Source organism: Cupressus sempervirens, chromosome 10 (genome assembly GCF_028749045.1).
Source record: "Cupressus sempervirens isolate cs-2001-9-10 chromosome 10, ASM2874904v1, whole genome shotgun sequence".
NCBI lineage: Eukaryota > Viridiplantae > Streptophyta > Pinopsida > Cupressales > Cupressaceae > Cupressus > Cupressus sempervirens.
This window is the reverse complement of record NC_143127.1, coordinates 864,277,727-864,349,815: the sequence shown is the minus strand read 5'-3', so window position 1 is coordinate 864,349,815 and position 72,089 is coordinate 864,277,727.

The following is a 72,089-nucleotide window of genomic DNA, read 5'->3' as shown; positions in this document are numbered from 1 at the left end:
CTAGGGTGGATGTGAAATGGTCTTTTTGTTTCACTCACCAACTTTGCACCATCAACTCACCCTATCTTCCAAATAGTCTATAATACTCCCCAAGTAGGAACCACACATACACCTCACTTTACCTAAATCCTCTAGGATCTTAAGCTTCCATACAACCTAACATATATGTAAGAATTTGGTATAGCTCTAATGCCATGTAAGAATTTTTCTTAGGGAAAAATCACCCAAGACCAAGGAACTCAAGCACAAGCACAATAGTAGACCAAAAGAGTATGATTAGAATAATGATATGCTATGATATTCAATGTGAAAGTACACTAGGAGTGCTTGTATATAAAGGCCTCTAGAATGCTTCTAGAATGCCTAGGAATCAGCAACATGATAAGTCATACAACCAAACACATGTCCACTAGATGTGGGTTATCCTCTAATCAGCATAGGAGTAAGTGTGATAATGAGAGGATAAGCCTACAAAGGTGTAGCACACAAAATTATGTTGTAGACACCATGTGATAAAATAGGAGTGTGAATAACTTTGTTTTCTACATGACATCTCAGTTAATTATGCAAACTCCAATGTTGTAGACACCATGTGTTGAACTAGAGTTGCTTACTCTAGTGTTGTCAAAATGACAACTCATAAGAGTATGCAAACTCCTAAGTGTCTCACCTAAGAAATAATTAAATAATGCATAATAATAAAATAATGCATTGACCTAAGTAAACTTAAGTAAGTGTAAATAGTAAATACTTATTTACACCAACACACCCCCTTAGGTGCAACTTAGGGGAATGCACTTAAGCTTATGAAAGCTAGGATGAAATGCAAGATGGGTCCCGGCTACTAGGCCATGTTAGGTACCCATGTACATAATGCAATGCAATCTCTCATAAAGCAGAGAAAGAGGGAAAGCCTCATGGGAAAAACTCTCCCCCAAAAAGAGAGATGAAAAACAAGATGCATGGATGGATGGAGTAATCAAGACCCCCCCATTATGACATACATCAAGTATATACAAAAGAGAAGAAGGAAAAAACTCCATAAGATGAAAAAGTCCTCCCCATAAAAGAGAAGAAGAAGGAGACAAGGTAGTTCCCCCCCCCCCCCCCCCCCCCCGAAATGAAGAGTGTCGATCAATGATAGTTTCTCCAATGTAGAAGTTGATCCATAACTGCTGAATAATGTTCCTTCCCTTTGGAAGAAACAATGCTAGAGGTATTTGTGAGATGCTTTCCCTATGTGTAGAAAGAATTCTGATGATGTATGGTGTCTCTGAAACCTGTTCAACTGTCCTTGTGGCAATGCTGATGGTTGCTCCTTCCAATACTACTAAAAAGAATGAGTGCAAATCTAGCAAAGATGGATGTAAAGCCTATCCCAAAGAACAAACTGTCTCCTTGAATGACAAAGAGACCTCCTACAATTGTTGTACATAAGAATCCACAATCATATCAACTTGTGAAGATCGATCATGTAGAGAATGGATAGGAGGGTCAAAGTAAGCCCTCATGACAACTAAAAAAGGATTTGCTTCATCAAAGAGAAGTTGTATATCATCAAGAATGTCTCCCAAATCTGCTATGTGTGACTCCACAAAAAAACCTGAAATATTTGTCAAGAAGTCATCACCTAATGTTGGAGATAGAAGACAAAGTGTAAACTACTGTACTAGACCTATCACTATGGCAATGGATGAAGTATTCACCTCAACAAAAAGAAGATAAATATCATCAATAATGTCTCCCACATCTTCAATGTTAGACTCCATGAACAACCTTGTAATGTCTGGAAGGAAGTCGTCCCATGAAGCTGAAGTAGGAAGACATGGTATTTCCTACTGCACAAAATCAGAAGCCTCTATGGCAATAGTAGAAAAAGGAGCATAAGGAAGTGTGATCTCATCTAGAGGTGAAGGAACCATAGCTAAAGTGACTAATGATAGAATGGCTTCTGGAAAAGGAGGAATTGTTGGATCTCCATATTCTTTCTAAAGAACCATCCAAACATCATGAGGAAAACTTGCCATACAAAGAGGAGCAAAAGATTCTTTACTCATGTTGTTATAGATAAAGAAAATAAGAGGATGAAGATGATCTACCCAATTAGGATTAGGTGGCTATATCTTTGAGCAAACATAAGGAAACACTTCATGATGTTCTCTTAGATGATAAATGATTAAGGCACTCCGTATTTTCTGATAGTTCCTTGGTGTCAACTTTGGTCTTAAACCAAACTCACATATGTGACAAGACTCCATGAGATCAATGTATGTACACGCCCCCCAAAATGCAAAAATAATCAATAAACCCCCCCTAATATATGATTTGGCACTTTATATTCAGTGTCATTACGTTAGCCAATTTAGGGCCTATTTTTTAAAGTAGTATTTTTGTCCACAAAACCTATAATCTAATTAAAGATCTAAAAAGTAGACAAAAAAATATTCACTTTCAAAAAAAATAGAACCTAATTATGTGTCCAGATGAGCTCATATGGAGCATTTGAAGTGGCAAAAATTGGGATTTGCGAGTTGTAGAAAAATTTAGGAACAAAGATCTCAAACCACCTACACCAATGTGATCATGAAATTCTACCCCAAAACAAAAAAAAATTGCTCACAAAAAGGAGTCCATATGAGGGAGATATTGTTGTTTGAAAATCACCTCTTTTATTATTTTCCTGAATTGCTGCTATCACACCTCCAAAAATCAAATGGCTCTAGATGTGGCCTCAGATGTCCAATTTGGATGAAAAAAAAATTGATTTGGAGATTTTTTGACCTTCTGAATGTGATGCAAATATCTGATTTACACCAGCAAGCTTCAATATTCACCTGCAAAAATCTCTCCTACTAGCCTGATGGCCAAAAATTTCCTGGAAAATAATGTAGATCCAAAAAATATTATAAAGATGCAGATGAAAAAAATGTAGATCTAAAAATTAAATGTGCAGATCTAAAATGATCATACAAATTTTGTAAATTAGGCCTTTGGGTTGCCAATTTGTGAAAGAAAATGTTGCCTGAATTTTGACTATGGCCCAGTATAGGCGAATTTATAGTCAATTTTTATAGAATTGATGCTCCAGATGCAATGGTGAAGTCCTCTTTGGCTCTAGATGCTCCCAATATCTGTGGATTCTTCAAATCTAGGTCTAGGTGTTGAAGCAAGAATGGTCTCGAATAGCTATGTGAAGAAAAATTCCTCAAGCTCTGATACCATGTAAGAATTTGCCTCAAATTTGACTATTGTACAACAATTTTGAAGCAATACAATGCAAAGAAAGGACCTATTTCTGAAAGTGATATTTCTATCCACACAAGCCTATAATCTAATTGTAGATCTAGAAACTAGACAAAAAAATATTCACTTACAAAAAAATAGAACTTGATTTGGAGTCTAGATGAACCCATACTAAGCATTTGAGGTTGAAAAAATTAGGATTTGTGATTTGTAAAAAAATTCAATAGAGGTCTCAAACATCTTGCACCAATGTGTAGATCATGAAATACTACCCCAAAACAAAACAAAATTGCTCGCAAAAAGGAGTTTGTATGAGGGAGATATCGTTGTTTGAAAATCACTTCTGCAATTATTTTTCCTGAATCACCGTCGTCGTGCCTCCAAAAATTAAATGACTCTAAATTTCACCTTAGATATCTAATTTTGGTGAAACAAAAGTCAATTTGGGGGTTTTTGACCTTCTGAATATAATGCCAATATCTGATTTGCACTAGCAAGCACCAATCTTCACCTACAAAAAATCTCTCCTACTAGCCTGATGGCCAAAAATGTTCCAGATAGAATACACAGATCCGAAAAATAATGTAGAGAAGTTATAGAGACTAAAATAATAAAATATGCAAATCTGAAATGATCATACCAAATTTTCAAATTAGGCCTTCGGGTGCAAGTTTGCAAAAAAAATTGCTTCAATTTTGACTATTACCCAACATGGGTGAATTTATAGTCAACTTTCACCGAATCAACATTTTGGACCTAATGGTGAGGTCCACTTTGCCTCTAGACACTCCTAATGATTGTGATACTCTAAATCTAGGTTGAGATCCTTCGAAAGGTGAGGCAAGAAGATGGTCTGGAATAGCTATGTGAAGAGAAATTCCCTCACCTCTGATACCATGTAAGAATTTTCCTTAGGGAAAAATCATCCAAGATCAAGGAACTCAAGCACAAGCACAACAGTAGACCAACAAGGTATGATCAAAATAACAATATCCAAAATTGATTTATTGTCATTTAATGTTTAGTACTCAATTTGATGTCCAAGTACACCAGGAGTCCCTCTATATAAAGGCCTTTGGAATGCTTCTAGAATGCCTAGAATTCATCATACTGATAACTCTTACAACCAAACACATCCACCAGGAGTGCATTATCCTCCATTAAGCACAGGAGTTAATGTGATGATGAGAGGATAAGCCTACAAAGGTGTAGCACATAAAATAATGTTATAGACACCATGTGCTTAATTAAGAGTGCAAACAATTATGTTGTCTACATAACAACTCAATTAATTATGCAAACTCTAGTGTTGTAGACACCATGCGCTGAATTAGAGTTGCTTACTTATGTGTTGTCAACAAGACAACTCATAAGAGTACTCAAACTCCTAAGTGTCAACCTAAGAAATAATAAAATAATGCATTGACCTAAGTAAACTTAAGTAAGTGTAAATAGTGAATATGTATTTACACCAACAATATCATTCTCCAACCTTCCATAAGGTTAATTGGCCAACTGATAGGTCTAGGGCTTTCTACTACACCAAAATCAAAAGTTACACTAGTAGGCCTAAAAGGGGCTCAATCCTAGTAGCCTTGTTTTACCCAAATTAAAACCGAACTCCAAAAACCTCTACACAACCACCCAAAAAAATTACAAAATCTCTTAACATATGTAAAACATATCTAAATGTCAAATATAGGGTTAAGATCTCAAGTTTAAGGCCTTTTTCCTACCGATCTAGGCTTTTCTTGCATAACAACACTATTTGTATGTTCAGCTACTTAAATCACAATACCAATTGGATTTTATTTTTCATTATCCATTGGCAACATTATATCTAACTTTCCACTGAATCCACACCTTCTAGCACTCATAGAATGGTCTATATGCTTGTTTCTCAGTCTATCAGCACATAACAACATGAAATATAGAAGCCAAAAGTTGTTGGTTCATACACAATCAAAAACCACAAAAAATAATACCATTAGAAATTTTCCATGCATCAATACCCTTCTTTTCACTGAGCACCAAGAGTTCCCACAGTGAGATTGAGAGAAACACAATATTAACATTCAAACCCTATCACAGTCTAGGGTAAACAACAAGTAATGAAAAAATCACAACTAACAATTTATTTACCAAGTTCATATCAATCCATCACTCCTTTCATTTAATAATAAATATAAAAACTTTCCAAAATAAACTTGAACACTTACTATCACCCAAGTGATCAAATAAAGAAAGCTACTACTGACTGTGCACAAATCTACTGCCAAAGATATTTTTTTTTACTCCAAGTCAGTACATGATATTCTCAACAATTAAAAAGAGGAAGGTAAAACAATATATATTTCCCCTAACTTGACCTTACAACTTCATCAACCCATTATCAATCCAAATAAAGCTTTGACTGTTGAACTTCCATATTTTGCAAGAAAAGTTGCATGATAACTTTTTTTTGCAATTTTTATATATTTTAAAAATCATAACACAAGTGTACCAAAACATGAACAAAGTTCATGAAACTCAATATTGTTGATTTTTGGTCAACTCCCCATGTTTGATCACTTATTGGCCACCTTTTGACTTTTCTTGTAACCTTAGCAATCATGAAATCTAGTTGTCAAAAATACACTAAAAGAAAATCTAAACTAACTTGTGTCAACTTGGACACTTATTGATCTTCACATTCTCCTCCTTGGTGTTTGGCCACCTTATTTAGGACCTAGGGCCCCTGCACCAGCCATCTAGAGCATTGCTTTGGCCAAGACTCAAGGTGCTAGTGCTTTGCATTTTTTCAAACACAACATCAAGACCCCTAAAGACCTCTTTTCTAGGGTCTCTATGAGCCTCAAATCATGGGAGAATATGCAAGTCTAGTTTTGTCTTGCTCATCCAGATTTAAAAACTTTTGATCTTCTACTCTCTACAATTCCAAATCACTTAATTCACAAGTTGGGAATTCAGTCTGTTTGACCTTGGTGGAAGGATTGAAAGTGGTACCCTGCAACACCCTTCACCAGTTACAAGCCAAGCTTAGGATATCAATAGCTCTCTCCCCATCTTCCCATGGTGGATACTCTCAACAAGAAATGACATCTGTAGTCTTCTCTTTATCACTAGAGGATGTGTTTTGTTACTATTTAAACGGTTATCTCTAGGGCCAAGATTGCCCATTTTGCCTGGTGTCTACTTTTTCAAGGGCTTCCCCTTGGGTTGTGACTCAAACATATTGGGGTTCATGATCCTTGGTGTCCTTTTTGTGGGCAACTAGAATTGTTTCTGCATATTTTTTGGTTTTGCAGGTGCGTTGAAAATTACTGGCATTTGATACATGATTTCTTTAAGCCTTCTAGGCTAGAACCCTTTTCTTGGCATATGGTTGTGTTGGGTGATTTCCTCAAGATTCCTAGAATATTTACCCAGATCTGGCATACCTTCATGATGAAGACTTTTTTTAATTTATGGAATGATAGGAATGTTGTTCTTTGCACTCAAAACTTTATTGATATCAATGTTACTATGTACACTAAAACATGCATTTGTAATAATGTCATGATGTAGATTTGGGTCTAGGCTAACAAAAAGGCTCTTGAGGTGTCCTACCTTTAGGAGTTACTCAATAATTGGTGTAACACACCCTATACAATTTCCAGAGTGCCTCCTGATGCCTCAGATGACCATACTCCACCCAGGGGCCACCATTGGGGATGCAACTCCTCTGCTTGTTGCTTGCACATGCCATACTCATAGGCTCCCCACCACTACTCTCCTAGTTGTGGCGATGGTGGTTGGCAATGTCACCGCTCAACATCTCTACCACAACGTGGTTCTAGTCTAGTGGCTCCCCCTCCTAGTGCTTTTATTGCTTCTGGCAAGTGGCCTTTCTACCTAAATTTGGCTATCTCTCTGCCATGGGAAAAGGAAAAAGATAAAGACAAGATTCCTGATGATGTTGCTAATGGATGGGCTATTCCTAGTTCACCTACTAATCCCAAGGATGATTGGGCTTTTAATGATTTAGATGAACCACCTCCCTCAGCTGGCACTGCTTTGGCGGCCTGAGGGGTTTTTAATTTTTTTTATGAATAGTTGTTAATTTTGGCTATGGCCATGTGAACTCTCATGGGGCGATCTTGTATCCCCCAGTCCCCTTTTTGTGAATTTGTAACAAGTATATTAATTTATTAATAGAAAAGGACTATTCATAAAAAAATAATAGAATGTGATATATTTAATTACTTATTAAATAAATTATCGATTGACAAGTAAGATTACATGAATTTGATAAAATATTATTATGTTGGTTAGTCCCCTAAATCTATCACCTCTTGATAGAAAAGAAATATATTATTATAGATATAATATTATAAATATAATTTTCATGCATGTTTTAACAAGATAGATGGTTACTAACTAACCAAATATTGTACATAATGAGTAGAGGATGGAAATGGGAATCACTCATTCGATTAGATGTCTAACACATTCCAAGAAAAGGAATTTTTTTTTTCAATAAATAATCTTGAATGAACACCTATCAAAAATAAAAAATATCCATGAGCTTGACTTATGTGTTGCTATCCCTCTTGGGAGACTCACTCATTTTATCAAAGAAGGTCTATCGTAGGATGACATAGAGATAACATTTCTACATAAAGGTCATAGAGAACCCAAATTGGAAAACCCTATCGACTATAGTACCATAATGTATTCAAGGTATTCTTAACATGTTCATATAATTAAGCATGTCATCTTTTATATTTTATATTTATCATGTTGATTAACATGTCTTTTTCTATATGTACTTGAAGAGATATCATTAAGATTTTGGGCATGAGGATAATAGAAAAAAACCTAAAGACATTAAAAAGGTGAAAAGGGCATGAAAGTTTATATAGAAAATAGGGTTCCACATCCACTTTCATGTAATATATGGCAGACCACATGTTGCTATTATCACATATAATGAATTTACCCATCAAGATGTTAATGGTGAATTTTGTCATAAAAAGAATGATCCTTCTAGAGATCTAAGGAATAGCTTTGTGCCATGACTATTAAATGAATGTAAATCATTTATTGATTCCTTATTAATGACGGTGTCAAAATTGACACCATTTATGAGCAACATTACTTAGTCCATAGTCTAACAATGCTTATGAGCAAGAAAGATGCATGTTTACTAAGGAAAGATGAATTAAATGCATGGAAAAGAGTACCCTCATTTTGATCACAAAAAAAATGAGGATGACACAAAAAGTGTTAGTTTGTGGCATGTAGAGGAGAAAGATAACTTCTTCTACAGAACACCAAACACTATGGGAGATGTTCCATTCATTGTAGGTATCCAAACACCTTGGATAAGAAGAATGATGGTTAAACATTCACATAACTCTATTATTGAAATGGATTCAACATTTTCAACAAATAAATATGGTGTAAGTATAGAAATGTTAACTATAATTACATATTTTAATTTACTCATTGGTTTATTTTATTTCAACAAATTAATTTATCAATGTTGAATTTATGTGTAGTATGAGTTATATACATTGCTTATTTTTTATGAACAAGAGACTAGTGTACCTATTACATGGGCAATATCTTTGAGAAATAGAGATGAGGATATAAATGAATGGATAACAAAAAAATATAGACAGGGGAAATAATTGACAGATGATTGGCATGTCAATGTATTCATGGAAAATAATGTCAATGTAGAAATTAAAGCTATCATGATTTTATTGGCTTTACTTTCTACATTTAAATTAAAATTAACTCAATTCAATGTCATTATTTATGACATAAACTAGAATTTAGCATTCATTTTCTTAAAATGTAATTGATCAATTCGTACAATGTATAACTTGGAGATCATCTTTTAATTGCCAAGTTCTTTTATGTATTTGGCATGCGCATAGGGCATGGCTAAAAATTTGTATAGGTAAGATAACATTTAATCAAAATATGTCAATTGTCACTTATTTTAGCATACAATTTGATATTATCTTTTCTAATATAGGTTTGCAAGTAGTAGGGATGTTGGAACAAACATGTTCAATAGATTAGGTGACATAATGCATGCAATGGGTGATAATCAAAATACCACTATTCACTTAATCAAACAATTCATGGAGGAGTTCAAAGAAGATAAAACATTAATTGATTATATTCTAAAAACTTGGTGCCATGATGAAACCAATATTGGTAATTTTGTCAACACTTTCATTTTTTTTTAAATATTTGTATTTACATTATTTAAATTATTATTTTTAGTTAATTTATGATTGCTTGTACAACAATGTGGGGAAAAAATCTTCAAAATTTCCTGCATGGCAATGAAGAAACTAATGCATCTTTAGAGTCTTATCATTTCCATATCAAGAGCCATTCTTTAAGTGATTGTGCCAAAAAATGTAGAAGGGTAATGGATTGGCTTATCCATATGCTTCTTCATAGGATAGAGCCATTTATAAAAATAAAAGATATATGTAGTTATTTGGGTTTCTCACTAACTTAAAAAAAGAAAGATATTACAAAACTGCACTAGAGAGGTAAAAAAAATAATACCAGATTCATATTGTTATCCTTATGATCTCCCCAATATATACAAAATAAGAAGGGAATCTAATTCTATAAAGTGGTATATTGTTAGAAAATTTGGACCAGATTTGCACGTGTGATTGTCAATGGGCGCAAAGAGGAAATACATGCAAGCACGTGTTGAAGACTTTAGATCTTTTAAAGAGAGACCAAGCAAATGGGAAAGATCAAGTTGTTGGTAAGTTTCTTCTAACATTTGAGTATTATATAGATTTATTTTCAAAGCTTATTTTTTTCTCTGAACTAACAAAAAATGAATTGAATTCCACAAGGCATTACTCCATTGGTTGATAATGGTAATAATGACAAAGAGAGTTTTTGTCATAAGAATAATATCATTGGTGATGTTTATTTATCTTTCACAGTAAAAAAAAATATTCTTTTCTTATGGCTCTTAAAATTAATAAACTATTATTGAAATTGTAGATGCGTATAATCCATTAGAAGATCAAGAAGTGATTGGAGTTGGAAGTGTTCAAGACCAAAGAATTGGTAGTTCTCAATGCCATGAATTTTTAACTAAAATATTGGTTTTTTTTTTCATTTTTTAATCTTAATTGTTATTTTTTTATTATAGATGGTTGGAATTCATCAAGTCCTTCCAATGATGTGTATCAAAGTGCTTTGGATTATATGAATTCATTACTCCAAAATCTATCACCTAGAGAAGATGTAAAACTTATTTTTACTAAATATTTTGAGAGATTTAAAAAAGATTTCCATGCATCTATGTCTTTCCTTTTAGAGTTTACATCAATTTGTGGTCCTGAGAACATGCCCATGACACAAATATCACAATGGTTTTGTCTAACCAAAATGCATAAAAAACATAGTGTTCTTCAAAGACGTAATGGAAATCATCAAGAATCAAATGAAAGAGTAGTAGAGAAGGAAGAGTTTTAGTTCCCTTCCATATCTCATAAAAATAAAAATAAAAATGTCTTACATTGTTCAAGCATAGCCATATACAAAGAATCAACTACAAAATAGAACAGAGCTAGTACATTTATTCTAATTTGTGTTAGTTTTTTTTATATGTTAAAATATTTGATTGTAGCTTTGAAGAATGAAGAGAATACATGATGGCATCAATTGCCCTTCTCTATTGATTTGAGCCAATCAACAATAGATGAAATGCAAACTATCGATGGTAATTTTCAATGATTAAATATGTTAATTGATTAATTATAATATTTGCAATTTTTTTGCTTCTAACCTCTTTACTATACTTAATCAAATAATTAGCATATACAATTTCAGCAAAGGATTTTAGGTAATTAAGAATTTCAATATTACTCTATTAACTACATATTATACTTATAAATTAATAATTTAGTGGTGTTGACTAATCAAGTATACATGTCATTGTAAGTTTAGATGATGACAAGAATAGTGTATAACATAGGTTGCCATTTTGTATTGATCTTAACCAATCACTAGGAACAATAGATGCAATGCATGTAATGTAGACTAGTGAAGGTAAAAAAATTATTAAATTATTTTTCTTATGATTTTGAAACTTAAACTAATAGATTTTTTTTTATAAACAAAGTATGTTGTGTGCGGGTTTTAATGAAATTAGCATGGACAATTATGATCAACACTATTACAAATAATCTAAAGGGTTTTGGGTCCCTTCAAAACTTGTTTTTATCACAATCTAAAACACTAATACAAATAATCAGTACAGTTTGCTATATTTTCAATGTTTTGATGGTTTATAATATACCTAATGCTACACTGATGACTGGGGAAGAAAGAGACTTTTTCAATGTGTAAGTTTAATTACCTTTCATTTTGACAATAATATTTTAGATGGAGTAGCTTGATAATTCACAATAGATTCATCATTTATATAGACACTTAATGTATAACATGTAACCATGAATTTTATTATAATTATGGATGTTCTTGACTTTAACTTATTTGAAGAGAGAATATAGGTTAGTGCAAATTTAAAAATTAAGTGTGTAATATTATTGTCCACTTTATATTTTAATATATTTTCTCTTTCGTAGTTTGAATGACTATTTTACTTATAAATTCTCTATTAGAGTTTAATAAACTTGGATTTTTTTTACCAACCCATGATTATATGGAGACAAGAAACAAGTGATGTAACTTATAATGTTTAGTGATGTTGAATTGATTTGAGTACTAAGTTTTCAAATGCATCTAGTTGATATCTTCATTTATAAAATTTAAATGTCTTGTAAATGCTTTTTGAGTTAACTAGGACTATCTATAAATACATAATTGTTGATCTTAGATTAGTTTTGACAGTTGAGTGTCAACACACTTAAGATATTTACTTAGTCCATGCCGAGTTGTAATGATTTTTAAGTCACTCAAGTGTTGAGCAGATAGACCATGCCGAGTGATTCAAGTGCCAAGTGAATAGTAGATGCCAAGCAGTTCAGGTGCCAAGTCAGAAATAGAATTATAGTGTATGTCGAGCATCAGTAACTACATATGCTGAGTAACATAGATTGAACATATTTGTTTGTTATGGAACAAACAACTATGTAAACCATTTTATAGCTGACCTAAGGATAGTTTTCGATCCTTTAGAGATAAGGACGAATCTTCATGCAGATTCCCTATGCAATTACATGCAGCCAATCAAGAAATGGGAAGGTTTAAGCGTCAAAATGGATAAATCTCAGATGTCGATTCATACCTAACCTTAAGCCACCTCAGTCTTCTTAAGGAGGATGAAGCCCTAAATTTTAAGAGAGTTGAGAGCATTATGAAGGGGTGAATGATTGAATTGGAGAAGTGAACAAGACAGTTTGCAGAGCATTCAAGGTGACTTAGCAATAAGAGTGATTTGCAAAATTACTTAAGTGAAGAACAGAGGATAGAGGATACAACATTGATACATCAGATCGTGAAGGATTTAATCAAAGATTGGATAGAGGTGATTTGTTATTAGGCAAGCAAGTGTCAACTACAAGATCTATGCTGAGATATTTTGACAGGTGATTTTAGTTAAATCTCCTAAGTGGAGTAGTCCTAACAAGCTTTACCAAATCCTTTAACAAGGTGGCATTTCAATTGAATGACCTAAAGTTCTTTAGACAAGCACACTTCTAATAGGGTGTTGAAATCCTCTAACAAGTTTGGACTTAATAGTCTTTGTAAGCCTTTAACAGGGTAGGCCTTTCATAGGGCAGATCATGATTCATGGTCAAACCATTGTAATCTTAATTAGCTACACTTTATTGCTACAGTAGTGAAGATTTGTGGGTGTCATCCCCACCCCAGTTTAACCTTCTCATTTGGAGGGTTTTTGGGTAATCATATGCATGTGATGTATGAGTGGTAAAAGTTTTATGGGTCCAAGTTTAAACTCCTAATTCACACCCCCTCTCTTAGAAGTTTACCTTTCCCATTTGTAATTCCAACAATTGGTATCAGAGCCAAGTTCTTAGAAGGAGAAGCTTTGCAGCTTAGAGGAATTATCTTGAAATGACAGTCTACAAATTGGGAAAGACCATTGAGAACCAAGAGATTAAAATACATCTCATGCTACATCAACTAAATGAAGCCAGAGATGCTTTGAAGAGTTCCTTGAAGAGAAGGAAAGAAATTGCCATTGCAGAAAATGACACACTATAAAGAGATAAACACCATAAAGCTATTTGCAGAAGGTAACTCCAGTAAACTTGATGTAGTAGTTGCAAATCTAATGGAGAAGAATAGAATCCAAGCTGAAGAAATCAAAAATCTGAAGTTGAAGCAAGAATCACAAGCTATACTACTGTGTGAGGTGACTGAACAAAAGAAGAAAGCCATGGAAGACAAAGTTATGATTGAAGAAGACAAAAGAATTATGGAAAATAGATTAGAGGAGAAGTCAATAGAGCTATCTAGAATCTCAAACATGCAATTGGATACCTTGGGCCAAATTATGAATGCTCACCATGAGTTAAATGTTAAGGACATTGAGATAACTACATTGAAGTTGAAGAATGAACAACTACAGAATGAGCTGAAAAGAGAAAAGGAATTTGCTAAAAGTTTCAACAACCCAAATGAAGCCATCAAACACTTTGAGAAATTAGTAAGATCCCCTAGATCCAATAGAGATTCATCAAGATTGGGCTACACAAGCATTGAAGAAGGAGAATCATCCAAAGTTGCTATTGGTGTAAATAAGTATTTACTTATTACACTTACTTAAGTTTACTTAGGTTAATGCATTATTTAATTATTTTATATTATTTTATTATTTATTTAGGTGAGACACTTAAGATTTTGTGTACTCTCACAGAAGTACGCAACTCTAATGCACATGGTGTCTACAACACTGCAATTTGCATCATTCACTAAGTTGTCATGTTGACAACACAATTATTCGCACTCCTAATTTAGCACATGTTGTCTACACCACTAATTCGCATGCTACACCATTGTAGGCTTATCCTCACATCATTGCACTTAATTTCATGCTTAATGGAGGATAACCTATATCTGGTGGACATGTGCCTGGTTGTATGACTTATCATGATGTTGACTTCTATGCATTCTAAGAGCTCTCTTGAGGCCTTTATATATAGACACTTCTAGTGTACTGTTGATATGGCATATCGAATGAATATATCATCATTCTGATCATACTCTCTCTATTGCTCTATTTTTGTGCCTATGTTTGAGGCCTTGGTCTTGGGTGAATTCTAGCCTAAGCCAAATTCTTACATGGTATCAAAGCTGGGGGAGATTCTCTACACATAGTCGTTGGAGACCATTCATTCTTCAACACCTCAACATGAATCTGGATGATTCATAAAAATTGGGAGCATCTAGAGCCAAATCTGACCTCACCATTGCATCTGGAGTGTCGATTTGGTGAAGATCGACTATAAATTTGCCTATGTTGGGTGAAAGTTGATCGTGAGGCAAAAAAAATTTGCAAATCAGAACTCAGAGGCCCTAATTTGCAATTCGAGCATGGTCATTTTTAGATTTGAGTATTTGTTTTTTCAGATCTGATATTTATTTTCATCTCTACAATTTCTCTATTTTTTCAAAATTATTTTTTGAATATTTTTGCCCAGTCAAGCATTCAGAGAGAGAGAAAATTTACCCAAATTGGGCAGTGACACCCTGGCTCGGCTCTATAATTTTGGTGTGGCATATGGCATATTGAATGAATATATCATCATTCTGATCATACTCTCTCTATTGGTCAACTGTTGTGCTTGTGTTTGAGTTCCTTGGTCTTGGGTGAATTCTGGCCTAAACCAAATTATTATAGTTGCTAAAGAAAGGAACATCAAAGGTAAGAATTCCAAACCTACTTGTCATAGTTGTGGAAAGAAAGGACATATTGCTAATCTATATAGGAGTAACAACAAATCAGAATGTCAAGCCTAAGAATATGACTTATTGTCATAAGTGTAATAAACAAGGTCATCAAGCACATGAATGCAGGATCAAAACCATACATGTAGCAAAATTTGAAAGATATTGCTACAACTATCAGAAGTATGGACATAGAGCTTTTTAATGAAGATCCAAGTCCATGTGGTCATCAAACAAGCTAGCAAAGGTAAGAAGCTATGAGAACTCTTATAATTGAGATTACAATACAAGATATAGCTGCCACTATTGTCAAGAATATGGACATGTTCCTGAGAATTGTATTAGGACTCACTTTAGTGGTAACTACAAAAGGTGGTTGAGTCAAACCACATGCTTTAGCTCTTTGAAGACTGGTCATATTAGCAAGCATTGCCCAACTAGGTCAAAGGCACCAAGTTGTGAATTTGATAAAGATAAAGGCAAAGAAGATGTTGAACACATCAGGAATGAGATGAATAAGACATGGAAGAAGAAAAATGGCTACAATACATCAAATGGATAAGGGATCACTTCACTTAATGGGTCAAGTGATCACACCTCATCAAACTAAGCAAGCAAAAGGTATGTGGGACTAATATTCAAAGCATTATATCATACATCAATTCCAAAAGAAGTTAGTATTAGAAGGAATAAATTAACATGAATGAAGATGCAAGATGTTGTTGAAAATTCAAGATTAAACTTTTAACTTTTCATGTTGTTACCAAGCATGAAAAGTTTTCAATGGATGTCAAGTGAAATGCTAGTTAGTGTCGAATTGCCAGGCTATCTAGTTGATGTTAAACTCATAGTAGTTGCCAAGTGATGGTAATATCCATAGATGCCGAGTGAATATGAAATCGTGTTGATGCCCAGTTTACAACTGTACAAGCACTAAGCATTAGATGCAAGGGTTTTTGAAGGGTATATGGTCCGTTTTCACTCATTTTTTGTCATTTCAAATTTGAGCAAGAGTAAATAGAGTAGAAGGAAATTTAGAAATTTGTTCGAAGAAACTGCAAAGATCTCAGCAATGATTTCACTCCAGTTCTTTGGATTTTAAAGGTATTTAACACCAGCCGAGCTATGCAGTTTGCATTTATAAAACCCTAGTTTTTCACAATGGTTTATAGGTCAAGAAATGTAGAAGGGAAAGAGGTCTTGAATGTCCAATTAGTTAATAATGAGGTGAGACAGCAAATTTCAAAGCAATTCCAGATGTTGCTTACAAACAAGATCCTTCAAGTGCATTGTCCATGGTTCCCCCAAAAGTCATTATGGTTGAAGATGTCAAAAAATGTTACAACTATAAGATAGGAGGAATAGGTGACATGGAAATAAGGGAAGCCTATGATAGATTATGTGAAAATGATGTCTTGAAAGAATAATTCAAAATTGTTGAAAAGAAGGGTTTGATGTGTGCCCTAGAATTTCCTACCATTTTCAAGACTGAATGGATCAAAATTGTATTGAGCCGAATACACGATGGATCCTTATGTTTGGAAAGTGGACCAATAAAGATATCAAAGAGAATAATTCACAGGGTGACTAGATACCCAATCCTAGATTAGCCAAAGACTCTGCGAATGTGATTCCAAAGAGGCAATAAAGAAGAATACAAGAGAAAAGTGGAACAAACAAGGAATGACAATAGACACTATCACAGATCCAATGATAAACTTTGTAGTAAGGGTTATTTCTCACAACTTTTATCAATTCAATATATTAAACAGTGTACCTTTTATTGCATTAGATGTTGGATACAAAATTGTGAAGAAAAATCATACTTATGATCTAGCTGAGCTTCAACTACAACAATTGATGGAAAACCTTAGAGCAGTAAGGAAGACTAAGAGTGTGGAGTGCAAATTTGGATCAGTTCTAGTTTGCATATTTCTCTATGTACATAATACATTCTCATCTTTTGGAAAAATAGGATGGGATCAAATAAATGAGTACATTGAACAAATGGGAGAAAATTTTGAAACTATCATGACAAGTTACTTTGAAGACTTTAAGAAGTCTATGAAGCAAAGGATGAGGATATGTATTTCTTTGGTTGAACAATATTACAATGACATATGTTTTCTTGTAGATATTTATTGCACATATGTACAGGCTGCCACACCTAGGGTAAGATGGCTAAGACCCTTAGGTTATGAAATCAATGTTGATGAAGCCTCAACAACCATCACTACACTTCTAGCTGAGGAAGTTGAAAAAACAACAAAAACCTTTGGGAATTATGATTTAATGAAGTCAAAGGTAGAAATGGAATTGAAGACATCCTCTACATTGAAGAAGAAGGACAAACTAGTGAAGAAACTTAAGGCCAAATTTGGTGAAGGTATTGAAGAGGAAGAAGAGGAAGGAGATGAAGAGGATGAAGAGGAAGAACAAGAAAAAACCCAAGAACTTCTTGCATTAACCCAAGGCATGGGTGAGGAAAAATAAGAAGAGGAAATAGAGGGTGCCAAGGAAGAAGAAGAAGTTGAGGAAGCACCAACATATGCAGAGCCAAAGAAGAGAAAGGCCAAGGCACAGCCTGTGGCTAAAGCAGTGAAAGTTGCAAAACCAAGCTCAGCAAAGCCAACAACACCTACCACTAGAGAAAGCACACGAGCTACCACACAAAAGGCCACGGAGAAAACCAAGCAGATAGAACAAGGAGGCCAAGAGCAGAAGAAGCAGAGAAGGAAATATATTGTTCAACCTGACTCGGATGAAGAAAGAGCTGAATCAGAAGATAGAAATCAATTCAAAGTGGTAAGTTATACACCACTTTCTGATCTTGAAAATTTGTGTGAAAATGTCAGGAATAATGCAAATCTATTTGGCCTTTAAAATGTAAATTTTGATGATTTGGGAAAAGAAGAGAAAAAGTTAGTAGAAGAAGCCCTAGATATGCAATGATGTCCAAATTTAAGACTATGCCATTAGAATTTGCTAACTCAGTACCCAAGTCATTATATGATTTAGTTGACAAAAAATGGCATTATTGTTTAAATTTGGAAAAGAAAATAAGGGAAACTACTCTGGCCCAAGTAATGCCAGAACTAACAAAAGGGAAATTGCTAAGGCAAACAAGAAATATGGAGGAAGGTTCACCAAAGTATAGAGCCTTCAACATTCTCCAAAATGACATTGAAGATGTTTTTAGGAAATCCACTCAAATGTGGAAATTAATCTATGGATTAACTACTATGAAGCAAGGAGAAAAGGACCCCTTTGAGGGTAAAAATGATGATAAAGAAGAGGATGACAAAGAAGACATCAAGGAAGAAATAAATTTAGTTGAGGAGATTGAGAAGATGGATACTGACATGGCAACAACTGAATAGCAGCATGAGGAACAAAGTGTGCAAGACACACAAATTTCAAGTGTCAGTCCTCCTCGTGACACAAGTGTACCTACAAAAACTATCATTGTCAAGGATGTCTCTGATGCATCAGTTCAGAACATCAATCCATTGACTACAGAAGATTTGAAAAATATTCTAGATCAATCTACACTACAAGCACAATTATATACAAATCCTATTTTGATCAATGTAGAAGAACTTCAAAAGGCAGTAACTAAAGTTACAAGGGATAAAGTGAATACACAAGAACCACCTTTTGTCATCCCTTCAGTTACTAGTGATTAACCTTTGATTCAAATAACTATAGATACATCTATTAAGGTTGACACAAATGTCAAAGTGGACACAGTTGAGCAAAGGCAGACTACTGCAGAAGAAAAAGAGATAACAATAGAGCAAACATGATAGATAGATTCATCTGCACCTAAAGCACAAACATTAGGTGCAAGTCATGTCATTGTCATAGATTAAGATAAGTTTGAAGAAGGTTAAGGAGCAAGAGGCCATCCAAGAATTCGTAACTTTACCAACATCTAGCTCTTCCCCTACAAAACTTCTTCAGAAGCCGAGCATGGAAGCTATACCCCTGCAAATCTCAATACCAGGCTCAAGCTCTTCTAAGGTTGAAAAGGTAATTCATTATGGTGATATCACTTTAGATGAAGAGATAATAATTCCTAAATTTGACTGTGATACAATGACAAGAGATCACATAAGCATTTTACAACAAGCTCTAGAGAAGAAGAAGCATCAAGAAATGCTTAGAATAGAATATAGGAAAAAGCAAGCATTGCAAGAAATTAAAGACATCTTTTTAGATGCATTCAACTTGCCTACTCCTAAAGAAACCAAGCCACTACTAGAACAACTGTCAGATATTGTGGAAAAGGTTAATAATGAAGACCTAGATACAAATGTTAAACTTTTAGAATGGTCTGAAAGAAAGTTTCAAAGGAAAGTAAATGAAAAGATATTTGGTGACATAGCACTGACTCAAGTTGCATTGGCAACCAAGGTTGATGGTGTAAAGAAGGTACTTGAGAATATCTTCTCCTTGTAAACCAAATTGTGTGATCCCACACTCTTCACCCAAGACATCAGACATAGAATTCTGAGCTTGGAGAGGAATTTAAGCATATCAGGCACACAACTACCTAAGAACCCAGCTCAGAGCGAGAAGCATTTCCATACATTACTTCAATTAGCTGTGTTAACAGCAGAAGAGGCTAATATGAGAGCCAAATTGACAAATATTTAGGCCTCTCTCAACCCACACATGAAAATCCTCCATAAAGAATTAGGCTATGCAGAAACTTTGTTAAAGAAAGATCCCAATCTTTCTACACTACATGGCCTAGTACACCTTACAGTTGAGCTCACTATCCAAGTTAAGTCATTGGATGTTGCATGTGATAATTGGGATGTAGCTCTTAGAATAATAATGGAAGTCCATAAATCCTTCTTAAACAAATACACTATAAGTGTATAGCCCATTTGACATAAGTGTCAAAAAGGCGGAGTAAGCAAGCAAAAGCAAGGGGGAGAATAATGAAAGGAGGATAGATACAAATAAAAATATGGGGAACAAAGAAAGAGAATAAAGAAAATACAATGCATAGATAGAAATAGAGTAGAGAAAATATTAGCTAAGGCAGAGCATAAAGAGTATAAGTGCATTGAAGTCAAAGAGTATCAATCAGCAGCGACAAATCTACTTAGAATGGAGAAAAGATTTTGGATACAGAACAAACATATTAACTCAAGGGGAGTTATACATTTTGAGGTACATAGGCTATTGCAAAATTTTGAAAATTTTGAAGTTCTGTATATAAGCTGAGTCATAGATATGTTATACTCGAGAAGATTAGATTGATTATGTATATTCAAGTGTTTTTGACACTCATGCCAAAGGGGGATATTGTTGATCTCAGATTGGTTTTGACAGTTGAGTGTCAACACACTTAAAACATTTACTTAGTCCATGCGAGTTGCAATGAGTGTCAAGTCATTTATGTGCTGAGTCACTCAAGTGGCCAGTAGATAGACCATGCTGAGTGATTCAAGTGCTAAGTGAATAGTAGATGTCGAGCAATTCAGGTGTTGAATTAGAAGCAAAATTATAGTGTATGCTAAGCACCAATAACTACATATGTCAAGTAACACAAATTGGACATATTTGTTTGTTATGGCACAAACAACTATGTAAACTATTTTATAGCCGACCTGAGGATATTTTTCAATCAATTAGAGATAAGGATGAATCTACATGCAAATTTCCTATACAATTACATGTAGCCAATTAGGAAATGGGAAGTTTTAAGCGAAAAAATGTATGAATCTCAGCCATAGATTCATACCTAACCTTAAGCCACCTTAGTCTTCTTAAGGAGGACGAAGCTCTAAATTTTAAGAGAGTTGAGAGCATTCTGAAGGGGTGAATGATCGAATTGGAGGAGCAAACAAGACAGTTTGCAGAGCATTCAAGGTGACTTAGCAATAAGAGTGATTTGTAGAATCAACTAAGTGAAGAACAAAGGATAGAGGATACAACATTGATACATAAGATCGTGAAGGACTGAATTAGAGATTGGATAGAGGTGATCTGCTATCAGGCAAGCAAGTGCCAACCGCAATATCTATGATGAGACATTTTGAAAGGTGATTTCAATTAAATCTCCTAGGTGGAGTAGTTCTAACATGCTTTACCAAATCCTTTAATAGGGTGGCATTTCAAGTGAATGACCTAAAGTCCTTTAGCCAAGCACACTTCTACTAGGGTGTTGAAATCGTCTAACAAGGTGGGACTTAACAGTCTTTGTAAGCCTTTAACAGGGTAGATCATGATTCATGGTCAAACCATTGTAACCTTAATTGGCTACACTTTATTGCTGCAATAGTGAAGATTTGTAGGTGTCATCCCAACCTCAGTTTTACCTTCTCATTTGGAGGGTTTCTGGATAATCATATCTGGTGTCAAATGTGTGTGTTTGATTACTTATATGTTTTAGATGCATTTACTTTACATGTTATTTCAGTATGTTAATGCATGTGATGTATGAATGGTAAAAGTTTTATAGGTCCAAATTTAAACTCCCATGCCTTGAAGTTTACCTTTCCCACTTGTAATTCCAACAATAATTGTAACTTCTTAAGTCAAGGTATTTATCACACAGGTTGGTGGGATAAAAATCAATTGATGGAAAGTATGCTTCACAAGTAATTATATTTAGTATTTTTTACTAGATGGACTATTCTAGGCTAGAAGAGTATTTCGAGGTTCAACGTTAGTAATTCAAAAATTTGCTCATTTTATTTCATAAATTTGTGTAGTTGGAATCATAGTATACTTAGGTAATAATGTTTTATGTGCAACACAAGTCTAAATAGAGAAGTGATAACTTTAGATCAACTATACATTCACTTATAGGGGTTGAAGGTTACATCGAAGAAGTGTGAAATGTTAGTAATTAAAAAAAATTGTCTTGTTATTTCATAAATTTGTGTAGTTGGAATCATGGTCTATTTAACAAGTATTTTTTTTTTGCAACAAAAGTCTAAAGAGGGAACTGGTAACTTAGAAAAAAACTAAACATTCATGTATAGCAGTTAAACAAAACCTTTGATTTATGAAGATAAGGAAACACGTGAAATATAAATTTGACTATTCTAATTCTCACTTAATTTAAACGTGGATAATATTCATCTCCTCAATCTTCTAGAACCAATATACAAATATATTGAACTCAATATGCCAAAACAAGAAAATCTTTCGTTAGTCGACCCTGCTCGGTAGACACTAACTGAGAAACGATTTTCTTATGTTAGCCAAGTAAACTTGGTTAACATTGCATCTTCACAAATTTTCTTTGGTGACCGAGTGAGCTTAGTTAACACTAGTTCCATCCAACTTTTCCTTCTTTGATCAATTGAGCTCGATTAACACTCAACTTCTGTGATCTGCCTGAGTGAACTTGGTAGACACTGTCTTCAGAACTAAGAAATCTTTGGAATGTTCGGCAAACATAGGAAACTATTTTCATCACCCAAGTGAACTCAACATATATTGACTGGCAATGATATGACATTTTGTGTAACATCAAAGACAATACACAATTAACCAATTGTTTTCAACACACCGAAATCCAATGAGTGCTAAGTGTTCTATTTATTCTCATGAGAGATGGATTCATGTTGAATCAGTACTCATAAAATATGAGTCAATGAGTTTGACTCAAAAACTACATAGATATATCCTGATAGCAATATCAAAAGATATTACAATTTAACACTGAATTAATAAGAACACATAATACTTATGTAACTAATAATTGGCTAGCCAAAAGGTACCAACTAATTACAAAATTGCATTCCCGTTATGCATAATCCTTACTAGCCAACATCCCTCATCTTCCCATGCACCTGCAATTTCACCTGGAGTATCAAGGCTATGACGATTTCTCGTCATTAACGGATCCTCTACGTTTAAGAATATAAGGTTTTATAATATACCATTTTATTGTGAATTCTACTCCCATTTTTTATGTGCAATTTCTGCTTACAATAACATTAGAAATATATCATTTAATTTCAATGCAGGCTATAAATGAAAATTCAAATTGCTCATATAAACAATTCTAGTCGACAATTGATCTGAGTGAGGTTGTAATGTCACCCACAAAACTAATGGGACATGCTAATCTCCATCGAAAATGCAGTAGAGACAAAACAAAGTCAAACTTTCTTTTTTTCCATATTCACAAAAATGTAGTGATTTTCTTCTTATTTTTTTTGTTATTTTCAACTACAAACTATGTAGATCATGAAAATTAGATGGAGAATAGCTGCGTCCAAAACTAATTCCATCTTTTGATAAGTAGGAGATAATTTCCACAGCAAGTCAAATTATGATATTGCTATCAGGGATTTAACTGTGTGATTTTTGAGTCAAACTCATTGACCCATATTTCATGAGTAGTGATTCAACATGAATCCATCTCTCATGAGAATAAATGGAACACTTAGCACTCATTGGATCTAGGTGATGCTCACAGAAGTGAAGCACCGAGACTTCCCAAGAGGTCACCCATCCCAGTACTACTCCAACCTAAGCGCGCTTAACTACAGAGTTTCCTCCATAGTTAAACCCAAAGCTTGCAACCCCATTTGCAAAACCTTCACCATAAGGCACAACACTTGTTGAAAGTTTTGCAAATGGGGTTGCAAGCTTCAGGTTTAACCATGGAGGAAACTCTGTAGTTGAGCTCGCTCAAGCTAGAGTAATACTAGGATGGGTGACCTCCCGAGAAGTTTCGATGCTTCACCTCTGTGAGCATCACCTAGATCTAATGAGTGTTCCATTTATTCTCATGAGAGATGGATTCATGTTGAATACCTACTCATGAAACATGGGTCAATGAGTTTGACTCAAAAATCACACAATTAAATCTTGATAGCAATATCACAATTTGACTTACTGTGAAAATTATATCGTACTTATCAATTGATGAGCTTAAGGGGCTTTCTAATGAATGGCTCATAAGACACAACACTTGGTGAAGGTTTTACAAATGGGTTTGCAAGCTTTGGGTTTAACCATGGAGAAAACTCTGTAGTTAAGCGCGCTTAGGCTAGAGTAGTACTAGGATGGGTGACCTTCCAAGAAGTTCCGGTGCTTCACCCTTATGAGCATCACCTAGATCCAATGAATGCTAAGTGTTCCATTTATTCTCATGAGAAATGGAGTAAATCCTGATATCAATATCATAATTCCATCTTTCTAAGATTGTGGAAATCCATGTACTTTGGACTCCACAAATCTAGCATTTTGCAGGGTATGGAATTTATATTTTTTTTATTGATAAAATACAAGTTACAAAGAGTTGCAGCACAAACATAACGGTTCAAAATTATAATAAATGATATATTCTATGGTAAAGTTGAAAGGGACGTGTACTTTAGGACAGATCAACTTCCTGGCAGAATCAATGAGGCATTAATGACGGAGGACAAACGATTGTTAATATGAGCTTCTCCATAAATCTAATTTGATTGTTTGTGGACACTCGTATAATCTCTTTTGACGATCGCATCTTCATATGATAAATGCTTTCTAAGCCATAACAAAAATTGGAAAGTTATTTGGTATTTAAGCATCAAAGATTAAATAAAATCAATGGAAAAGGTGACTCACATATTGTATTTATTCACTTAATACACAAAATTACATCAACATATACAAAGCAAGCCAGATTCGGTCGATTCAGAAACTTATTTTAAAGATCGAATGGATATGATTTGAGCTGTACATTAACATTTTTTTGTTGAAGGCTATTCAAGCGGAGAATCGCCCTTCCAAAAATGCCCTTCGGAAAGACTCTTCTTTCTCGGGGATCTCCTCAATCAAACGAATTCTAACACTGAAAGCTTCCAACCACTGTGAAAGTCCGTCATTAGACGGCCGTACGGGGTGAACAGAAACATCTTTTAGGGCCTTCAATTTCTCCAAGTCCCGATCCCTTGCGTACACCTCCGCGATCACCAGTGCAATTTCCGCCATTGCAATTTTCCTCTCTACAAGCAGATAACAAGATAGCCGAGTCGAATAGAAACAGAAATTTGTTGAAAAAGGATAGCTTTAGGCTTTTCCGTGAGTAAGAATTTAAAGGCACATATCTGCTAGTTAAGGGGAAGGTTCCGAGTTCGAACCTCGCAGCAGCCGAGAAGAAGCCGTAGCTAACAAACAGAAGCCCTGCATCTGCCACGTGTGTCAACGCGGGATCCAACGGCTCATAACAGTTGAGGTCAAAAAACTGGTTCTGGGATCCAATGAATCCAACCTGCTTTGGACACGTGGCCCTTGCAGAGAAAGTTGTCTGTTAACTTGAAAAACGTGCACTGGCAGTTTTGGGATACGGTAAAATGTGAAACCGTGGGTACTGTGGACACGTCAAACCATGGACAACGGTCGTTTGAATTTGTTCAATGCACCGACAATTTCTATATTATCTCCATTTAAAGCTTGTACATCCATTTTTATTAAATTCATATAGCCAACCTTGGTTCAAACTAGGCTTAGCTATGGAGGAAGGGGCTTGATTGTAGGATGAAGTTACCAAAAATAAAAATGGTTAATCAGTTGGGAGTTTCTTGTACATTAAATATTTTGGATGTCTAAGAGAGTTTAAATCAACGTGTAATTATGGTGAAAATGTATATTCAAGGGTAGATATGAAAGGAAAAGTATGGTTGTTAGTTGTTTATTTGAGGATGGTACCACATCATCTTATAGATTAGATGGGTGAGTGAAAAGGCTCGAGGAAATCTAGGAAGAAGGACTTGCATATTCTGCGACAAAGGTGTAATAGAGGTGAAATGACACTTTATCACGTGTCAATAAGTATGACTAAAAAACTACACAAGTGAATTCTTATAGCAATATCAAAGTTGATTTGTTGTGGAAACTATCCCTTACTTATCATGTAATGCATAAAGTTCATGATGATATTTGCAATCAGTGTGTAAATAATTTGAAAGTTGACAAAGTGCACTATCTATTTGATGAATATAAGATCAAACAATTTCCTAGCTTTCTACTCAAGATTCATAATAGAAGATCTGACATTGAAAGGAGTATGAATATAGTTTAAGGCTCCTATTTATTGGCACCTTAGACCATTTAGTCTTGCGGATGTCATTAAAATAATCTATTCATTCTTAAATCAATTGTAGGGAGCAACACTTCATAATAGTATGACAATTAGGCATTTAACACAAAAATAAACTAATTATGTGATTATGCATTAGCATACAAATAAACATGACTTGGTGCACCACCATGAGTCTTCTTTTGGGGACCATTTTGGACACCTTAACAAATAAAAATATGTTGAAATGCCATCATATATGACTATGTGGACTCAAGTAAGCTACTTTGCAAAATTGGAAGTGATTTGAAATATCCAAGATATATTTTAAGTGGAAGAAGTTAGGACGCTCCATTATAGTAGCCCCACAAGATCATGTTTCAAGAACTCAATTTTTCCATCTTGATACTCACTTACTTCATTTCACATTTACATAATAAATAAAATAATAATCTGAATATTATTGTTTAACAAGTAAAGTATGCAACACATCAATGTAAATTAGTAAGAGGCATAATGAAACACAATAAAAGCTATTATTGTAACTCAATCTTCACCTATAATTTATGCATGTATGTTTTCCTAGACATTCCTTCTTTGATCTTAATAATTTTTTAGGGTTAGATCATCAACAAAGAAGCTTTACTACAAACAAGCATCTGAAGACAATCATACAAGTGCTCATGCCAACTAAATGCCATTTTCCATTATTTGTGTAAGCATTAAGGGTCCGTTTGGTTGCAGAGATAGAAATTGAGAAATGAGAAATGTTATTCTCGAATTGTTTTTCTGGAATAGGAATTTGTTTTCTCTATTTGGATAGACAAAATAGAAATTAGAATTTGAAAATAACAGTAGCCACTAGTAGAAATCCCACTCCAACCCAATGGACATTTCGAATGGCATTCAACAATGATATTGATGTATTGTGTTTATCACTAGAGGAGTATGATATCTGCATAATATATAACAAACAAAAGCTAAAGTTTAAACTGGAATCACTTGGAACACCTTTAGAGAAAATTCCTTTCAATCGTGCTAATTGTTGTACAGTTATTCTTTGCATAATTGCATCCTACAATTTTCTTCCCCTTCTTAGCTCTTATAAAGTAAAGAGGAAACAATAGGCATAGAGGGAATGTCACACTTGGGTCGAAATTAGTCTAATATTTTTTGGCACTTCTTCTAAAAATGAAGCAATGTGAGATGGAGATGGTAGATCTACTCGTACAGAAGCCAACTTGGCTTTACTGGTTTGTTTCCCCTGCAAGCAAAACCTCATCATCAATTTGAAAATGGCCATGATTTTTCATTTTGGGGAGCTCCAACATAAAGTTATAATGAAGTGGATCTAAAAATATTTTCAAATAAGAAAAATTCAAAATGGGAATGGGAATAGCAATTCCAATTACAAGTATTTTGGAGAATGGACAAATGCTCATTTTGGGGCAAAATGGGAATTTGTATTCCTATTCCCAATTTTGATTTGGTGCACCAAATTGAGAATTAAAAACGAATTCTAATTTTCTACTCCTATTCTAATTGTATTCCAGCAACCAAACAAGCCCTAAGGTAGTAGAAAATGTTGCAATCACATAAGATAGGGCAACACAATATATAAGGACACGAGTATGCATTCAAATGCCTATAACCCCAAACAAATGAAACAAAAATGATGTCTTAAAAAAAGACACGAGATTAGTCTTAATTTCTCCTAATATATATCAAAGTGCAATTAGAATAACATTGTTAAAACTATTGACTAAAAAAATCCCATCATTCTATATCTTCTCGCATCTCTTAATTTTCTACAAGTAAGTATTTAATTAATTTAGATTCTAAATTGTGTTTTTTTTAATGTTTCATTATGTTACCCTTTAGAATCTAGATTAAAGACTTTAGTATAGACAAAAAGTAAACTAAAAATAATTACAATTTGTTTCATTTATTTTTAGTTTATATTTAATTAAACTTAATCTTTCCATATATTAAAAATGATAAATAATTATTTTTTATTATTTTTAAATGTGAGATGATATTTATAGTAGAAAGATTGAGTTCCTATCATGATATTCCATTTTGTAATTACAAATCTCACAAAGCATATACTTAGTTCTCTTTGTCTTCACATTTGATACAAATGTTTAATCTATGGTTGAATAGTAGCAACATATGTTCAAGATTATTTTGTCAATAATTCTTTAGTTGTATCGTACTCATTTTTTTGGGTGTAATCTCTATCGAGTTGTTCCTTTTGGTGTAGATTAAACTATTTGGGAGCTGTCAAGCATAATTTTGGTATCGATCTAAAGCCTAGGGTGATTGGAATTGGATGTTGAATGTGATTTTTTTTTTATGATTAACCTAACACTCTTGCAAATTTTACCCTAATACATCTTACTTTTAGAGTGGATAATCTATTTAGTGTTTGGAAATATGAATATACTTTTGAGAAATTTATAATGATATACATTTCTTAGTCTCCCAATTTTACATGATTTTTGTTAATATAGTCATGCAAATATAGTACGATTTAACAGAGTTGTACTTGGAGGACATCATTTAAAATTTCTTCTTAAACATTAGATTAACACATCTTTTATGGTTTATAGAGTTTACTAACATATGTTTCCAATATTATTTATTCTTCTTCTTAAACATGTTAATGTGGACATGGTCAGAATGCATATATTAACATTATTTTCATGCATCTTAGTCTCCTCAACATAGATTCCACCATTATTGTGTACATATTGGTTTTTCCTAGCATTCCAAGTCACCTTTAGTTTCTTCTTCACAAGTTTCCTTTTCTTGCTCTTGTAATTTTATACAACTAATAATGTTACTTCTTCTTTAGATGGCTTGAAAAAACATAAAGGAGAAACTCTTAAGTAATGAAATTATTATGATATCCAAGACCTTCTTGATGGTTAGGTTGATCTTGATGACCATGATCAACCTTCCCTTAAAAGCTATATCTGTAGCTCTTATTTCTTGACAATTCTAGATTGTGTTCTTTCTAATTAGATATATTGTTTAGGGCATTGCCTTGTATAGAATATAGTGAATATAGTGTAAAATAAAACTTTATACATGAAGAAATATATTAAATGTCAATTTATCAAAAAATAAAAATGTTTGCTAGGAGTACTATATCCCAAAATATATTACACATTATATCTTTCCCACTAGGCACAATAGAAAAAGTAGTCAAGGAGCAAGGTATTCAAGTATACAACTTTGTTATAACAATAATGATCAACTAATTGTATTTTTTTGTGACAAAGGCATGCACTAGCACATTGCAGGATCTCATTATATCATCATCAATGTAGGATTGCATTATATCATCAATGTAGGATTGCATTATATCAAATATGGTACCCAACATCCATGTCTAATTGTTTTGAGCTAGATTTTTGTGAAATAATTATGCTTCAAAGGGTCTTACCTATTGTACAATAAGGAAAATGATATAGATAGGTTGATAGGAATGTGTGTGGGACTCACCTTTTTCCAATTGCAAAATCAGAAGAAAAATGACCCAATACACTTAAGTAGGACTTAAGTGTCTAGTGAGTGCAATAATCCTTTGTAATTATGATTATGATGAGATGGATTTGAGAAAATAGGATTGAATAATGCAAAATACAAGACTAAGTAAGCTAGGTGACAAATTTTAGAATGTACAAACAAACAAAGATCACATAGACACTTGTAATGAACAAAAATATAAACTACATTGTAGTTATGAGCTATGGTTAAAATATGAGTCTATTTTCAAGGTAAAGGTCACCAAGTTTCCCAACAATACCAAGATGTAGATTGCCTAGTTTCCCTATACCCTATACATTTTCTTGAAACTTTTAGAGATCAATTGTTGGATCATCTACTTTTGAGATCTGAGAGAATCTGTCACTTGTTCCTGCACACAAAAAATGGTACATATTTGTGTCATAATGAGATTTTCTTGTTTAAAACCCTATTTAGGAATTAACCTTAAAATTGAAATAAATTTGCATGAAGGAAAAAATTGAACAACAAAAGTAAAAATTAGATCTATCTTATAAATGTGTATAGCAAGTCATGAATGGATATTGATTTTTCACATATTCATGAAGATGTTTACATGTTTCTTGGTAGTAGTTGTTGGAGCTTGGAAAGTAGGAAGGAATCAAGGATGCCTTTCACAAATATAGGGATTGATTGCCACTCCAAGATCTCTAATTTTGTTATGTTTGATAACCTTTGTGCATTGAAAAATGCATGAATAAACTTCATGTAGATGGACAAAATGATATTTGTTCTTTATTGAGAACTCCTCTACTTGGCTATAATGGGAGATTAGCTTTCTGCAATGGAGAATATTGTTAGCATGAATGCTAATGATATTCCTATGGGGGAGCATATTAGCATTGCTAAAGACATGATTCAGTGGTTATACATTGCATTCATGATTGTGTTTGTCATTGATGTCAACATATTCGTTATTCTGTAAAGACTGACAAAGTTATAGAGGTAGAAATGTTTGGCGCGGTTCAAAAATTGAAAATCAACTTATGCACACTTGAGGTTATGTTCTAAAGTATGTCTAGATGCTATAGCTAAGAGTGCATATTGAAATACGAAGACTAGATAGAGCTATGAGGATTTTAGTGAAGACAACATTTCTAGAAAGAGAGTATTGTAGTTTTGATTCTATCTCCTTATAGAGATGGAATTGGTTTAAAAGGACTAAGATAGAGGTTGAAGATATGTTAGAGATGCATTGGTTCATAGAGCATAATCAGAAGATCATCGAGTGGAAATAAATGAAGATTGTGAGCCAACAATTTTCTTGTAATCTTGGATAAAGACTAAAATTGTAATGTAATGTGTATTATAATATCTTAAGATGGTCCTATATTATTATTATAAACTGGGGAAGCCTTAAGGTCGACTCTAATAACTTATTTTAGGACTTGGTATAAAGGAAAGTTGTTTCCTTAGATGCAAAGTGTGATATGCAGTCATATCTTTGCACTATGCATTGTGTAAGCTTGATATGTGAACTTGTGAAGATCAGAGCGGAGTTTGGTGAGATTGATGCACAGTGAGCTTAAAAGGAATTGATTTGGCAAGGTAAGTTTCTAGTTGGACAATTATTATTTCATACTTGTATTATTCAAAAAGAATAGTACTGAGATTATTTGGATAGTGGGTTCAATTGTCCTCCTATCAACTCCTAAAAGGGTTGGCACAACTCCTAACCTGGTTGGAATCTCGTAATAGGGATTCAAAGTCTCCTAACATGGACTCATATGTACTAATTGTATTTCATTGAATCCTTGCAGGGTCTATCCTTTCACAAGGAACCTTTATATTAGTACATCATTTTGTGGGTACCAAACCCACCGGGGTTTTCCCTCTGATAAAGGGTTCCCTAGTTAACATATCTGGTGTTATTATGTATGGTTATCTTTCTATGGTTGTTGCATATATTATTTACATATTTCAAAATTAATAAATATATTGAGAGTTTTTTTAAATGCATAACTGAGTCACACCCGCCCCCCCCCCCCCCCCCCCCCCCCCCCCCCACCTCTCAGTTATCTTGGTGGACTTTACTTTCTAACAAAGATTTCCTTGAAAATGTGTTGGGATGCTTGAGGAATGCTTGAAGCTTGATCTTGCGTGCTCATATGTGAAATTTTAGGAGAGCATTTGAAACATTCATACTTAGCTTTTAAATTATCATTTGTGGTTACCAAAAAGAGGAGAGATCATCCACTTGTATGCCTCTCATAACATTTCGGGGGTTAAAACTTACATAGATTGATTATAGATTGAATAATCTAAAATATATTGGATAGTTCATTATGTTGTAGTTTGAATTCTAAATTAAAAGAGAACAATAAATATTGAAAGGAAATTTTAAAAAATAAAATACACCTCATTTACTTATTGTATGCATTTTGTTCAACTTAACATGTTCACACATTATAAATCATTTTACTTATTTTATTTATTTTTAAATTTGAAATGATTTCCATATTATAAATATTGGAGATTATATCATAATATTGCATTTCATAATCACAAACCTCGTAAAGGATATACTTAGCTCTCTTTGTGCTCACAAATGTTACAAAATATCAATCCTTGATTGAATTGTAACAACATAGATTCTAGATTATTTGGTTTATAATTCTTAGGTTGAATCTTAATTACTTCTATTGGTGCAATCTTTATCAAATTATTTTTTAAAATTTTAGATTGAATCATTTGAGAGTTATTAATCATCATTCTTGATATTATTGTAAAGCTTAGGTTTCTTGGAATTGGGTGCATCTTTTTTTCAATCCTCTTAGAAGAAGCATTTCTCCTAGTACATGTGCAAATTTTACCGTAATCCAACTTACTTTTGAGTGGATATAATACGTTTAGGTAGAAAGATGTTATTTTTTCTCATTTTTTATAATACCGTAATGATATTCATTTCTATTTTCTCTCAACTCTACATTTTATTTTCTTTAATATTTTCAAATAGATACAAGCACAAGTCGATAGATATATACTTTTAAAGGAGATAATCTAAAGTTCTTCTTAACCACTAGAGTATAATATATTTTATGGATTTTGGAGTTTACTAACCTCTCTTTCTAGTAGATCTTATTCCTCTCCTTAAGCATGTTAAGATGGACATGGTCATAATGCATATAAGCATTATTTTCGTGTTTCTTAGTCTCCTCAACATAGATTCCATCAACATCATGCACACATTGGTTGGTTCTAGCATTCCAATTTCTTCTTGACATGTTTTCTTGTCTTATTCTAGTTATTTCTCCTACTAATTATGTTTCTTCTTCTTTAAACTATGAGAAAATTCAATAAGAAGGTGCTCTTACATGTTAATCACTTATTAGATAGGTATCTAAGTCCTTCCTTATGGTCGGGTTGAGCACGATGACCAATATTTACTCCTACTGCTCAAACTAGATCCATAGCTTTATATAGTTAACAACTATAGATTTTGTTCCATTTAGTTAGACATATTGTTCAAGGCACTGTCTTACATACACTTTTGTGATTGTGTAAAATAACATTTTGTAAACTTGAAGTAATATATTAAACACTAATTAATAAGTCTTTCATAAAAGTCTCCTAAGCTAAGTTCAATCAAGAACCAGCAAGAAATCCAAAATATATAAGTGCATTCAAGGAGCAAGGCATTCAAGCATACAACTTTGTTATAGAAATCGTGGTTAACTACATTATGTTCTACATGATGAAGGTAGCACTAACATGTTGCGAGGATTCATTCTATTGACATCAAGCTTTATGTGAGATTCCATGCCAAGGGTTCTTACTTGAGGTAATATTCACCAATTTAACATTTGCATTATATTTTAGCCATTATCCTTCCTAGAACATGCATTATCTTTCATTGTCATAGTCATTGTCAAGGCGGGAACACAAACATGAGGTTTGATTTAGACAAGCCCTTCTATTTCATGACACCAGCTACAGTGCAACATATTTGCATCAGTCAGGCCCCTCCACTCCATATACCCGTGATGCCCCCTTACAGCATGCCATACCATATTTCCACGCTATTGTATTTTACATGTATTTTATTAGTGTTAATCGTTGTGTCTCCCAAAGTCAAATCAGAGTATGATATATGATATAAAAATGTTGCATTCAACATTAGAATTTTTTACTTTTCTAATTTAAAAATAATAATGAAAGATTATTAAGTAATTTGATTTTAAGACTATTGTTTTATAGTTTTATAGAAATGCCATTTATATTATATTATATAAAAAGTTTATAACTTATAGAAATACATTTATCTTTAAAATGTGTCAAAGGTTTTCATATCTATTTATATTTTATTGACTAATACATAAAGAATTTAATTTTAAGAATATTTTCTTTAACATAAATTTAAATAAAATGTATTAATATATTATACTATTAATTCTTCATTAATTTTGATTTAAATTCTTATTTATATGACATTTTAGTCGATAGGCTATTTGTGGGAACTTTGTTCCCGGAAATTAAATTCTTGACGGAAAATTTGCAAGCGTTTGGCCGAAAAATTGAAAATCCTTCTCGTTAATTATTTACTGGCGGTTTTTTACTTCCTCCACTTTTAACTCTTGTTTTGATATTTATTAGTTGTTATCTCCACTTTTAACTATTGTTTTTCTTTTTTCTATTTATTAGTCATGATCTCCACATTAGCTCATGTTGTGATCTATTTAATCAACTTTTGATTTTTTAAATTGATTTAGATTTTAGTTTTTAAATTATTTTTATTTTATTTTTTATATTAGTTTTATTTTTTCTTTAAAATACTATTTTTTTAGTTTCTATAATTTATATATTCAATAGAATATTTATTAGACATATTATTATTTTTTGTTTCTCTTATTAATTTTTCATAATAAAGTTTTTGATGGGTTTTTTTAAATGATTATTTTTTCATATTAATAAATTTAATTTGAATAAATAATATTTATTAATCTATTTAAAAGATTTTGTAAATATTAAGTTATTTAAATTAAAAATTATTAATAATCTAATTTGTTCACATAAGATTATAATTTAAATATCCACTTTTAACTATTATCTTTCTTTTCTTATTTATCTAAAAAATAATTACTTGTGATCTCCACATTAGATTATGTTGTGATTTCTATTTATTAAACTTTTGATTTTTTAAATTAATTTAGGTTTTTGTTTTTAAATTACTTTAAATTATTTTTTATAATTTTTTTGATCGGTAAGAGGCCAAAGCCAAGATTAATTATTATGTATTATAATTAATTATTATTTTATTAAGCACGGGTAGATTTGAACCCAAGACCTCTTTGATAAGAGGCTCACAAGTTACCATTGTGTTGTAGGCTCTTGCGTTAAATTATTTTTTATACTAGTTTAGTTTTTTCTTTAAATATTATTTTTTCAGTTTTTATAATTTATTTAGTCAATAGAATATTTGTTAGAGATGTTGCCAAATTCCATATTATTATTTTTGTATTTCTCTTATTAATTTTTTCGTAATAAATTTTTGGTGGATTATTTTTTCAAATGATTTTTTTTCATATTTGATATATTGAATTTAATTGTAAAATATTGAAATTATTGAACATGTTTCTTAAGCAATATTCTAATTTCCTAAATATTGTAAATTTAATATCTATGTTTAAATCTTTAATTTTATTTTATTTTTGTATTTTCATTTTTTTAAAACTTTTATTTACATTATTTAATGTTCATTCTACATTTTTCTCTTAAATCTTATCTCCTATTGGCGCACTCGTTGCATGTACAAAAGCATTTGATTGATAATATATATCAAAATTTTAATTATAGATATTCAAATCAAACTACTCTTATTGCTAAACTAAAATCTAATTTAATATTTTACCATTTAGTTGGATCCATAATTACTATTTTTTTTTAATTTGAATATTTAGAATGACATATTTAAATAAATTTTTCAAATTTACTTTAAATACTTACATTGATTTATAAGTAAAATTATAGATTAATTTTTTATTTGAGAATATATTTATTTATTATTTATATAACTTATTGAATAGTATGATTAGTTTTTAATTAGAATATTAATATCATATATAAAAATATTTATTTATTATAAAAATAAGTCAATTCACAACATTATAATCTTTCAATTAACTAACAACATATTTTTTTATAATCTTTCATAAATATTTGGTTAATTGAAAGATTATAGTGTTGTGAATTGACTTATTTTTCAATAAAGTTAAATAAAATAATTATAAAATATTAGAAAGTTATTAAATTAAAAAATTTAATTTAATTGTAAAGTTTTATGTACTATGGTAAAAAAAAAAGTATATTAATACTTACATTTTATAATAATTTGGGTGGTATAGTAAAATTTTATGTACTATGGTAAAAAATAGTATACTAATACTTAAATTTTATAATGATTTGGGCAATAAATTAATACTTATATAATATGTGAGGCGTCACCCCGACCCTTCGTAGCCTTAGTTGTTACCTTATCATTTTCATACTCATGACTTGAGATGTCGAGACATTATCTGATGCTTAGAACATATTATATTATTTCATGCTGTGTGATGTTATTTTTAGATATTTGATGTTTGACATTTAATGTTTTATGTATATGTATGCCGATGAAATCAGTAAATGTAGGATTGATACTTTGGTATAAGAGATTTTAAATGGTTAAGAATTAAGTAGGATGAAAGAAACCCTGGTTGATGTATGTTTCAATTTATGTGAGTTTCTGATACATACATACATATATATATATATATATATATATATATATATATATATATATATATATATATATATATATATATATATATATATATATATATATATATATATATATATATATATATATATATATATATATATATATATATGTACATGTGATTTTACAAGACTACTGATGTGTGCAATGAGTGTACAGATATTTTAGCCGAGAAACCCGACGGAGGAACAGAACTGATCTCTATGTGCTAATCGTGAAAACCTTGTTGTTCGTAATTAAATTTATTGGGAGATGTATGTATGTATCTTTCTGTGATTAGTAAATGTTAATGTTTGTATCTATGTTCTTTTAGTGTTGCTTGACACTTGTGAATTGTTTGTGCTCTTTAGCGTGCTAGTTAGGGTTAGTTGTGTAACCATGGACCTAAGTGGGTTTAAGTTAGTATCTTTTGCTAGTTTGGTTCTTAATCGAGTTTAGTCATCCTTAATCTGGATTAGTGCTTAATATGCATTTTAGAGTTGTTAGTTGGTCCTAATTTTTTCCTAGCTTTTGTTTGGCTCTAAACCTATTCCTAAGACTTTAAATCATGAAATATTTATACCCAAGGGGTATGGATATGGGTTGGGGGTCTTTTCCAACCCCTAAGCCCCTTTTATTGACTTTTGAGATCACTCAAAAAGTCTCTTTTTGCCTTTGTGCGAAAATTGACTATGGTTACCATGAGTTTCATCACCTCACCTCCACTTAGTGATTAACCATAGTGTGGGTTGAGTTAGGAGTTTCTAGAATTGTAAGTGGGTGGGAGAAGTTATTAATCCTTTTGAGTGGTTGAGTTTGAGGCTTATTTAGAGGCCCTTCTTGGAGTAGTCTAGTTTGTTACCCAATCTCTACATTTAGAGAGGAGTCTTGGAAGATTGAAGCAAGGAAGGGAAAAGCTCTACTCAAACTTGTTCATTTGCCATTACCTCTTTGTGCAGGTAGGAATTCTTATCTCCCTTGTTCAGATTTTCATGTTTGTCTCATGCTTATGCTACCTTGTTGTTGTTTGAATGTTCGTATGTTTGTGGGTATGTTGGGAAGATTTGAAAACCATGGTCTTGACTGCTTTTCTTCCATGTTTCTATTTGAATTTTGAAGTTTTCTTGTATGGGTGTTTTGGCATTACTCACCCTTGAAGAGGGCAGAAGTGGCCAATTTCAGGAAAGGTCCTTTTTAGTTGGACTCCAATAGTGTAGAGTCTCTTCTCAGGATGAGAAGAGGGAGAGACGATAGGGTGTTATGGGCCCCTACCTGTCAGCACAAACCACGTATGAGTTTTGGCATGTAAGAATGGAAGAATGAAAGTTCTTGATTAATAGCCCCGATTGGGCACCTGGTTTGGTGTTGTGTCTGTCATCTCCTGTTGGAAAAATCCAACTTTCCCTAGTGTTGATTCATTGTGAATCCTATTGTGAAAACCTTGTATAAATATGCATGTTTTATTTGTTTCTTGGTCATGCTTGTTGTCACTTGATCAGATTCTATTTCCTCCACGGTTTGTAGAAATGTGTTGCAGAATTTGGTATGGAACCCTTGATGAGGGTCATGAAGGAAATTCAATTAAATTGTTGTAATTCAGGATTGAAATCCTATGTAATTTGTATTTCAAACTTTTTTGTAATGGCAACGAAGCTGGGTTTTCTTCCTAGTTCTTTCCCAACTGAGCCTTTGAATCAGGTTTGCCAATAAAATAAGTGATTAAGTAATTTTGCTTCTCTTGAGATTTTCATATTTATTTTTCCTGTTATATGAATGTATATCAAGATAAGATGAAACGATGATGTTCAATTATGAAAGATTCAAATTGTAAAGTGTGGTGTTGTCTCCATTCATATGGGCCATAGAGAGGGATGTTGCAAATCCATGTAAATGTATGGTATCTCCATTGAGTTTGAAATGATTTAGTTCATGGTTGGTTGTGTTGAAAGTAAATTTGCAAGAACATGTAGGAAAGAATTATGTCAAGATATCCAAACTTAAATTTGAAACATGATAGAGGAAAGAACTTTGTGTGTTTTGATACTCCCTTCAAAATGAATAAAACGTTATCATTCCGACCTTCTCATTTTCTCAATTGCCCTAAGATTAGTTTAGTTAAAATGTTATTCAATTATGTGCTTCATCAGTTAAAATAGATAGTTAAATGACTACGTAGATGATTATACTAGGTAATTTGGGTATCATTGAAATGCATAGCATTTGAAGATCATGGAAATTATTAACTAGGAATTCATAAGAGAATGCATACACTTATTGTTGAAATATAGTTGCAAAGAATATACAATGACTTTCCAAAAAAAAAAAAAGAGAGAGAAAAGAGAAAACAAAATTTTCAAACATCCATCTACAGGATACTGGAGTTTGTATGAAAGAATGTAATAATTCTTGATTTGAGACAGAGAATATTCCCCTATTTATACTCTTATGTTTCAAAACAAAAAAAAAAAGATATTAATAAAAGAAAAGTAAGATATATATATATATATATATATATAATTAAATTCTTATCCCAAGCACTAATACCCTCATTAGCTTATCCCATAGTCACCCACAAATCTTTTTGCAATAACTCTTTCACTTATCACTCCAATCCATGGGCGCCTTTGGCGTCAGTTTTGACATAGGGGTAGACCTGTACTTGGGAGGTTAAGCCAATGAGTTTTTTTGTTGGATGTGACTCTTGTACCATCCCTACCCCTGCCCCCCCCCCCCCCCCCCCCCCCCCAAAGATTTTTGCAGGTTCATTTTGACCATGCGTTGGCAAGGTAAGTGGGCTGTTGGTGGAGAGGAGCACACTTAAACCAAGTTTTTTTTTCATGAGTGTTTAACACTCTTCCTTGCATCTCCCTTAGCATCAGTTTAGCCTCTGTCCACGTGCGCGAGGGGGGACAGGGCCTGCCAAGGTAGGGGTTGGGTGGCGTGAGCCTTGGGGACCGCCCAAGGGGTTTGGGTTTCCGTGAGGCCAAGTGGCCAAGTGGGAGTTGTAGGGATGGTAGGTAGTTAGGGTTAAGTTAGTAGGGTTTTTTTGTTAGTTAAATTTATTAATTATAGATTAGGCTAGTAAGTATAGTTAGTAATTAGGATAGTTTGTTTTATAGTTTAATTAGTGTGTTAGTTATTTAAGTTAGTATGTAATTGTTGTTAGTTTGTATATTATGTGTAGTTAGAGCATGTTAGGGTGTATTGTTGGTTTTAGATTATAGATTAGTTAGAAAGTTAGTTTAAAGCTTTAGTTAAATAGCTAGATGGTATATGTTAAATTTAGTTAGTATATATTAAGATTAGTCGGTTTAAAATTTTATGATTAATTTTTAGATTTAGGATAGGTGTTGGAATATTAGTTTAGGTTTGAAATTTTGTAAGTATAAGTTTGGTGAGTAGGAACGTTTTTTATATTAGTGTCGTAGTATGTTTTAGTTTAAAATTCATTCATTCAATCTTAGTTTCTTGTGGTTAGGATTTTAACATGTATATTTTAATCGTGAATTTTTATTATTAGCTAGTTTTGGTTATTGATTTAGTTGAAGTTTTAAATTCAATTAAGTGTTTTTTTTATAGTAATTTTAGTGCTATTGTTTTTAAAATTATATTCTAAATTTAAATTTTTTTTTAAACATTGATGGAATGTTTGTTACAAATTATTTTTATAAGTAGAAATGTAATAGTGAAACTAAGGTCTATGTCAAACTTAAGAGTATCTTTAATTAATAACTTTAAAATAAAAAAAATTGTTGTGTGTTTATGCCCTCGAATTTTGGGCATGACATAATAATAGTTTTATGTACTATGGTAAAAAAAATAGTATACTAATACTTACATTTTATAAATAGTATACTAATATTTTATTAAAAAAATAGATTAATTTTTCTTTGAATATTTATATTAAATATGAAAATATATTTATTTAATATTTAAATGATATTTTATTTAACTTTAAATAATTTATTGAATAGTAAGATTAATTTTTAATTTGAATATTTATATTATATATAAAATTATATTTATTTATTATAAAAATAAGCCAATTCACAACATTATAATCTTTCAATTAACTAACATTATATTTATTTATAATCTTTCATAAATATTTGATTAATTGAAAGATTATAATGTTGTGAATTGACTTATTTTTCAATAAAATTAAATAAAATAATTATAAAATATTGGAAAGGCAAATTAAATTTAAAAAATTAATTTAATTATAAATTTTTATGTACTATGGTAAAGAAAATAGTATATTAATACTTACATTTTATAATGATTTGGGTGGTACACTAATACTAGTAAAGTTTTATGTACTATGGTAAAAAAAATAGTATACTAATACTTACATTTTATTATGATTTGGGTGGTACGTTAATACTTACATAATAATAGTTTTGTGTATTATGGTTAAAAAAATTAGTATACTAAAACTTGCATTTTATCAATAGTATACTAATATTTTATAATAATAAAAATAGTTTAATTTTTTATTTGAATATTTATATTATATATTAAAAAATTATTTATTTATTTATCATTTAAATGATATTTAATTTAACTTTAAATAGTAAGATTTTTTTTATTAAAATATTTATATTATATATAAAATTATATTTATTTATTATAAAAATAAATCAATTCACAACATTATAATCTTTCAATTAACTAAAATTATATTTATTTATAATCTTTCATAAATATTTAGTTAATTGAAAGATTATGTTGAGAATTGACTTATTTTTCAATAAAATTAAATAAAACAATTATAAAATAATAGAGTCATTAAATTAAAAAATAAAATTTCATTGTAAAGTTTTATGTACTATGGTAAAAAAAAATAGAATACTAAATTTTATAATAAATCAATATATTTTTGTATATAATATAAATATTCAAATAAAAAATTAATTTATATTTTTTACTTTTAAATCAATATAAGTATTAAAAGTGAATTTGAAAAATTTATTTAAATATGTTATTCTAAATATTCAAATTTAAAAAATAACTATGGATCCAACTAATCGGTAAAATATTAAATTAGATTTTATTTTAACAATAAGAGTAGTTTGATTTGAATATGACTACTAATAAATATGATATAAATATTAAACTTTCATATAGTATTTAAATATGAATATCTATTATTAAAAATTTGATATATAATTTTATATAAATAAGAGTTTAAATCAAAATAAATGAAAAATTAATATTATAATATATACATACATTTTATTTAAATTTATGTTAAAGAAAATATTCTCAAAATTAAATTATTTATGTATTAAGTCAATAAAATAATAGATATGAAAACCTTTGACACATTTTTTCAGATATAAATTATAAGATTTATATATAATATAATATAAATGAAATTTCTATAAAAGAATAGTCTTAAAATCAAATTACTTAATAATCTTTCATTATTTATTTATTTATTTTAATTAGAAAAAATAAAATTCTAATGTTTAATGCAACATTTTTATATCATATATCATACTTTGATTTAATTTGGGAGACATGACAATTAACTTTGACAATGACAAATACAGTACATGGTAATATGGCATGACATGTCGTATGGGAGCATCGCGGACATCAAGGGATGGAGTAGGCATGGGGTAGGCATGGAGTGGAAGTGGTAATATGGCATGACATGTCGTATGGGAGCATCGCGGACATCAAGGGATGGAGTAGGCATGGGGTAGGCATGGAGTGGAAGGGTCCGACCGGTGGAAATATGTTACACCATAGCCGGTGCCCTATTTCACAACCCTTCTTCCCAATTTTCCATGCGCACAAGTTCAAATCTTATGGAAAAAGTGGTACACAACAACAATTTGAAATGGACAAAAGACCTAGACTATGGCACCCAACATCCATGTCCCATTGTTTTGAGCCACATTTGTGGGAGACAAATCTCAAAGCCTCTTGATTACATTTTCGCTTCTCTCTATCGTTTTGAAACGCCTTCATACTAGAATGCCCAACACCCATGTTTGGCACTTTCTACTCCAATTTTAAAATTCAAGTTCCTCTTTGTATACGTATTTCAGATCTAGCTTACTATGCGTGTTTCCATTTATGTAGTTAATTTTTTTAAATGGTGCTTGGTGAAGATAAGAACAATGTCAGCTCGTCTTATTGCTGTATACTGTGGATACTATAATTTGGCCCACTGATTTTCCAGCGGTCTAAACAAAAACCCGAAAACGGGGCGCTGAATGAGCAGAAATTCATCTGTGAAATAAGAGCCCATGGTTTTGATCTTTCCTTCTCACGCCTATAAACACACACATTCACACTATCAATACCATTATCCAATCATTTACGGCAAGGTTTGCTACATAAATTTCAAAGCAATTCGTGATTTTTTACGGCATTTGACGGGAAAAGCCATGGTAGAGAGCAGTGTTGAGCAGCAGCAGAAGAATGGTGTTCATGTTTATGCACAAATTATTCTTCGCAATCCAAAAGATGACTCAATTTCTTGGCAAAATTTAATCTTTGGAGGATCCAGGATCTCTAATATAGTCGTAAAAATGCTGTCTGAAAAGCACAGGGATCCGAAAAATGTCTTCCATGAGGCAATTGAGGAGGGATTCTTCTCTGCATGATTTACTGCAGTCTATGTTCTCTAGTTTTAGTTGTATTTCACTTCCTCATCTCTTGTATAAAAACCCCTCGTGTTCCTAGGAGAGGATATATTTTATGTGTAAGCTTTGTGCAATTTCAAATAATATTTCCTCTTTAGTAGGAAAGGATTGCTAGTTTAGTCTACAATTTTTTACATAAATCTCTATATCCCTATCAATCATAGTTAGATCACCTCTTTTACAATCTCCAATCCTCATATCTAGGCTCTCACCCCATCCACATGATACAATAAGTTCTTATCAATATTACACTCTCATAAATAGAGGACATCAAGATTGGAATAGACTAAGATAATAAGGGTAAAAAGCAAGGTTGGAAGAGAAGATAGTTTGGATAAAAGCTATTTAAACCATCGAAGGACATGTCTCATGTTTATAATGTTTGTACAAAAGATATTAAATTTTTGTTATGTTGAATTGTTTTTATACTGCAATTTCTTTATACGAAATCTTATTTTTAAGTAATTAAATAATATACAACTATCTAAGAGTTCTATAAAGAAATCTTATTTTTAAGTAATTAAATAATATACAACTATCTAAGAGTTCTATACTATTATGTTATTTAGGTGAATTAGACTAAGGAGTCCAACAACCCCTATATGAAGACAATGATGAATTAGTAGATTCGTAAACTACCATATTGTTAAAGTTATGAAATGACCCCATTGCATAAAAAAATACATATAAATAATTGATGGATTGCCCCAGTTAAAAGTAAAGACTATACTAAAATAAAACATAGGGAAAATTACATGAAAAATGACATTGCAAAATATGCCACACCAAAGTAGAGAACTTCAACATAGAAAATATAAAAAATCGAAAGTTTGGATGCAGGATCCCTGGGATTCCAAATAAGACATCCCAAACAACTAGAAGAACTAGGATGCATAGAGAAAACAAATGAAGCTGAAATAAAATCACTCATAAGGATGAGGCACAACCCACGATCTAGGACGCCAATAAAACACTCATGTAACTTAGTCTAGAATAAAGAAAAAACACAAAAAGAAAAGAAATCAATCTATGTAATAGATAGAAAGTCTGATAAGGATTAAATGAAAAATAAATTCATAATCGAAAAGAGCCATAGAGAAAGAAGATGGGATGAACATCTAGTGCCACCAAAAAAACAACCACAATGACAAGAAATAAAAGATATTATGGACAATGCCCTTTTAACCAAGGTGCCAACTAGAAAAGGTATACTTTAGAAAATACCAAAAATGCATATCAAACACAATATAGCTTCCTCTACTACCTTACATAGCACAATAAAGAGCTTTATAGAACAACAATCCTCATTTGTTGGGCATAAAGAGAAAATTAATTGTTAGGATAAGGTGTAAGATTAACCTTGCAATCCTATGTCTTTCAAGTGTCTCCAAGTTCCTTAAAAAGTGTTCAAAAGGACATAAGAGGAAAAATATTCAATATTTGTATCATATGGAATATCAATGAATAGATCTTTAAAAGGTGAGCATGTGTAGATAACGGGGATAAGAAAAATAAACAAAGATACCTCCTAAAAGTCCTATTTTGTAAAGATTTAGCATTCATGTTGAAATTATTTAAAATATATTATGGTATTATCATGTGCATTGTTGTCCATTATCCTAGACACGAGTTTTCATTAGTGGCTTCTTACCTCTTATTTTGAGATACCACAATGGTTTTCCTTCTCACGTGTGTGTATTAATTGGAGCTAGGAGATGGTAGTGTTATAATGTTGAGTTCTTGCAAGTAACAACATTGCTACCAAGTCAATTTTTTGGAGATTAATGTAGTTAATTATTATACTATTAATCTCATTATGGTTTTGACAAAGTAGTGACAAAGTACTTAGTCATTATCTAGCATAGTTGGTTGGTCATCGCTGCGACCAAGCCACTACTTAGGCCAAGTGCATAGAACATGCCAAGCATAAACATCCAAATAGTACATGCCGAGTGATATGACAAGTGTCAAGCACTAGTAGGTGTCGAGCAACCAATGTGTTCCAAGTTACTCTAGTGCCAAGCAGTCAGTGTGTGATAAGAGATTTAGGTGCCAAGCCATTCAGAAGCTGAGATACAACAAACAAAACATAGTTAATGCCAAGCATTAGAAGCCTATTGATACCGAGTTCCCAGTCAATGACATAGATGTTTCTAATGGGACAAACTCCTATGTAAACCATTTTTGGTCAACTTGAATATTATTTTTTGATATGAAGAGCTAAGGATCTAGTCATTTCACACATCCTTATGCAACACATGCAACCAATTAGATAAAGGGAAGTATTAGGAAGAAATAAAAATCAACCTAATCCATTGATTATGACCTAATATTGTCTCCAAATGTCTATTTAAGGAAGTAAACCCTAAGAGGGAGTTATCATGATGAAAGGGAAGTATCACATGTGAAGGTGAGAAGGCATTTATGATGGAGAAGATGTTTTAGCATTGCAAAATCAATTGATCAGAACAAATTAGTTATGAAGACAAGAAGTGAGAGGTCAAAGAACATATATTAGATCAGAAGGATTGAGATAAACCAGTAAAGAGGAAACTTGTTATCTAGGAGAAAGTGCTAGCTGAAGGATTAGGTACTGAATCATTTTGGCAGGTAATATAGGGTATATCTCTTAATAGAGTAGTCTTAACAAACTTTTGTGAATCTCCTAATAGAGTGCTTACTTAGTTGTGAGTTTAAATCCTTTGGTCAAGGTAAGTCCTAACAATCTTGTAAGCCTTTAACATGGCAGACCTTTCACAGGGTAGCTCATAGTTTGTGATCAAAACTTTGCAGCCATAATTGGCCACACTATATTGCTATAGTAGTGAAGAGTTGTGGGTGTCATCTCCACCCCATTTTTACCTTCTAATTGGAGGGTTTCTGGGTAGCCAAAATATTTTTTGTTATGTGTTTACATTATTCTATGGATGTGATGCATGCTTATATATTTCAATTTACATGTTAAGTTACGAGATGGTGAATGGGGAAATGTTTAGTGTAAAAGTTTTAAGTATTGATTCATCCCCACCCCGAACTTAGTTTCCCATTTATATTTCCAACAATTGGTATCAGAGCTTTTTTCTCTAGAAAGTAAAGTTTGAAAACTTTAGAGGTAAGATCTTGAAGATGGGAGTCTACAAATTGGGAAAGACTATTGAGAACCAAAAGATTGAAACACAACTTGCCCTACATCAACTTAAGGAGGAAAGAGATGAACATCAACATTTATCGAAAAGAAGAAAAGAATTGGCATTCAACAAAATGACACTCAATATCAAGAAGAAGACACTATTGGATTATTTGAGGATAAGAACTCAAAAGAATTTGATGTAGCAATCACAAATATGATGGAAAATAATGGAGCCCTAAATGAAGAAGTTGAGAATCTGAAAATAGAACAAGAAACTCAATCAATATTGTTGTGTGAGACAACTAAATTGAAAAAGAAAGTTGAAGAAGATAAATTCATGATTAAAGAAGACAAAAGACTACTAGCAAAAAAACTTGAGGAGAAGTCATCAGATGTGCAAAAGTTGTCAAGCATTCAACTTGATTTGATGAATTAGCTGATGCTTGCAAATCAAGAACTGAACAGAAAGGAAATTGAGATTACAACTTTGGAATCACAAAATAAGCTACTACAGAATGAATTGAAGATTGAGAAGGAAAAGCTCAAAGAGCCTATTGAATCTATAAAGCACTTTGTAAAAATTGATGGAGGCACCAAGGTCAAACAATGATATTGCTAGATTGGGATATCCTACTACTGAGAAAGGAGAATCATCTAGAAGTGGTAAACAAAGGAACAATAAGGGAAAGTACTACAAGACCACTTGTCATCACTATGGAATATTGGGTCACACAAAAAATGTCTATATGAGCAATACTGGAAATCAAAACCCTCAGCACAAATTCAAGTGACATTGTCATAACTACAAGAAGCAAGGACATTAGGCACATGAATGCAGGACAAAGACCATTAACACTCAGAGATTTGAAGGTTACTATTAAAAATTCTAGAAGTATGGACACAATGAATATGAATGTAGATCCAAATCTAAGTGTACATCAAACAAGAAAACCAAGGTATATCGTCATGGGAATTATTACAATTGGGATTACAATACAAGGTATAGTTGTCATTATCGTGGTGTGTATGGTCATGTTCCTAAAAATTGCATAAGGATTCATTTCAAAGGTAATTAAAACAGATGGTTGAATGAGATTGTATGCTTTAGTTGTCTTAAGACTGGTCATGTAAGAAAAAATTGTCCAACTAGCTCACTTGCACCAAGTAGTGAATTCAACAAAGGTAAAGGAAAGGTAGATGCTAAAAAGGAAAATATGTAGATGAACAAGAAATGGAAAAAGAAAGAAGATTGCAACACATCAAGTCTAGATGAGGTCACTTTATCTAATGGATTAGGTGATCACATCACTCCCAACTAGGCAATCAAAGGTATGTGGAATTGACATCTAAATGATATATTTTGCATCAATTCCAAGCATTTAATTAATGGAAAGGGTTTATCAACATTTATTAAGATGAAATGAAGTGATTAGGAAATAGAGACAATCTATTGTTATGTTGTATTCTATGTTGTTGCCAAGTATTGGAAGTATTGTAGTAAGTGTCGAGTAATGAGGTATTATAGTGACTACCGAGCTGGCTATGGTGATCGAGCGTATTGAAAAATCTTATAGCGAGTGAGTTTATAGTTGTATATGCACTAAGAATAAATTTCAAGGTTTTGAAGGATATATACTCATTTTTTTGAGCCATTTGCATTTACCAGAAGATCGACGAGCACAAAGGAAATTTGAGAAAGGGATTCCAACGATTGCATATGAGTGTCGAATAATGAGATACTGTAGTGATTACCGAGCTAGCTATGATGACTGAGAAAATTGAAAAATCCTATAGCGATGGAGCTTACAATTGTATATGCACTAATCATTAAGTTCAAGGTTTTGAAGGCTATATACTCAATTGTTCAAGTCATTTGCATTTACCAAAAGATCGAAGAGCACAAAGGCAGTTTGAGAAAGGGATTCTAGCAACTGCACACCAAATTCAAATGCTACACAAATGTTTTACATTCAATTGAAAAGTATTTCACTTGTGCTGAGTTATATTATTTCACATTTTGCAAACTCTAGAAAATGAAAATGGTAGTGAGTTCATTGATAGGAGTAAGGAAGGAACGTAAAGAGGTTACTAATGAACAATTGATAAGTAATGATGTTCGACAACCTCGATTTCATGCTATTCCTGAGATTGCATACAAGGGTGATCCGTCTGGTGTGTTATCAACTATTCTGCCAAAGGTTTTAATGATTTAGAATGTAAGATGTTGTTATACGTGCAAGGTTGGAGAGGTTGGAGACCTAGATATCAAAGAGGCCTATCAAAGGTTGTGTGAAAATGGAGTTTTGAGGGAAGAAAACAAAATTATAGAATGAAAAGGGTTAACTCGTGCCCTAGATTTTCCCCAAGTTTTCAAAACAAAATAGATTAAGATTGTATTAAGCTGAATACGTGATAATCAGCTATGGTTGGAGAATGGACCTATCAAAATATTAAAGAGGATCATTCATAGGGTGATAAGGTATCCTACCATAGACAGGTTGAAGGCAGTGAGGAGTGATATCAAAGAAGTAATTAAGAAGAATACTAGAGCCATATCGAACAAGAGGGAAATGTCAATCAATCCAATTAATGACCCAATTACTAAATTTGCAGTGCCTATGATAGCACATAGATTCTACTAGTCAAGCCAACTCAATAGTGTGTCATGCATCGTCATTGACCTAGATTACAAGATTGTAAAGAAAGATCATACATATGACCTAGTCATTATACAACTTCAACAATTGTCAGAAAACCTAAAAGCTATCAAAAAGGAAAAGAGTCTTCATGTAATTTTGGCTCACTCATCATTTGTATATTCTTCTATGTAAAAAACAAATTTCATACATTTGGAAAGATAGTATGGTAGACCACTCGATCTATTACTTAACATATAGGTGAATACATTGAGAAACTAGGAGATAATTTTGATTCAGTAATGACTAGTTGTTACTATTAGATTAGTTCTAATATATAAGTGACAATATAATTAAGTCATTTAATTAGTTCATTTCAAACAATTAATACATGTTGAGCATAAGTTTTCAGATAGTATATGTTGAGCAAGAGAAATATAGTAAGTGCCAAGTAACTAATAAGTGTCGAGTCACTCAAGTTTCGAGTAGATAGTAAGTGTCGAGTCATTCAGATGTCGAGTGATTAATAGATGTCGAGTCATTCAAAGGTTGAGTTACAAAAAATTGTAGTTGCAGTTGATGCCGAGCATTAGGAACTTTAGGTACCCAATAATAGAGTTTTGACATAGTTGTTTGTAAAGGCACAAACTTCTATGTAAATTATTTTTGAGCTGACTTAAGGATTTTTTTGTGATCTTAGATGATAATGAAAAATCTTTATTATGAATCCCTATGCATTTCATGCAACCAATCAGAAAAAGGGAAGGATTAAGCAATAATATGGGTGAATCATAATCATTGATTCATACCTAACCCTATGTCACCTAGGTCTTCTTAAGGAGGAAAAACCATAAACTTTTTATGAATGTGTAAGGAGAAAAGAGAGAATTTTTCATGTACAAACAAAGCATTCATGGTGACTAAGGAGTTGTGATGTAAGATATATTGCAGAATCAATTAGAGGAGAACAAAGGAAAGGAATTAGAAGACGACTTAGATACATCTAATCAGTAAGGATCAAGTACACATCTGGAAAGAGGTGATCTATTATCTAGCAGTAGAATGCTAACCACAAGATCATTACTAAGACATTTTAAGAGGTGAACCATTAAATCTCTTAATAGGGTAGTCTTAATAGGCTATTGTAAATCCTTTAATAGGGTGCTTACTTCATTGTAAGTTAAAGTCCTTTACCTCTAATGAGGTGTTGAAATCCTTTAATAGGGTAAGATCTAACAATCTTGTAAGCCTTTAACATAGAAGACCTTTCATAGGGTAGATCATGTTTCATGATCAAACACTGTAACCTTCATTGGATACACTTTATTACTATAGTAGTGGAGATTTGTGGGTGTCATCCCCACCCCAGTTTTACGTTCTCCTTGGAGGGTTTCTGGGTAACCAAATATCTTCTATCATACATGTGTTGAATGTTTATTTACTATCATACTATGGATTTATATGCTTAATTTGGTATTTTATTTTATATGCATAGATTATGAGATGGATGTGTGGTGAATGATATTAAAGTTGATGTTTTAAGTGTTGGTTCGCCCCCCCTCTCCCCATCAAAGTTTACTTTTCCCATTGTATTTCCAACAATTGGTATCAGAGCCTTGTTCTTTGAAAAGGAAGGCTTTGCATCTTTGAAGAAATATCTTGAAGATGGAAGTCTACAAGTTGGGAAAGGCTATTGAGAATTAGACAATTGAAATACAACTTTCTCTACATTGGCTGAATGAATCAAGAGATGAGTTAAAGCGATCATTAAAAAGAAGGAAAGAGATAGCCATTGAAGAGAATCACACACATTACCAAGAGATTAACACTACTGAATTGTTTGTAGATGGAAATACAAGTGAATTTGATGTAGCAATTGCAGATCTGATGGAAAAGAATAGAGCCCTAACTGAAGAGGTCAGAAATCTCAAGATAGAACAAGAAGTCCAATCAATACTACTATGTGAGGTGACTGAGTAGAAAAGGAAAAATAGACTGGAAGAGAAAACATCATAGGTGAATAGGATTTCTCACGTGCAATTGGAAACATTGAATCAAATGGTGATTGTAAATCATGAATTGAATGGAAAAGATATTGAGGCCACAACACTAAAGTTGTAGAATGAACAACTAAGAAATGATTTAAAAAGAGAAAACTCCTAGATCCAATAGTGATACTTCTAGATTAGGTTATACTAGTACAAAAGAAGGAGAATCATCTAAAAGAAGTGAACAAAGGAATTCCAATGGTAAGAACTCAGAACCTACTTGTCATCATTGTGGTAAGATAGGTCATACTACCAATGTTTGTAGGAGCAAGACTACAAATCAAAATCCTAAGCAGAAGTTCATGGGTCATTGCCACAAATGCAATAAACAAGGACATTAGGCACATGAATATAGAACCAAGACCATACACACACAAATATTTGGAGGATATTGCTATAACTATCAGAAGTATGGACATGGAGCATATGAGTGTAGATCTAAGCCTAAGTGGTCATCAAACAAGTGGACAAAGGTAAAGCACAATGACAACTCTTATAATTGGGATAATAATACTAAGTATAGTTTTCACTATTGTCAAGAGTATGGACATGTAGCTGAAAATTGCATTAGAACACATTTCAAAAGTGACTACAAAAGATGGTGAAGTCAAACTACATGTTTTAACTTTGTTTGAAGATTGGTCACATAAGTAGGAATTGTCCAACAAGGTCAAAGGCACCTAGTAGTGAATTCAACAAAGGAAAAGGAAAGGCAAATGTTGAGAATGTCAGAGATGAGATGAACAATATTTAGATGAGATCACTTCACCCAATGGGTTAGGTGATCACACCACCTCCAATTAAGAAATCAAGAGGTATGTGTGGGACTGATACTTAAAAGATATACAATACATTAGTTCCAAGGATTTATTTTTGAAAAAATTATATTTGCATGAAGAAAGATGCAAAGTTTTGTTTAGAATCTAGAAGAAATCTTTAAGTTTTGTTAGTTTTCATGTTACTGTCGAGCATGACAAGTTCCACTGAGGTTGCCGAGTGAAATATAGTTAATGTTAAGCTATCGTAAGTGATAGTGTTGACCAAACTCATAGTAATTTCCAAGCATAAAGGAAACTTCATGGAAGCCAAACGAGCTGAAATTTCTATTCAAGCCGAGGTTACAGTTGTGTAACCTCTGAGCATTAAATGGGAAGTTTTAAGGTCTATATGATCATTTTTTGACTCATTTGACATCATTTGAAAATAGGGAGAGCACGAAGAGATAAAGGTGAATTGAAGAGACCATCCCAATCATTTGTAGAGTGAATTAAAATATTGTTTGATACCATTCATCAGGTTTGATAAGGTATTTATCATGTGCTGAGCTACGCTATTTTGAATTTGTGCAAACCCTAGGTATTAAATATGGTGTCTAGTTCTTCTACTACTAAGGTCAAAGAGGGAAAGGAAGTTTTAAATGTTCAATTAATCAGCAATGGAATTAAACAACCAATTTTCAAGGCAATTCCTAACATTGCTTATAAATAAGATCCATCTGGTATGTTATCCATGATACCACCACAAGTCTTAATGATTCAAGATGTGAGATGATGGTACACATGCAAGGTGGGTAGCATGGGAGACATGGAAATCAAATACCTATATGGAAATCTATGTGAGAATAGAATATTGAACCAGGAATACAAAATTGTAGAAAGAAAAGGGTTAAATTGTGACCTACATTTTCCAAATGTCTTTAAGATAGAGTGGATAAAGATTGTCTTGAGAAAAATTCATGACAATTATATGTGGTTAGAAAATGGACTGATCAAGATTAGTAAGAATATTGTGTAGAGGGTAATAGGGTATCCAACCTTAGATAGACCCAAAACCATGAGAAGTGAAGCAAAAGAGGTGATTGAGAAGAACACAAGGGTTGTGTGGAACAAGAGAGGAATGACAATTGACACCATCACTAATCCCTTAATTGCTTTTGTTGTAAGGATTATTTCACACAAATTATTTCAATCAAGAAGGTTGAACAATGTACCATGTATTTTTGTTGACGTAGGGTACAAGATAGTGAAGAAGGATCATACTTATGACCTTGCTGAGCTACAGTTACAAAAATTATCAAAAAACTTTGGAGCGAAAAGGAAAACCAAGAGTGCACAATGAAAGTTTGGATCAATACTTGTATTTATATTTTTCTATGTGCAGAACACATTTCCTTCCTTTGGAAAGGTAGCTTGGAAGACAAATAGATCTATTGTAGTGCAAATAGGTGAATTCATTGAGCAAATAGGAGAGATATTTGAGTCTATTATGACTAGTTAGTTTGAGGACTTTAAGAACCCTATGAAACAAAGACAAAATATTCCAATGTCACTAGTTGAGAAAATTTTTAATCATGTTTTCTTTCTAATTGATACTAATTTCACATTTGTATAGGTTGTAGTTCCAAGGGTAAGATGATTAAGACCTCTAGGATATGAGATCAATGTGGATGAGGCATCTGTAGCAATTACAACTTTTCTTGTTCAAGAAGTAGATAATAAGGCTACTACCTTTGGAAATTATGATGTTGCAATATCAAAGATAACTATGGACTTGAAGACAACAACAATATTAAGAAAGAAGAAAAAAATGGTCAAGAAGCTTAAATAAAAAACTAGTAAAGGAGCAAAGGAAGACAATGAAGATGATGAAGAAGATTTTCCTGCTCAAGTACCATTGGCCCTAACCCAAGGTCAAGGGGAAGATCAAGGTAAAGAGGAAGCCAAGCTTGAAGAAGGTGCCAAGGAAGAAGGAGCTAGTGAAGCACCTATAGCCACAGAGAAGAAGAAGGGGAAAGCTAAAGCTCTAATAGTCAGCAAACCAAAGAAGGTTGTAAAACCTAAGCCTATAGTTCCAACTACCAAAATTAGCACAAGAGCTACTACTAAGAAAGCTCAAGAAGTAGCAAAGCCAAAAGAACCAAAAGTTAGGAAAGCTATACAAATTGATGAGTCTATGAAGAGAAAAGGGAGAAAGTGTGTTGCTCCAGTTGAATTAGATGAGGAGAGGAAAAAATCTGATGATAATAGCCAATTAAAAGAGGTAAATCATAGTCCTTCTTTTGATTTGGATAATCTATGTAAAAATATAAAGAATAATGCAGATTTGAGTGGAGTTTCACTTATTGAATTTGATAAGCTCAGAAAGTTAGATATGGATAAGGTAGAAGAGTTAGTATATGCCATGATGGAAACATTTAAGATTACTCCAATTGAGATTGCCAACTCTCTACCAAAGAACTTATATGATAGAGTAGAGAAAAGACAGAAATATAGTCTCACAATAGAGAGAAACATAAAAGAAACTACACTTGCAAGAGTGATGCCAGATTTAGATAAATTTGAGATGACATAGGCCATTAAGAAGTATGTAGGTAAATTTTATCCAAAGTACCAAGCCTTTAATATTTTTTAGAATAAAATTGAAGATGTTGTTCACCAATGTACTCAATCATGGAAGGTAATTTATGGGCTAACAACACCGAAGGCATTTGAGCAGAGGTGATGAAAAAGATGAACAAGAAATAATTGAGGTTACTACAGTTGACATTGAGATAGTTGCACATGTGGAAGGGACTAAGATAAATGAAGATACATAGGCAATAATTGAAGAGGAGCAATAAACATAACAACGTATAAAATATATATAGATGTCGAGTGCCAATCCACAACATGTGACACAAGCAAACATTGAAATTATATAGATCAAGGATGTTTCTAACAATGTGCCTTAGAACATCAATCCCCTAACAGAGAATGACATGCAAAAGATATTGCTAGACACCACCACCAAGGCACAACTATGTAGTCATCCTATATTGGTGAGTGTAGATGAACTCAAGAAGGTAGAGAAGACACCTGTAGAGGTGGGAACACAATACATATAAAAAAAAACCCCGCAATTTACTGTGATACAACCTAAATTATCCCTTGTAGTGTATCAAAGAAAGGAGAAATCCATGACAAACATCAACAAATTGGTGCACATTGTGTCTGTACCAGAAGTTGCTATAGTTGTATAGGTTGGAACATAATTTCAAGGTGCAATTAAAGTTGAATGGAAAGAAGAGAAGAGGACTAAAGAGTCAGACTTGGCTACACAACCTAAAAAGTAGTTAGCAATTCAAACACTGGTTACTTTGCCAAGAATTGCTACTCCTCCAAGTCAAGTACTTCATAGGTTGAGTGTAGAAGCTAAACCATTGTAGTCATCATGACCTAGTCCTAATACATCCAAGGTAGATGAGGTTACATCATTTGGTGATGTCAACTTCGATGAAGTGATTGTTTTACCAAAGTTTAACCTTGTAATAATCACTATTAAACAAATAGGCATACTATAGGATGCACTTGCAAAGAAGAAACATCAAGAACTGCTCAGAAGGGAGCTTAGGCAAAAGAAAGCATTGCAAGACATCAAAGACATCTTTCTTGATGCATTCAACCTACCAACACCTGAAGAAGACAAGCCTATAATGGAGCAGTTGGTAAACATTGTAGAATAGATCAATGATGTAGACATAGATTCAAATGTAAAATTACTTGAATGGTCTGAGATGAAATTTCAAACTAAGGTAAATGAAAAGATATCAAGTGTTATTGTACTTAGTCAAGTTGAATTAGCAACCAAGATTGACAATGTAAAGAAAGTATTAGAGAATATTTTCTCACTTTATAGTGGAACTTGTGTGATACAACTCTATTCACACAAGAAGTGTAGTGCCATATTGAAAGTTTGGAGGGAGATATGAAGAAATAGGTACAAATCTACCTCATTCTCTAGCTCATAGTCAAAAGAACTTCAGTAATCTGAAGAATTCCCAAGGTTAGTTGGTAGCTCTGCATGCTCAAGATGCAAATATTTGAGCTATACTGATCAACATCCAATCCATGTTGACCCCACACATGGAAATACTTCACAAGGAGCTAGCCTTTGCAAAGAAATTAATGAAGAAAGATCCCCATCTTTCTACACTTGAAGACTTAGTTCATCTTGCTACCGAGTTAGCCATCCCAATCAAATCATTGGAGGTAGCTTGTGATAACTAGGATTCAAATATAAAAATAATGCTTGAGATCCATAAACATTTATTGGAAAAACACATTGTAAGTGTACAACCCATGACATAAGTGTCAAAAAGGGGGAAACTAAATGAAGGGATAAAATGAGAAAGGGGGAGAATGCATGCTAAGTTTGGAGATCAAACAAAAAAAGAGTCAGCAAGTCAACATATGCATAATCTACTCAGAAGGAGTATTCAATTTTCAATTATAGAATGGAACAATAAACTCAGGGGGAGTTATTAAATTTTGAGGTATGACTGATGAGTCATAAGTTTTGCAAAATTTTGAAGTTTTGAAATTTTCTATGTAAATGGATATTATCTAAGTTATGCTTGAAAGGCTAAGGTTATTCATGCATGACCATGTATTTTTCCACTCATGTCAAAGGGGGAGATTATTAATCTCATATTGGTTTTGACATATGAGTGACAATATATTTAATTCATTTACTTAGTTCATGCTAAACAAGTAATACATGCTGAGCATAAGTTGTCAGATAGTATATGTTAAGCAAGAGATATATAGTAAGTGCTGAGTCACTCAAGTATCAAGTAGATAGAAAGTGTCGAGTCATTCAGATGTTGAGTGATCAATGGATGCCAATTCTTTCGGAGGCCAAGTTATAGAATTGAAGTTGTAGTTGATGTTGACATCAGGGACTTCAAGTGTCGAGTAATACAGTTTTGACATAGTTGTTTGTAATGGCACAAACTTCTATGTAAACCTAAATATTTATGGGTAACAAAAATATTTTGTGTTATGTGTTTACATTATGTTATGGATGTGATGTATGCTTATATATTTTAGTTTACATGTTAAGTTTTAGATTAAGGTAAAAACAGGTTTTCAAGGGGCCCCGAAACCCTTTAACAGTAAAGAAAAAGATAAGCCATGAAGCAAAATCAAGTTTTACAAGGACCTAAAACCTATAGTTTAAATAGTAGAAAAATCAGGTTTTACAAGGACCTGAAACCACAAAAAAGGACCATAAAATGAACCCAGGTTTGACAAGGACTTGGAACCTAGTTTTAACAACAACAAAAAACCAGATGAAAAAACCAAAATCCGCAACCAGTAACCAGGACCAGAACTAAAACTAGGACCAGAACTAAAAATAGAGACCAATAACTAGAGACATTAGAAGCTACTATTGCAATGCTTTCATCATTTTGACCACCTCTTTACCGATCTCCACAACACCTTGAATGGTATCAGTAGCCAAACCACTAGTAGCCTTCGCTGCCCTTTTCCTAGAGCTCTGCCTAGTTCTTTTACTTGGTACCCCTAGAGACATAATTTCTTTATTGGTATGCTTCCCTAGACTTGAAAAAAAAACACAAATACTAGAAGTTACTTGCTCTATCTTATTACCACTTTCCTTGATTAGTAGACAAAGATTTTGTTCATATTCCTTTAGTTTGTCTGGTATATTACCCACCTGCATTTCCATCTAACTGATCCTAGCACGGTCCATATCCTGGTTCTATTGCCTTTTCCATTTTCCTTTTGTGGCCCATTAATTTAGTATACATCCATGAGTCAAATTGCAGCGAGGTGTTAGTCTTAAGTTTTGCAGTATTCAGAAAATAAAGCATAGTTTCCCTTTGAAGAGACTCATTCTTCTCTTTCCCCATATCTTCTCTACCAAAAGACTCATCCTTGTCTGTCCTTTCCTCTTCCCTCACATTTACCTCAGTAGGGTCCTCCTTTGCCTTCTTCATTTCCTCTTTTTCATCTGTCGCTCCCTTAGAATGTTCACTCTAATTGTCCTCTTCACCAACATTACCCGCCCCTGAATTTTTCTCACTACTCTCTTCCTCATCTTCCTTACCACTCTCTCCCTTACTATCTGGGTAGCCTTCCAAATTGGAACTAAAATCTCCCACATCTGTGTTCTCCTCTTCCAAATTTTTCTCCTCCTTATTTTCTAAGTTATCAAAATTGCTAATCTCTTCGACATTGTGCTAAGTAGTTTGTTGGGTTTCTTATTTTAGACCCCTCCTCTTACCCTTGATAGCATCATCACCCTTACTCTTCCTAGAGTAAGTTTTGCTGACAGAGCCCTTCTTTTTATTAGAAGGAGGAGAAGATTCAATGGCCTTGTTTTTACAGTAACCCTCAATGAGTAAAATCAACCCTTCATGCAGAATACAGCGTGACTCTTTTTTCCTATGAGCTTGCAAACTTTGGAGTAAAGAAAATCTCAAATAAAATGGAAACAAGAGCCTATCTTTGTGCCTAAAGTGATTAAGGAACATAAAGTGAAATTTATGCACACATTTAGCTCTACCATCTAAGATAAAATACTCACGAATACACAAGAGCACATCTTACCAAACAACCTTTAGCTGACCCAATTCATAAAAATTGCCATTCTTCTCTAGGTTTTTCTCCTCTGCTTCCATTTTGGGAAATTTCTTGAACGCGGCATTTGAAATACTCATTTCTTTACTAAACTTAATGCCTTCCTTTGGCAAACCTGTCACCTTAGCTATGAATTCCTCAGTGAAATGCACAATCCCACCATGCAGAGTAACTCTATCTTCAATCCAATTTTTGAAGAATGCCACAATAACATGAGGTTTAAACCTGTGAAGATGTTCCAAATAATTAGTTACATTTCCCTTTTGCAAAATCTTCCAAATAGAAGCTTTTTCCTTCCAAGCCTTGCAGTTTTGTGGCTCCTGTTTTCATGGCTCTCTGCCCATTTCCAAAGATTTCAAATTGCTACAATAAACCATAATCAAATGGAGACAAAAAAAGAGGAATTAATCAAATACCATACATTCATTGATACAACTAAGGCACGCCTTAAAATAGATACGTGCGTGGCCAAGATTAAAATCACATACATGTACTTCCTTGGGGAATGAACACTGGCATCCATAACCCCATCCCAAATATCAATAAATTGCTAATCTTAGAAAATATTTCCCACTATCACATGAGTTGCATCATAATTAATAAGGGCTTTGAGATCCATGTTCCTTATTAAGTCATCATTCCACGTCATCTTATATGCCATTTGGATAGCATAGTTGGCAATCCAATCTGCCACGGCATTACCTTTGCAGAAGGTGTGGGATATAATCACCGTATCAAATTTATTCATTAAAATTTTAATTTCCATAACACTTGCCTCGATTGACCAAATAATAGAATTTTTATCATTAAGCATATTAACAATGTTTAAAGAATCTCCTTCCATCCAGAAGTTTGGAAAACCAGTTTCAATAACTAGTCTCATAGTATAAAGAGCAGTAGTTGCATATGCTTTGTGACTGTTAGAGTGACCAATAGGTATTGTAATGGCATAAATTATATTACCAGAATGATCTCTCAAAGCACCTCCACAACTTGCTCTATCCAAATTTCCCTTAGCAGCACCATCGAAGTTCCCTTTAATCCATCCTATAGGAGGAGCCTTCCATCTAGTCATCAATCTTGGGTCATCTTTTTTAAAATTAAAACCTTTAAGTTATGAGATGGTGAATGGTGAAATATTGGGTCATCTTTTTTAACTTATGAGATGGTGAATGGTGAAATATTTTAGTGTAAAAGTTTTAAGTTTTGATTCACCCCCACCCTCTCAGAACTTAGTTTCCCATTTATATTTCCAAAAATTGGTATCAGAGCTTTGTTCTCTAGAAATTAAAGTTTGAAAACTTTAGAGGTAAGATCTTGAAGATGGGAGTCTACAAATTCGGAAAGACTACTGAGAACCAGAAGATTGAAACACAACTTGCCCTACATCAACTTAAGGAGGAAAGAGATGAACATCAACCTTCATCGAAAAGAAGAAAACAATCGACATTCAACAAAATGACACTCAATATCAAGAAGAAGACACTATTGGATTATTTGAGGATAAGAACTTAGAAGAATGTGATGTAGCAATTGAAAATCTGATGAAAAAGAATGAAGTCCTAAATGAAGAAGTCAAGAATCTGAAAATAGAACAAGAAACTCAATCAATATTGTTGTGTGAGACAACTAAGCTGAAAAAGAAAGCTAAAGAAGATAAATTCATGATTGAAGAAAACAAAAGACTACTAGCAAAAAAACTTGAGGAGAAGTCATTAGATGTGCAAAAGTTTTCAAGCATTCAATTGGATTTAATGAATCAACCAATGCTTCCAAATCAAGAATTGAACAGAAAGGACATTGAGATTACAACTTTGGAATCACAGAATAAGCTACTATAGAATGAATTGAATACTGAGAAGTAAAATCTCAACCAACCCAATGCAGCCATAAAGTACTTTGAAAAACTAATGGAAGCACCAAGGTCAAGCAATGATACTACTAGATTGGGATATCCTACTATTGAGAAAGGAGAATCGTCTAGACTAGTCATGTAAGCAGAAACTATCCAACTCGCTCACCTGCACCGAGCAGTGAATTCAAAAAAGGTAAAGGAAAGGTATATGTTGAGAAGGAAAATATGTAGATGAACAAGACATGGAAAAAGAAATAAGATTACAACACATTAATTCTAGATGAGGTCACTTTATCTAATGGATCAGGTGATCACATTGCCCCCGACTAGGAAATCAAAGGTATGTGTGGAACTGACATCTAAAATGATATATTTTGCATCAGTTACAAGCATTTAAGTAATGGAAAGGATTTATCAATATGTATTAATATGTAATGAAGTGATTAGGAGATAGAGAAAATCTATTGTTATGTTTTTTTCTATGTTGTTGCTGAGTATTGGAAGTATTGCAGTAACTGCTAAGTAATGAGGTATTGTAGTGACTATCGAGCTAGCTATGATGATCGAGTGTATTGAAAAATCCTACAGTGATCGAACTTATAGCTGTATATGCACTAAGAATTAATTTCAAGATTTTGAAGGCTATATACTCAATTTTTTGAGTCATTTGCATTTACCAAAAGATCGAAGAGCAAAAATGTGATTTGAGAAAGGGATTCCAGTGGCTGCATACGAGTGTCAAGTAATGAGGTACTATAGTGTCTATGAGCTAGCTATGATGACCAAGCATATTGAAAAATCCTATAGCGATTGAGTTTACAATTGTATATGCACTAATCATTAATTGCAAGGTTTTGAAGGCTATATACTCAATTTTTAGAGTCATTTACATTTAGTAGAAGATCAAAGAGCAAAAAGGCAATTTAAGAAAGGGATTCCAATGATTGCATACCAAATTCAAATGCTACACAAACATTTTACATAAAATTGAAAGGTATTTCACTTGTGTTGAGTTATATTGTTTCAAATTTTGCAAACTCTAACAAGTGAAAATGGTAGGGAGTTCATCGACCAGAGTAAGGAAGGATAGTAAAGATGTTACCAATGAACAACTGATAAGTAATGATGTTTGACAACCTCCATTTCATGCTATTAGTAAGATTGCATACAAGGGTGATCCGTCTGGTGCATTATCAACTATTCCACCAAAGATTTTAATGATTTAGGATGTAAGTTATTGTTATACATGCAAGGTTGGAGAGGTTGGAGACATAGATATTAGAGAGGCCTATCAAAGGTTGTGCAAAAATGGAGTTTTGAGGGAAGAAAACAAAATTGTAAAACGAAAAGGGTTAACACATGCCCTAGATTTTCCCCAAGTTTTCAAAATAGAATGGATTAAGATTGTATTGAGCTAAATAAATGACAATCAACTATGGTTGGAGATTAGACCTATTAGAATATCAAAGTGGATCATTCATAGGGTGATAGGATATCCTACCTTAGACAAGCTGAAGATGGTGAGGAGCAATACCAAAGAAGTAATTGAAAAGAATACTGGAGTCGTATGGAACAAGAGGGGAATGTCAATTGATACAATTAAAGGCCCTATTTTTGCATTTGTAGTGCCTATGATAGCACACAGGTTCTACCAATCAAGCTGACTTAATAGTATGTCATGCATTGTCATTGACCTAGATTACAAGATTGTAAAGAAAGATCATACATATGACCTAACTGAGCTACAACTTCAACAATTGTTAGAAAACCTAGAATTTATCAAAAAGGAAAAGAGTCTTCATGTAAGTTTAGCTCACTCATCATTTGCATATTATTCTATGTACAAAACACATTTTCTACATTTGACAAGGTAGTATGGAAGACCACTCAATCTATTACTCAGCAGATAGGTGAATACATTGAGCAACTAGGAGATAATTTTGATTCAGTAATGACTAGTTACTTTATAAATTTTAAGAAATCAATGAAGCAGAGATCAAGAATTATTGTGTCTCTAGTGGAGAAACATTATAATGATGTTTATTTCCTAGTAGATGTAGACTATACCTATGTACATGCAACTATTCGAAGGGTTAGATGGTTGAGACCATTACCTTATGCGATAAATGTTGACGAGGCATCAACAACCATAACTGTATTGTTGGTAGAAAAGATTAACAGGTATTCTACCTCCTTTGGGAATTATGAAGAAGCCAAGTCAAGATATAAACTTGCAAATTGTCAACATCATCAGAAAGAAGAATGAAATGGTGAAGAAACTAAAAGAAAAGTTTGGTGAAGGAGAAGGCAAAGAAGAAGAAGAAGAAGGTCAAGGACCTTTATAGCTAACATAAGGACAAGATGAAGATCAATCTTTAGAGGATGAAAAGGAAGCCGAGAAACAACCCAAAGAGATTGGAAAGAAGAGGAAGACACAACAAAAGAAAGTAGAGAAACCAAAGAAAGTGGTAAAGAAGGAATAATAGAGGCCAGCTGCACCTTTGACAAGGTCAAGCACAAGGTCTGCCACTACACAAGCTAAGGAAGCTCGATTAGTAAAAGGTAAAAAGAAGATTGATACATCATAGCTAAGTGTGCCTACTAAGATACTGAAGAGGAGTTTGAAACTGAATAGGAGTCAAATGACAAAAATATTGAATCTGATGGCATTAGTCAATTCAAAGTGATAAGCCACAATCCCTCATCTGATATTGATAATCTATGCGAAAATGTAAAGAATAGTGTAGATTTATCTGGATTTTCATATATTGATTTTGATAAGTTGGATAATGGAGATAAGAACAATGTTGAAGAAGTTATTTATGGCATGATGACTACTTTTAAGATAGTACCATTGGAGATTGCTAACTCTATACCAAAAAGCTTATATGAAAGAGTTGAACAGAGATGGAAGTTCAATTTGGCAACTCAAAAACAAATTAGAGAGACTACTTTAGCCCAAGTTATGCCTAAACTTGATATGAGAAGGATTAAAAAGGCTATGGAGAAATACAAAGGGTTATTTTCTCCTAAATATTGAGCATTTGATATTTTGAGAAATAAATTTGAAGAGATGATAACCTAGAGTAAGCTACTTTGGAAATCAATCTATGGGTTGACCACTAAGATAGTACAAACAATGGTAGAGGAGAAAGGAATAGAGGAAGAGAAGGAAGAGATTGAGAAAGATGAAATAGAAGTTAGAACATGATGCGATACAAGAGACGACATATGTCAATGAGCCAAGTAATAGTCCTCCACAAGGAGAGAAAGAGAGTCAAAAGGACTCTATGACTATAGAAGACATTCCTGATAATTCTACTTAGAATTTTAATCCGCTAACTGGAGAGGATATAAAGAAGTTGCAACAAGAATCCACCAATATAGCAATTCCATGCTCAAATCCTATATTAGTAAGGATTGATAAATCTCAAAAGGTTGAGGTTGCATCCACTAGTGACCAACAACCAGACACATCTAATGTGCCCCCACTTGTTGCAAGGGCTAAAGAGAAAGAATCAAATGATAAATGAGAAGAAAAGGTTTTGGAGAAGAGAGATGAGCTTACAAATGTACCATATTCAATGTGTACTGTTGTCATTGAGATGAAAGAGAAGGAGGTAGATACACCAGCTATATCATTGTCAAGTCTACTAAGCTCAGGATTGCCAACACTTGTAATAATTGATAAGGAAGGTAATGAAGTGAATAAGGGTAAGGAGAATATTCCTACACCTAGCCTCCCAAAACATACTAAAGATCAAAAGGAGGATGATCAAGATGAAGGGGACAATATGACTATTGATTCAAAGGAGTAGGTAGATATTTAGACACTAGTTACTTTACCAGTTATTACAAAACCTCCTAGCAGCCAAACACTTAAGAGACCAAGTACTCAAGCTACTCCATTGCATATATTAGTGTCGAGTACTAGCCCTTTTAAGAGTGTTGAAACTACATCACTGGAGAATGTGAGTTTAGATGAAGTTATTGCTCTACCATAATTCAATCCAACAACAATCACACTAGAAGAGATTGAGATACTCCAGGAGGCCTTACAAAGAAAATCAAGACAAGACAAGCTCTAGAGAGAGCACAAGAAAAAACAAGCTTTGCATGAGATTAGAGACATTTTTACTAATCATTTTGATATTTCAAACTCATTGTCCAATAAGCCTATCTTAGAACAACTTGTACATATAGTTGATAGGATAAAAGATGAGGATATAGAGACCAATCTAAAGTTAGTGGAATGGTTTGAAAGGAAATTTCATACTAAAGTCATGGAAAATATAACTAGTGCTATTGAACTTAGATAGGTTGATTTATCAACTAAGATGGACAATGTGAAGAAAGTTTTCGATAATATTTACTCTTTATATAGTAAACTATGCAATTTTGATTTCTTTACTCAAGAGACTCAATGAACAATTGATCTGTTGTAAGAAGATCTTATGTCTATTGGAGCTCAATTGAAGACACCTTCTGGCACCAATCAAACACATTTTCAGAGATTATTGCAGACACGGTGTAGGCTTGCCCAGTTGCAAGAAAATTATGCAAATATAAGATCAAATTTGATTAGTATTTAGTCCATGTTGACCCCACACATGGAAGTTTTGCAAAAAGAACTCGCATTTTCTAAGACATTGTGAAAGAAAGATTCTCATCTTTCAACACACGAAGGTCTAGTTGATATGGTAGCAAATCTTGAAATACAAATTCAATGACTAGATGCATCTAATAACAATTGGGATTCTGCCTTAGGAATAATTATGGAAGTACAAAAACCATTTTTGGATAAATATACTATTAGTGTACCACCTTTAGACACCTAAAAACCTTTAGAAAATAAAGTATTTTTATTTTCTGAAAAAGTCTTGATGACATCATCATTAATTAATTAATTAATTATTTAATTTATTTATTTATTTTTATGCCATTAAATCCCTTTATCTTAATTAAAAATATTTAATTAAGGAATCCCTCCCAAAAATGTTTAAATCTTATTTAAACATTATTTCCTTATTTATTAATTATTTAATTAATAAATTGACCAAAAAACCCAAAATAAATAAATAAATTATTTTTTGCCCAAAACTTAGCCAATTTCCTTAAGACCACTAACCTCTTCCAAAATCTTCTAATCCTTCTTTAATTTTGATTAAAGGCTAATCCCATCATTTCTTACCCCTAATCCCAACTCAAAATATTTAATTAAGATTAAATATTAATCCTCATGTTTATTAAAAAAGTTTTAATAAATATCTCCTCAACCCAAACCCTTGAAATAAATAAAACTTTATTTATTTCCTAAAAATCTAATTTATCCTCATCCTAAGAAGTTCTAGACTCTTCTAGAAAGTCTTCATCCTCATCCTAGGAAATTCTAGACTATTCTAGAAAGTCTTTATCCTCATCCAAAGTCTAGACTCTTCTAGAAGATGTCTTTAAACCTAATCCTAATCCCCTCCTAACCTTGTCACATTCCCTAAAAATGGGTTAAGACTTACTAATCCAAGCCAAAGTTAACAAATATCTCCTCCTTCACCCACCCTCATTAAATGCCATCCACTTGCCTATCCCTAAGCTAATCCTAAACCATCCTAATCCATCCTCTAATCATTTGCACAAGCCTAAGCAAGCTTAAAACCCTCCTAATCAAGCTCAAGTCGAAATTGCTCTCATCTCCCTCAAAATATCTCAACCATAAAACTTTATGAAGCCCACTAGGCCATAAATGACTCTTCCAAGCCCTTTTATTGCTCTTACAAGTCATTATGAGGGTCTTTATGAAGATTTTATCCCTTGAGCCTCCTTTGTTGACTCATCCTTCCCCTTTCCTCTATCCTCTCACCATGTGACATGTGTCACTCCTTGATTGGCTGTAAGAAAGTACAATCCATGTGCTCTCCTCTCATGCAATATGAGCCCTCCATGAGCTTTTTCCCATCCTTGCATCTTAGCCCTCAATCCCTCAAGCCTCTTGCCTATAAATTGGATCCTTCCCCTTTGCAAAATAACACAATCCATGAAGTAAAGTCATAATGCCATTTTAAGAAGCCATTTTACATCAAAACCATACACTCACACCCAAATTCCAACTCCATTTGAAGCCCTTTTTGAAGCATAAGCTTGAGCATACATCCTATCTATTTAGACAAAGCCAGTCAACAAGAGAGCTTCTTATTGAGAGAGCCCATTAATGGCTCATATTCTCAATTGAGAGCTCATCTTAGTCTATCTTGAAGTTTATGAATTTTGTTTAGTTTGTAGAAGCTTTATTTAAATTTGGTTTCTATTAGCATACTAACATTGCTCATATACATTTTGGCACGCCCAGTGGGACCCCGCATGGGTCATCTTCATTAGCTTTTTTAGTCAAGTTTTGTATGTCATTTGCTGATTTTGGCTAATTTTTCTTGTTTTTGTGATTGGTAGGATTGTATAAATTGGTTTTGTAGGTCCACATGAGCATGAAGAAGACAAAGGAACTCATAGTATATCTCATAGTGTTTGCAGATTTTTCAAGCTTATAGGTGGACAAAGAACTTGGAATTCTTCTTCCTCTTCTTGTCTATATTCTTCTTATTCCATCTACTTCTTCTTCTTCTTCTTGTGGGAGATCTTGGCCTTTTTTTTTTTAAGGAAGCAAAATCATACACACTTCTTTTTAGTGCTTAAAATGAACCCCCAAATCATACTTAAATCCATTAAAAAATTAAAAATTTGCAAAAAAGAAAAAATCTTTTAACAAGTGAAACTAAACCAATCCAATCATTTGCATCCTTGCAACATCAAGGTTTTAGATGCATTCATGTAAAGTTAGGAACACTTCATTTTTGGGAATTTAAAAAGAACTTCAAGTTTCCATTTCAAAAGGTTCAAAATCAACACTAAGTGCACATTAAAATCTAAATCAAACTCAAAGCATCAATCAAGGATAAAATGAACCTCATTTGGAAATATTTTAAAGTTCTTTTAAAAATCTTATGAAAACTAAGAGTCCTAAATAGTTGCCAAAAATTGTCCTAAAAGCTTTGTTATTTGTTCCAAACAAATGTCTTGTTGCAAAATCTTGAATGTTTCTTAGGTTTTTCATGCATCAAAACAATCTAGGAATATCATTTTTGGGCTTAAAATATGCAAACTAGAACACAAAATCTTGAATGAAAACCAAAGTCCAAAGAGTCATTTTCACTTTTGAGTCCAAAACAATCTTGAATGATCTAAGGTTAAAACAAAGCACTTCAAAGTTCTTAAAACAACACACAAAATCTCAATCTTGAATGCTCAAAGGAAAAAAACTTGAATGTTTAATCACTTGTCTTTGAATGCATGTTGCTAAACACACTCTTGAATGTCATGGATTAAAATCAAATTTTCCTTGAATGCATGATTAAAACAACAAATCCAATCTTGAATGCCAAGGATCAATTAACCATTGCAATATCAAACACTTCATTTGGAGCTTTTAAAATTGAACAAAAAAAATCTCTTTTCCACATGCAATTTAGGTAAAGTTTAATTTTTGGACATTTAAGAAACTTTGTTAAGTTAAATAAAAATTTGCAAAAATCAATTTGAGTAGTTCTTTGGACTCACCTCTTTTCTAATCACCCATCAATTCAACCATTGGTTGCAATCTCAGCACCATTTATGGGGATGGGTCTACTTGAAAAAGGTGTTAAATGTTCCACAATCTAACTCACTCACTTGGTCTTTGAACGTTTGCTTTAACTTTATCAAAAAATTTAAATGACCAAAACTTTAGATTAAATCGATCACACTTCAAGTTTGGGAACTAAAATTGAACAACTATTGACGTGGAGGGCCTCCGAGCACACGCTTGACAAATCGAGTCTCACACATCTTTGCTTTGGGCTTAAAACAAAATCACACCAACTCTTGAATGCTTTAAAGGAAATTAATCGATACTTGATGTGGAGGGCCTCTGAGCGCGCGAGTTTTCTTTTGTTGACCCTAACTCTTCTTCTTGTTTGCATTCTTCGATCGATTTACTTTTTTTGGCGCTTCAAGTTGGAATTGAACATTGTCTCTTAAACATGAGTGCTTGCAAAGTCTAGATTAGCACACATAAGAGTTAGTTGGTAAAAGAACAAGCGTGTTTTTTTTAGCCGAAGGTCATCCAAGTCTTCTCTCCCCTTGTCCTCTTTCGAGGCCATCTTGGGTGCATAAGATTAGGATCCAAAACCTTGTTTCTTTTTAGGAGGCCTACTTGGGGATTTCATCACCCCTTGGATGACCTCAACTCCCGCGTTCTGATGGAGTATAAGAACCGGGAGGTGAATCGAAAGACACCTCTCTTGGGATCAAGATTTTGTCACTCAGGCTAAGCCTCAAGGAACTTTATACCCTTGAGAAGTGAAAGAGGAGAAGTGGGTTACCGCTCCTCTCGGCTATGTGACATCTTTTTGGTTTCATCTACGGATTTGGGCCTCATGTACCTTGGGTATATCGAGGACTCCCTAACTAAACCAACTGTCAGCCTTGTAGACAACCATCTAGGATGTTAATGTGCTTGAAGTGACTGATCGAAACATTTTTAGAACACACACACTCCTTGGTGCAAGTATCACATTCTGGGAATCAAAACTTCTATTTGGTTGTTTCTATCTATTGCTTGGTCTTTTACTTATTGAATGAATGTTTTCCAAACTTGGTCAATCCTAGCTTAGGGTACACTTAGCGTAGTCACTGCCTATTCTAGAAGTTGAACAAGTTGAAGTAAAATAACCAAGGTCTCTCAAAGCCAAGCAGATTCAAGAATTGATGTCAGAGCAACCCAAACCCAAACAGAAGTTCCACAAAGTTAAACTCAAACCATCTCAGGCATACCAAGAACTTTCAGCCAAGAGAAGGGAACTAACACCAAGTCCTAAAATTTCCAAACTCCACAAAGTAGAGGACAAAGCTGCCGCCAAAGCACTTCAAGAGGCCTGGTTAGAGCGCACCATCAAATTTAGCCAAAATCCAGGAGTTAATCCTGCTTATGCCTTACCAACTAGGCACGATTTCTATGATTAGACCCCCTTGTTTCTCCACATCTTCTTGGATAAGCTTCACTTTAGAGTCATCTTTGTAGAAAAGCCAACCATTTTAGGTTATCCCCTTAAGCATTATTAGCTCATTCATCTCATTTAGAACCAAACCATCTAGCCAGCAATCAAAACCTCACATCCAAGCCTTCAAAATTGTTGTCACTTTTGCCAAAAGTTTGCCACTCCTAAATCTTCCAAATCCATCAATCTCACCAAGGTTATCCCTTTGACAGAGCTTTGTCTAGGGTAATCCATCTTTGTCACCTGTTATCCCTCATTACCTTGAGCTAAAGGTTGGGATCCACAAGTGGTCAATCTCGTGTTCTTCCTAAAGGATCGTCAGTCTATCCTTAAGTTGACACAATCACCACCAAGCTTGCACATAGGAAAGCAGACCTTTCGTGCTTTGGAAACATATCTTTGAAGTTAGAATCTCCAACCCAATCCTCCTTAGGTTTTTTCATATAGATTTGCCTTAACCTAGGAAATCATTTGCATAGAGAAGCCTTCCACCTTTTGCATCCATCAGCATTATTGCATCTCATCCCTAGGAGCATTTTTCATGTCACCTATCACTCGCTTAGCCAAGAAGAAAGAAACAATGGAGCCCTATCATTTGGATCGAATAGCCTCACCCCCCTTAAGCACTCAGCCATCCTTCAGCCTAGAGAAAGCTATGCCATCATCTACTGACATTGAAGCTTTCATGAACCAACCAGGAAATGCAGTATTGGTAAATGCCATTATAGACAAGAACAAATAGACAATCATGGCTAATTTTCGAAGGGACAATGTAGGAACCTTTGACTTTGGAAGACCCCTCCATTATCAGATCCATCTCACCCATTGTTTGGGCAGCTACCACCACCCATAGGCTCTTATGATCCAAATTATCCTCAATATATGCCAAAAGAAGAGCCTCCAGCCAATCCATATGATCCAACAGACCCAAACATACCATCATCCACCCAAGTTGAAATCTCCATGCCACAAGCCAACCTAGCCACCACCACTCCATCCTTGGTTCATACCTCTTTGCTCCAAACCCCCTTTACCCAAAACAGCTCACCGTTCACCCCCTTCACTATTGTTGTTGTTGCTCCCCAACCCAGCCTTCCAAATCCACCCATCTCCCAAATCAGTGCTAGCATCTTTGGCCAACCTCAGCAATATACAACAGGGATGCCACCCATGGGGCCAAGTAATCAACTTTTCATCACCCCCAGCTTGTTCACTACAGCCCAAAGCACAATCCCATCATTTCCATTAGGTCTTGGGAGCTCAGTGCCATTAGCCACAAATCCACAAGCTACTACCCTCACTCCACAAAGCTATCAAACCCGACAAGCTACTACCAATTTTCTACCAAGCTCCCAAGTAACCCTGGCTCTCGCCACCACTCTACCAAGCTTTCAAATCCAGCCACCAAGCTATCAAACCCCATTAGTTCCATTCCCAAGCTTTCAATTCCCACCACCTCCACCACCAACTAATCCATTACCTCCTATTACAAACTAATTTTCAATGCCACTTCTAGGAGGTAATCCACCAATCCAACCAACCACCAATTATTTGCAGGTACCATCCTAAATGGGGGCACAGCCCACATACCTTGGTCAAACCCCACAAGCCCCCCGATCCTTTCCCCAAGCTTCACAACCATCTTATACCTTACCTCCACAAAGCCATTCATTTATCCCACAGCCAGCTTATGTTCCTCAATCCCAACCTCAAATCCCATATCAACAGCAAGCCTCACAGCACATGCAGCAATATGCGCCACCTCCCCCTCAACAACCCGTCATCCACCATGCAGCTACCCAAACAATGTACAATCCCTATAAGCAAATCCCTTACAGCCATCCATATTTAGTGGCCCCATCTAGCGCATACCTACCTCAAGTCACTCCTACATTGGGGGCACCCCATCCATCACCTATCAATTCAAAATGGGAGCAAATGAAGATAGCTCTGAAAGCCATCCAAGAAGGGAATGATCCGAAGACATTCAAGTTTGAGAATGTGTGTCCTTACCCATTTGGTAGAGCCATTACCATGACACCATTTCCCAAACACTTTGAGGTACCCAAATTTGACAAATTCAGTGGAAAAGGAGACCCTGTCACACATATCGAAGAATTTTACATGCACTGTCAAGACGTAGCATACAATGATGTCTTCCTCTTGCGCCTTTTTCCCAAAATCTTGGTTGGACCAACTCTTGAATGGTTTTATAGAATCCCCTATGGCACAATTAAAAACTTTGCTGAATTATCTGAGGCATTCGTAGCCCAATATGCCCATCTTGTTGAAACAGAGCTATCAATAGTTGACCTTGTCCACACTAAGCAAAAAGGTGGAGAAAGCCTTGCTGAATACCTGCAAAGATGGCAAACCCTTACCACCTGCATATCCTGCACCTTGCCAGAGTGCCATGTGGTGAAAATGTTTATTGATAATGCCCATCCTAGCTTGGCTCACCACATGACCATGAACTGTTTGCAAACCTACAAAGATATCAAAGAGAAAGGAATGATCCTTGAGCAAGGACTCATTAAAGATGGTGTGGTCAAGATTTACAAGGAAGCCAACCAAAATCAATCACATTCCAATGACAAGTCTAGGTATTGGAACAAAAAAAAGCACGTTGCAACAGATGGTGTCACTGACACCAGACATGTGAATATTGTTGGTCCTTCTCAAAACCTGTCCAACCCACCATATCAACCAAACAATCAACAAGCTATCAATTACTAACAACATAAT